Genomic DNA, 72,089 nt, shown 5'->3' with positions numbered 1-72,089 from the left:
TTTGTTAATGTTATTACAATGAAATTTAATTCAATATGCCTCAGTCAATATTGTAACACTTGTGGGATTTATATTTACGAATCAGATTTGTCTGATATCTACAGATCGAAGAAATTTCATATAAAGTATATTTTCCATCGGACTGACTAAAACAAATGTATGTCAGTCCACCAGACTTTTAACCAGTCACAGACTGACAGGCATATGTTAATTTTGAGTCATGACGTTTGATAGAGGTATATGTCTCTGGACTTCTTGAACAACAAAGTTTTGAGATACATTTTGAGATACATGTTGCATAGTTTAATAACAGATACGTAAAATACAATTACAATGTATCTAAAGTGAGTTCCAAAAGTTCATCATCTGTAACTGAGTCTGACTGATAGTCATAAGATACAGTATCAGAATCACTGTCTACCACATCTGTTGAAATTTGTCCTAAATCAGTTACATCAAGTATTTTTTCTAATGGTAGCCTAGTACATTGTTTGCAGTCACACATTGTTTCACACAGATCACAACAATTATGTTTTTTAAAGTGCTTACTTTTAATCTCTTCTAATTCTTTAGCCTTTACAAAACAGCTCATTATAGACAGTCGTCTACATGTGGTTTCTCTCAGTAAAGACCTAATATCATCATCTGTGTGTTGCAGTTGGTGGGAATGGTACAACAACACACAGACTGATTTTTCTCCTTTTCTTCCTACACGTCCACCTTCCTGTAAAAATTCTACTGCATTTGAAGGTGGACCATACATGACAACACTGTAACAGTCAACAATATCTATGCCCATTCCCAGTGCACTTGTGCATATCACTAATTTTAAGTTGCTAGGTTTTGTCAGCTGAGATAAGATCTGTGACTTTTTTTCACTTGTGGTTTCTGAATGAAACATATCTACAAAGGGTTTACATATAGGAACCTCCTCCACCACATAATTGTAGATTTGCGATACATCCTTTATGGAATTGCAATAAATTAGAGTTCGTGGAAATCTGTCCTTGTATTTTTCTATGGATTCAATCAACCAAAACATTGATGACTGAATATCATTTTCTATTTTCCTTACAATATACTTAATATTTTCTTTATTTGGATTCCTTGTGATGAAATGTTTACATCCTGTCATCAATAAAGCATCTGTAACTTTGTTTAACATTTTTTTGGTACATGTTGCACTCAAAGCTAGCATAACTGCTGATGGAAATAAAGATCTCAGTTCTCCTATACATCTGAACCATTTTCTAAAAGCCTTTTCCTCCTCTTGTCCGACTGCACCCCTAATAAATAACAATAAAGAAATGTCCTTAGCACTGCTACAAGTGTATGAAATCTTCAAATAAGGAATTGATAAGTCAAACCATTGCACATTCATGAGATATGGAATTTCAACAAGGGGCCCGAGGGCCACATTGCTCATCTGAGTCACCTTGTGAAGTCGAAAATGTAGAAAGTTTACAGACTGACAGACAATGGACAACAAGTGATCAGAAAAGCTCACCCGAGCTTTCAGCTACCTTTATTTTAACTTTTCAATGATATAATAACATAAGCATGTTACATTTTTAAAAAAAAAATCAAACGGCTCTTCTTCGTAAACTCATAATATACATGTATGATTTACATGTACAAAGACTTATTAAAGTAGTAAGCTCCTGAGCTTTTGAGAACAACTGTGTAGGATGTTACAACTAAGTATTTACTTGTTCAATACTGATCCCATTGGTGCAAATCACTGAACCCTATCCAATAATTTCAAATTTTTGAAAAGGTTTGACAGGGACTATATTTTGTGGCAGAAGAATTGATTAATCAAAAAGTTCTAAATCAGCACGATTTTACAGTTTCTGTTTCATCCATTATATCTTCTATTCTTATACTCCTAGGTACGCGTATTTCAGTTCAAAATTTATGAGACTTGGAACTAGTTCCAATGTTGTAATTTATTATCTTGGTTAATATATTTTCCCAAACAACACAGATTGTTAAAAAAGTTTAAATTAATTTATCGAAAAAAATTTCAAAATGAAAATTCATTATTTTAGCTAATAATTAAATTTTTTTTATCTTTAACCCCCACCTTGAAAATTATGTGAAATATGTCCTTTTAATCTCTCAAATTTGATATCATGATTTTTTCGTATATCAAGGTTTTGGTTCAAGTATTTGTAGCTTCCGTAGCATTTATTTGCTTCAGTTATACTACATGTATGATCTTTTCATATTTTGTTTCATAATCTTGGTCCAGAATGTTTAAATCCGGTGCTACAGGTCAATTCAAACTTGAGGACAGCAAAATACAGTGTAGCCTGTCAAACGTGTTAAAAATGGTATGACAAACATTGATATGCTAAAACTTTTATTACATACCAAGTGGCAACTGTATGGAACTCATCAACCACAATAAGCTTTACGTTGAATTTCTCTAACTCTTCCCGCCAGTGTTTACTTCCAATAATCATTTCTGGAGAGCCAAAAATTATATCTGCCTCACCATTTCTTATCACTTCATCTGCTTCTCCACCTAAAATATGGTAATAACTAGTAAAATACATGACTGTACAAAAAAAATTAATTCTGATCAATAAAATATTTGTGTACACTACAGGGATGGGGTAATTTAAAAATGTAATACATTTTTCATAAACTGATTGGATGTATTTGTAATTGATTTTGCTTTTTAAAAAGTCAAATATTTTCAATTACTTACATTTCAACATGTTCAATATTACTTATTATTCAAACTTAAAAGTTTGCAAATGATGGAATGAAATTTTCTGATAATAATGGTGTTAGATGTTGTTTATGCAATAATTAGATGCCTCATTGGGTCATAATATTTGGCAAATATATACTGTAATTGAACCTGATCAAAGCATGAACATTACACAATATTGAATATGTGTACGTGTAGCTGCGTTCGCTCAAACTGTAGCACCGTCAACGTATAATCACATGATTCCAATATCAATATATACTACAATGTACTTTGAATCTTTTTATTCAAGTTTTTCATAATTTGAATAATATGTTTAAAAAAACTTATTATAGAGGAAATAGTTTCAAACCTATGAACTCGGCATTTACAGATGGTATCTCTCGTAAACGCCGTACTTGGTCTTCCATGAGTGCCACAAGTGGACAGCAAACCAAAACAACTGGCTTCTTCGATGCAGTGTTGTCGCATACTATACATTTTAAAACCGGAATATAAAGTTGATATGGTAGGGATTTTCCATATCCTGTTGGTAGTACAGCAACACAATCCTCTCCTGACAGAATGGCTTGAAGAATCTGTTTTTGTTCTTCCTTTAAACACGTTAAATTGAATTGTTGAAGCGCAGATGCTATTGCCGTATCAATCGTCGCCATTTTACATGAACAGCCGAAAAGGTTTTTGCTATGTTGAATCTCATTGGTTGTCATGTTTAATGAATATGCGAATATGTGAGGTCACCAGAAGATGACCTTTATACGATCCCTGTCAGACCCCAACGATATGATAATGAGTATGGGGTCTGATTTTAATCAGACTGCATGGTGACTTAACCAAGAGGTCACTGGTATCACCGAATTGACACATTTTGATAGTGATTATGAAAGTTGTAAATTATTTAAATTTCCTGGATTTTTCAAGGGAATAGCTAAAACTTAGGATTCCTGACCAAACTTAGACTGAATTCTGAAATGACCATTTCAAAATGTGTAATCTCAAAGGTGACGTAAGATTAACAACAAAGTGGTCGCAGTTCAGGCGGACTATAAGACTTGTCAGCTCTGAATAACTCCTATGATGGAAAGCAAAAATTGGACAAAATTTCCAAACACCAATTTAGCAAACCACCTGCCAGTCCTACAGAAGGAAAATTACGCCCCATAACTGAAACTGGTATACCTCTAAAGGATTCCGATTGATTCTGAAGAGTTTCAGCAGAAAATTCGAGAATAATTTTGAAGTCTGAATTCCGTCAAAAAAGATCTAACTACAAGTCCCAAGTTCTTCCGTAAAAACTAAGGTAATGATAGCAGAATGGCACATTGCTAAATACCATTTTCGACGATTCCTAAGATAAAACAATAAACTGTAATGGATCAAACTTTTTCGACTGGAAATTCCTCAAACTAATCCAAACGTTCCAGAGCCAGTGAGAATTAACCCAATCTCAGCTAAGAATTAAAATTAAGACCGATTACTCGAGCCAAAATACGAAAATGACCCAGCCCATTAACACCCCTAAGCCTCTACCCTCAAAGCCACGCCTCCTCGGAAAAAGTTGGATAACAAAACACAACGCTTCCTGACGTGGTTTCTCGACTGCTGGAACCATACAAACTCCAATAAATGCCTATTGAATGAATTAAGGAAAGAAAAATTCAACGCCGAATACATCTGAGACAAAACCAGTCAATTATTTACATCAAAATGGAATGGAGTGTGCTTGACTTAAAGTTAACCAATCAATAGCTTTTGGTTAGGCTTGACATTGAGAATAAACAACAACGAAACGATCAACAATCTGCAAGTCCGAACTTAAATTGAGATTGTGGACAATTACCGGAAACAAAAACTGCAATTAAATGCAACTAATGATATGGAACTACGGTCTCTGTGTTATGGAAATTGCTAAATATCCAAAGAACGACAAGGTGAGAATATACTGCGACTCGTACGCTGTGATGCTGGTTCTAGCACAAACCTGAAACGTGTGTACGAAATAGCACATAGTGCTCCACGTCACGTACGTTGTCGGAATCATCTGTAAGCTACATAAAATAAAAGAGGCAAATTGCTGTAATAGCAAGAATACCACGTAATTGCATAGGGATGTTAATAATAGATAAGTACTATGAAGTTAATAACTCTGCGTAAATTGACCGGTGAGGTCCTTGGTACCTAAAATTATGATCGTGCGTATTAAAAACCCGTGAACCCCTGTGGCCGTGAATAGCAATGCCTACCCTGAAACTTGGGCCCAATAATGCCTAGCAAGTAAACCTAGCGAGATAATTTAGTGGTTGGCCACATTGCAAATTGAACCTCGTGGTAGGTTGAGGTCCGAGCCCCAGGTCAATGAAGTGCCGACATGGCACAATCAGGTATACCTGAACGTTATCCAGGTTCATCTGTGTATGACATGTAATTGAATAAATACAAGTAACGCGACATAATGAACTGATTACAGAATGGGACGAATTAAGAGTAAGCAAGCCTTGTTATTTGTAGCATGATCTGACTATCTGGTGCCCTTTGCTTGACCGACTCGCTAGCCATGCCTATGAAAGGTCATGAAACCTACGTTAACCAAGTACCTTGAATCATGAATGGCATTTTGGCCAAATAAATACAATCAAAATTGTGCCATAGGTTTGCCATTGGGATACATAATAATAGAGCACCGGCAATGCTAGGTATATTAGGTGGTGTAGGACATGACCAGGATATGAATTTACATATGGCGGCTGCCAGAAGATACATACAGAAACTAAGTCTGAGTATAGTATCGCCCTATGGGCTATGTTGTGCGAATGCTTTACGACAGCCGGTAGAATTTGAACTAAGTGAATATTAAGGAATATCAAATAAATGCAGCGACTCATCATGTTGACCTTGAGAAGGGATGGTAGCCTTCGTCAGAGATTAGACGACTATCGCCGGCTGAATTGGTACCTCCTGCCTTCAGGGGAGGGGGAGGACCAGCGTTGTCGTGCTTCACTACCTGGCTGGTATGCCGTCCTGGTCTCGAGCTCCAGTCCCGTGGAGATCCCGGTTAGAAAGGTCCGTGTGTGGTGGCACGATAAAAATCGCTCCCCACAAAGCGGCCGAGCACAGGCCAAATTTGGAAACCCATCGCCGACACTGGTGACGATTCTATTCAGGTTGACCTTGAGAAAGGCTAGTAGCGTTCGCCCGGGATTAAACCTCCATCACCGGGTGAATGGGTACCTCCTGCATTTAAAAGAGGGGGGGGGGGGTGACCATAACGTTGCCGTGCTTCACTGCCTTGCCCTCCTAGTCTCGGACTCAAGTCCCGTGGGGATCAAGGATAGAAAGGTCCAGCACCCATCGCAGTTGTAACCGGTCGTCAAATTAAACCGCGGGTCCGAGTCACAGGTGGCACGATAAAAATCGCTGAGGCTGAGGCTCCCCGCTAAGTGGCCGAGAAAACGCCTAACTCAGGCCAAAGTTTAGCAACCCATCGCCGACAGTGGTGACGATTCCATTGTTGGAAGAGATGTTTTATTGTATTTCTTATAGGAATTAGATAGGTCACAGTTCGTTATCTTCACCATGGACAAAACGAATCAAAATCCAATCGATCGGTATTGCTTCTATCTGTCCCTTTTTCTTCTTTTTTTGGCTCCATCCTGTTGCTGCACTGATAATGGATTGTTTGGCTGCGTATATGATTGCACGATGTTAATAAATTAGCTCGATGGCAATGGATTGTCATTAAGAAAATCATTTTTCCCAATGTGTTGAATCTAAGGTTTGAGCAGAAAGAAAAGTTAACTCGTTCCCCGTTAGGCGGAATTGTAAGAGGCAAGATAGTTCGAACCAGGTTTATTTCGTAAACGGTACAAACTGTATTAGCCAATCTTAATTAATTGTGGACTATTTGATATGTATCAAATAATCTTGATTAATATCAATTAACCTCGTATCACACCGCCGAAACACTAAATTAGTGTAGAGTCAAGTGATTGGAGGTACGTGGCTGATGGGAGCCACTTTCTTTGAAGTTTCGATAGAAACGCAAAATCTAAATCTAAAAAAAACCAGAGCTTTGAATTTTAAAGCTCGAAAAAATAGAGAACATAAGAACAAAGTGCTGATAGCACGGGAACATGTCTTTAATCTCACGCCTGACAAATTGTCAGATGATGAGTATTGACTTCTGGCAAGAGGTCTAAAATTTGTACCCTCGCCTATCTCGCATCATGTTAAACAACAAGTGATGAGAGATCTTAAAGAATTTACCAGAAAGTTAAAATGTAAATACATGTTTTATGATCCAGACAGTGACAACAATATACACCCTTTCCGCATGAAAAGCGGATTTGAACCTCAAATTATGAACAATTCCGTTCAAACCTATATTGACAAAACTAGGCTTGTATTGTCATCTATGGAAATTCGCAAATCATCTGACAATTTAAGCATATCTGAAAGCCAAGCATTAAAACGGCTAAAGGGTCGTAAAGACATAATTATCAAAAAAGCGGACAAAAACAACATGTGCGTTGTACTCAATAAAACTGATTACATCCATGAAGGTGAACGTCAATTAAACAGTAAATACTACTGTAAAATTACTAATCCCAATCTAAAGCATCTCGAAGATAGAATTACACAAAAATTACTTAAGATGAATGCAAAGGGTGTAATAGACAATATTACTTATGACTTTCTACGGAAAGCTAAGAACACGAGGGTAGGGAGACTATATCTGCTCCCCAAAATACACAAGCTCAAAATTGAGACATTTGAAGAGATTAAAAACAATGGTAGCTGCAATTCACCAATTATTCCACCAGGTCGACCTATTATCTCACAAATAGGCTCGCCTACGGAACACATAAGTCAGTATTTAGATTATTTTTTAACTCCCATCGTGCAAACACTTAGTACTTACATCAGGGCCAGTTCAGACTTCATCCTGAAAATTGAACAGCTAAGGCCACACACTGAGAGCCTGCTGGTCAGTTATGATGTAACTTCGCTCTACACCAATATGCATTTCGACGAGTTAATTACAGCTGTTCAAATGGCCTATTATAAATTTAACAAAGCAGAATATTCAATAACATCTCCACCTACAACAGATCTTTGTTTTCTTTTACGACTTGTTTTAGAAAACAATATATTTGAATTCAATTCGGCTTTGTATAAACAAACAATAGGATGTGCGATGGGTTCTAGATGTTCCCCATCTGTGTGTGACATTCGCCTACATCAAATCACTGATGAAATTATCGATAAATTTGCAGGGAAAGACAAAATAATTTATCATGGTCGCTATCGTGATGACGGATTTATCATTTTTCATGGATTGGAAAATGACATTCATGAGCTATTTGAAATAGCTAATTCACACCATCCTCTACTCAAATTCACATATGAAATCTCTAAACAAGAAATAAACTTCTTAGACACTACGGTGTTTAAGGGAAACAGATTTAAAACAAGTTTAATCCTTGATTTTAAAACCTACAAATACATTCCAATATTTGGAACGTAGCAGTGAGCCCCAGGTCAATGAAGTGCCGACATGGCACAATCAGGTATACCTGAACGTTATCCAGGTTCATCTGTGTATGACATGTAATTGAATAAATACAAGTAACGCGACATAATGAACTGATTACAGAATGGGACGAATTAAGAGTAAGCAAGCCTTGTTATTTGTAGCATGATCTGACTATCTGGTGCCCTTTGCTTGACCGACTCGCTAGCCATGCCTATGAAAGGTCATGAAACCTACGTTAACCAAGTACCTTGAATCATGAATGGCATTTTGGCCAAATAAATACAATCAAAATTGTGCCATAGGTTTGCCATTGGGATACATAATAATAGAGCACCGGCAATGCTAGGTATATTAGGTGGTGTAGGACATGACCAGGATATGAATTTACATATGGCGGCTGCCAGAAGATACATACAGAAACTAAGTCTGAGTATAGTATCGCCCTATGGGCTATGTTGTGCGAATGCTTTACGACAGCCGGTAGAATTTGAACTAAGTGAATATTAAGGAATATCAAATAAATGCAGCGACTCATCATGTTGACCTTGAGAAGGGATGGTAGCCTTCGTCAGAGATTAGACGACTATCGCCGGCTGAATTGGTACCTCCTGCCTTCAGGGGAGGGGGAGGACCAGCGTTGTCGTGCTTCACTGCCTGGCTGGTATGCCGTCCTGGTCTCGAGCTCCAGTCCCGTGGAGATCCCGGTTAGAAAGGTCCGTGTGTGGTGGCACGATAAAAATCGCTCCCCACAAAGCGGCCGAGCACAGGCCAAATTTGGAAACCCATCGCCGACACTGGTGACGATTCTATTCAGGTTGACCTTGAGAAAGGCTAGTAGCGTTCGCCCGGGATTAAACCTCCATCACCGGGTGAATGGGTACCTCCTGCATTTAAAAGAGGGGGGGGGGGGGTGACCATAACGTTGCCGTGCTTCACTGCCTTGCCCTCCTAGTCTCGGACTCAAGTCCCGTGGGGATCAAGGATAGAAAGGTCCAGCACCCATCGCAGTTGTAACCGGTCGTCAAATTAAACCGCGGGTCCGAGTCACAGGTGGCACGATAAAAATCGCTGAGGCTGAGGCTCCCCGCTAAGTGGCCGAGAAAACGCCTAACTCAGGCCAAAGTTTAGCAACCCATCGCCGACAGTGGTGACGATTCCATTGTTGGAAGAGATGTTTTATTGTATTTCTTATAGGAATTAGATAGGTCACAGTTCGTTATCTTCACCATGGACAAAACGAATCAAAATCCAATCGATCGGTATTGCTTCTATCTGTCCCTTTTTCTTCTTTTTTTGGCTCCATCCTGTTGCTGCACTGATAAAGGATTGTTTGGCTGCGTATATGATTGCACGATGTTAATAAATTAGCTCGATGGCAATGGATTGTCATTAAGAAAATCATTTTTCCCAATGTGTTGAATCTAAGGTTTGAGCAGAAAGAAAAGTTAACTCGTTCCCCGTTAGGCGGAATTGTAAGAGGCAAGATAGTTCGAACCAGGTTTATTTCGTAAACGGTACAAACTGTATTAGCCAATCTTAATTAATTGTGGACTATTTGATATGTATCAAATAATCTTGATTAATATCAATTAACCTCGTATCACACCGCCGAAACACTAAATTAGTGTAGAGTCAAGTGATTGGAGGTACGTGGCTGATGGGAGCCACTTTCTTTGAAGTTTCGATAGAAACGCAAAATCTAAATCTAAAAAAAACCAGAGCTTTGAATTTTAAAGCTCGAAAAAATAGAGAACATAAGAACAAAGTGCTGATAGCACGGGAACATGTCTTTAATCTCACGCCTGACAAATTGTCAGATGATGAGTATTGACTTCTGGCAAGAGGTCTAAAATTTGTACCCTCGCCTATCTCGCATCATGTTAAACAACAAGTGATGAGAGATCTTAAAGAATTTACCAGAAAGTTAAAATGTAAATACATGTTTTATGATCCAGACAGTGACAACAATATACACCCTTTCCGCATGAAAAGCGGATTTGAACCTCAAATTATGAACAATTCCGTTCAAACCTATATTGACAAAACTAGGCTTGTATTGTCATCTATGGAAATTCGCAAATCATCTGACAATTTAAGCATATCTGAAAGCCAAGCATTAAAACGGCTAAAGGGTCGTAAAGACATAATTATCAAAAAAGCGGACAAAAACAACATGTGCGTTGTACTCAATAAAACTGATTACATCCATGAAGGTGAACGTCAATTAAACAGTAAATACTACTGTAAAATTACTAATCCCAATCTAAAGCATCTCGAAGATAGAATTACACAAAAATTACTTAAGATGAATGCAAAGGGTGTAATAGACAATATTACTTATGACTTTCTACGGAAAGCTAAGAACACGAGGGTAGGGAGACTATATCTGCTCCCCAAAATACACAAGCTCAAAATTGAGACATTTGAAGAGATTAAAAACAATGGTAGCTGCAATTCACCAATTATTCCACCAGGTCGACCTATTATCTCACAAATAGGCTCGCCTACGGAACACATAAGTCAGTATTTAGATTATTTTTTAACTCCCATCGTGCAAACACTTAGTACTTACATCAGGGCCAGTTCAGACTTCATCCTGAAAATTGAACAGCTAAGGCCACACACTGAGAGCCTGCTGGTCAGTTATGATGTAACTTCGCTCTACACCAATATGCATTTCGAAGAGTTAATTACAGCTGTTCAAATGGCCTATTATAAATTTAACAAAGCAGAATATTCAATAACATCTCCACCTACAACAGATCTTTGTTTTCTTTTACGACTTGTTTTAGAAAACAATATATTTGAATTCAATTCGGCTTTGTATAAACAAACAATAGGATGTGCGATGGGTTCTAGATGTTCCCCATCTGTGTGTGACATTCGCCTACATCAAATCACTGATGAAATTATCGATAAATTTGCAGGGAAAGACAAAATAATTTATCATGGTCGCTATCGTGATGACGGATTTATCATTTTTCATGGATTGGAAAATGACATTCATGAGCTATTTGAAATAGCTAATTCACACCATCCTCTACTCAAATTCACATATGAAATCTCTAAACAAGAAATAAACTTCTTAGACACTACGGTGTTTAAGGGAAACAGATTTAAAACAAGTTTAATCCTTGATTTTAAAACCTACAAATACATTCCAATATTTGGAACGTAGCAGTGCACATAATTCCTCTGTTTTCAAAGGATTTATCAAAGGGGAAACAATACGACATATGAGAAATACAAGCAATGAGAACACTTTGCTTAAATTTCTGCGTGAGTTTGAGATTAATCTGTTAAAAAGAGGATATAATGAAAATCAAATCAAATCAAACATCCAAAATGTACTTGCTAACAATAATAGAAAAAATACCCTGCAAAATAAAAAAGGCAGCAAGAAACAAGGAATTCCTCTTGTTTTCGTCACAAAATACAACCCCTGCATACGACGTTTAAAAAGAAAACTGACAAAATACTGGCACATCCTTACAAAGGATGAAGAATGCAACAAAATTTTCCCGGATTTACCTATTGTGTCCTACAAACGCAATAAAAACTTGGGTGATATGCTCACTTCCTCAATTATTAAATAATTATATATGTTAATGCATATATAAATAATGCAAATAAACTCCTGATGAGGCGGATTTGCAGCAAAATGAAGAAAAACTATTTCTTCAATATAAAACCAATTAATATCAATTAACCTCGTATCACACCGCCGAAACACTAAATTAGTGTAGAGTCAAGTGATTGGAGGTACGTGGCTGATGGGAGCCACTTTCTTTGAAAGTCACTGAACACGAGATTCCCTCAAACTCATGCACCTTAAACTGGGAGCGTTCGGAATGAAATGTCAGTTCTAGGTGAATAATGCCAGATAACAGCTGCTGTATTTGCAGGAACGCTCTGTGGCTAGTTGTATATTGATTAACGTCTCGCTGGAGAATTTTTCACTCATATGGAGACGTCACCACCGGTAAAGGGCTTCAAATTTAGGCCTATGCTCGGCGCTTACGGCCATTGAACAGTGATTGTTCTTTAGCGTGCCATACCTACCGTTTTTAAGGTCATCTCCGAGGACCCGTGACATTCACACCTGATGCCGAGCCTTTGGCGATGGAACTGTCACTACCTGTTTTAACGACTTACGTGTGTCGCGGCCGGGATTCGAACCCCGGCCTCCCGCATGCGGGGCGAACGCTCGGCTAGCTATACGAAGACGTCGTCACCATTGCCGGTGAAGGGCTGCAAAATTCAGGCCTATACTCGGTGCTTATAGCCTTTGAGCAAGTAGGGGTCTTTATCGTGTCACACTTGCTGTGACACGGGGCCTCGGGTTTTGCAGTCTCATCCGAGAACTCGTAATAGATTTAATCATAATTACGATATAGTACATGTATTTTAAAATTCTATAGCGTATCAGTTATTAAGCTCGTCGGTAAGGGAATTTAGTTTTATTACAGATTAATTCCTTCCGCCACAAATTATCCACAGAGGACAAATAGAGAAATGCCACCCCAATTACAAGTTCCCAGCCCATTAAATTAGAAGATAAAGCAATATAAATCCGACTGGTCCAGTTCAGAAACACAAATGCAATACATTGACACCATAATTCTGCCATTCATATAAAAGTTAAGAAAACAATTGTTTAGGCCAAGATAAATAAATTGTATGTTTCCTGTTCCCCGACCGACCCTAAAATATTTGAGCCGACCCTTAAAAATTTATCCGCTGATATATATTCCGGAAGTAAACAATTCCGGTTTCACTATTAGAAATCCTAATCTTGTTTGAGAAAATACATATATATCCTATACGTAAATGGCAGCGTGCTTGCCAAGCACATTGCTGGCAACAGGGCTCGCGCTGCCCATCGCATTTTGCGAATTTTCAGGGGGAAAATGCGATAGAAATTCCGGAAATGCGACACGGACATTTCGTATTTTAGATATCTCAGCGCCATCTTGAATGTCAGCTGTTGGCATCCAAACAGCCTCAGGACTGTTTTACCTGTGCAGAATGAATGTGGATACCCTGTCGCATGGAAACAATAAGACTTAGGGGCGTCTTGTTTATTTAGCAGTTTACACAAGACAAAGGGTTGATCCTCTATGTACAGGTAGGTGTGAATGAAATTAACTGTGCACGTGCGAGTCATTACTGGGGAGGTATCTATTTTGGACTTGGTCAGTTACTATTAAATGGAGGAATGTTGGGAAATTGCATCATTCTTTAGGTCTTTGGAAAATGACCATAAGGAAACGCAAAATTGTAGGTTCTTCTGAAATTGCTATGCTATCATCTTTTGACTTCACATCATCTTAAGCCATTTAAAATTTATTTCAGACTTCCTGAAGCCCCATCTCCTCCACTTCATTAAAGGACCACCTTGTCATTGTGGATTTCAAGATGAAAACGGGATTCTTCAGAGAATTCTTTGAAAAATGTGATGTGAAACTATGATGATGTGTTATGTTTACAAAAATTAATCTTCAGTAACTTTGTCATCAGTGACTTTTTCTGAGTATTATATGTCATTTACAATAATAACATAATTAATAAACATATAAAAACTCATTTCTTGTCTTTACTTAATGTAACCAGTTATAGGCTATGAAATACTCCTAAATTTTTCTGGTGTGAAATAGAATTAAGTCAACTTAGCCAAAAACAATATTTGAAAATAAAACCATGATTGTGCTGAAATGTCATCTAGACTGACTGAAAAGCAATATGCTGAAATACAATTTTCGCTATATCATAATAGTGATTTATGATAAAAGTTAATCAAAGCTATGTTGTATACATCGTGTAAGAATAATAAGAGACGTATGTATGATATGTTGTATATGCCTCTTGAATAATACACATGAAATATATAGGTTGCGACTCAAAATTGTGGTCCAGTGTGAGCCCTGTGCCAGGTAATTACAATAGGAAAATGCAAACATCAAGAGAGAGAAAACTATGACTACGGTAAAAAAACAATGAATCATTGTTTAGAATTTTTGAGATGCATCATGAAGGACCGTCCATCTGAATGGCCAAAACACTGCAAAACTACAATATTATGCTGGCCAAATAAACCACATTCCAAAAAAAAAAAAACCAAACAAAAAAACACGGAGCCGTATGAAGTTCAGGGCAGTATTTCTGTTGGTGATATAACCGGATTTGAAATGTAATACTATTTAGAGTTTATATGTGAACCAGATGTTGACCCTACATAATACACAGGGTTGTTAGTGGCAGTGAAACGTCTCAGGATCTTCAAAAACAGTACAAAACTGTACTTCCTCTTTGTAAAGACTGTTATTCGCATGGAAAACTGCCATTAGTAAGCCGCCCTTTTGCGAAAAAGAAAGGGACCTTGTTTTTCTCATTTTGTTTCTTATCAAAGTTGAATTTTAAACGATAAATTGTTGAGATAAAATAAAATGTTTTTCCTACCTACGTACCCTATTTTTTTCCAGGTTGGAATAAGAAACACACTATTTATTTATCTTGGCCTTATGTGTATTTGGTGTTTTTCATGTTCTGACTTTCTTGACTATCTGAGTGGGAAGTAATGTGAATTAGAAAGTAGTATATCGTGTTCCAGTTTGCTGTATGGAACACCCGTCTATAGCAAATGGATGTAAGCGTACAGACAGCCGTGAAAAATAAGTCGTGTTTAGTCCATGGCAGTTCGATGTGAGGGGCTACATAACATGGCTACGTCAACAAATGGAATCATTTGAAGCCAGACGCGTAGTCAGGAAGAACATGAAGTGTATACAAAGTACGACAGAGGGTCTGGGGGCCGCCCTGAAGCCCCCAAATGAGTCCAGGGGAAGTCCTGGTGGGGGCCCAGCCCTTAGCAGCTTCTGGGTTTTACCAATGAAATCGCACATTTTTCGTGCTTAAAAATAGGGTTTCCAAAATACAAAGAATTCACAAAACTATTTTCTTACATGCTTAATTAGTGTTAACTCACTGTGTGTACTTGGACCGACTTTACATTTCTTTAATACAAATTGTGTTGTCTACTTCTTTGTTATTTTCGACTTGTATATATGATAAATGTTGCTGATAACAAAGAGTATCTTAAACCCGTCTATTTCATGCACATATACAATGCATACGATATGCATTAAAGTGATATTCGACATTTGCTGTTAGGGCGATTTATGATTTGAAATTCAAATCAAAGTACTGAAAAGCGCTTCGCTGATTTCATGAATTCTGTCTGTAATGTTAATGAGCAGGAACAGTAAAAAAAAGTTCATGTGTTATTTTTTATTTTCGCACAACTAAATAATACATTTCTTTTTCAATATCCCTCTTCGCCACTTCCTCCGATGGCTGACATAAGTTGAAAATGACAAGGACTACCTGACGGCCTATCAACACGCCCGCCAGACATACCAGGTTTGGTTGGATGTAAGATGAGGACAAGAGTTGGTTCTCAAAGACCTCCTGGATGCCGGGAGGATCAGGAACTTGTGGCTCCAGACCTCCCTTAAGGGATTTGCGCCAGGTACGGCCAAATCGTACATAGGATCGGTCGTTACCTTCCTAGAGTTCCTGGTGGCCACGCACTGGACTGACAACCCAACTGAGGTAAACAACCTGATCCAGAGGCTTCTCAGGTCGCAGAAGAGGCTCAGGAAGCGCGTTCTCGAGCGCAGGAGACAGGTGGAGGTCGCAGCCGTTGGCGAGTTCCTTTCCTTCATTGATATCTGATGTTCACGTATACATATTTGCAACATTTATTCAGACCTGCTTTCCTTACAGAACAACTCATCACCCCAGACGAGGTCATAGCCGTGTTAGACAGCCGTTATGTGAAAACGCTGCGGCTGAGACTAGCTAGAGATTTACCATTCACTTCAGTGGACGTAATGAGAAAGTGCCGCAACTATATCATGTTTAGGCTAACCCTTGTGATAAAATAAGAATGACTTGGGTAAGCATAAAACAAACCGGAAAATTTTTCAGTTTACTACATTTACAAAAGTAATTTTCAAACATTAGTGTTCAAACCGCTCTGTTATACGCAACTAAGCTTGACTGGTCCCTTAACAAGGAGATTGCGACGTGGAGAGGGTATCGGTCTCCATGATCTTTAATAAAAATCTTCACTACTAATATTGTTCCTGTTAGAAATAATGAAGAGGCATCTCGCCGGAAAACTATATGTATTTTTTTTTTTTTATGAAAAGATCTTTCAACGAAAACAAAATGTGGGAACGGGGAACAGAGACAGTAAAACCATGCCCCCTTCCCCATCCTTTGTACATGTACGTTCGGAAATACATGTAGCATATGCCTGTCATTGTCAATTGTTTGTTTGAAGTACAAACAAGATTGCTACACGTAGCCATGTCCTCCACCGCCGCACAAACAGTTGAAACACAAAAGTCCCATAACTCCAGTAAAATTTGTCGAATCAAAATGACGGCGCAATATAATCAACTACATATCGTGACTAACAATCCTACAAAATTTGAACAAAATCTGTTGAGCGGTTTCGGAGGAGTTGCATCCACAAAGTGTTTCTATAGTGTAGCATGTACAAATTCAACAAAGTCCCAAAACTCCTGTAAAAATTGTCGAATCAAAATGGCAGCAAAATATGATCAACTACACATGGTGACTAACAATCCTACTTAATATGAACAAAATCCGTTGAGTGGTTTCTGACAAGTTGCGTCCACAAAGTGAAGTGGGACGGACGGACGCACGGACACCGGTATTTCTACGTCCCCTTCCGTGTTGCGGTGGGGGACCAAAAAAATGAAAACACGATTACTTTTCATTGTGTGTAGCGTGCTGTAGACACAATGGCAACGTTTATCTAACACTTGTTCTAACCATACATGTATGTATTTCAGTAAACAGCCCTCGCAAAATTCCAGGCGGTGTTTTGAAGACTTGAAACCGCCGGGGCATTGTCTTCTGTAAACGCAGACCTATATATATTCTAAGAGTATTGCATGGCAATACATAAATGTAGTCCCCTACCGGTTGCAAAAATTACTGTACCACAACATTATTCAAAGTTCATTATGTAGGTTATGGTAAAAGAGAAAATTGGGGAACCAGGATAGGAATGGTTGGAAATCAACTACTATTCGAGTAGAGACTAGACCAGAAAAAAAGACAAATTTATAATTAGGTTTAATTAGGTCTTTAACCAAGTAAAAAAAACTGTGACATGCAGGTGATCATGTATAATTTAGCTATATTGTTGTATTACTATGCTAGAAGTTTTAATGAGTGTAGTACTCTTATCTACAGAGATAAGAAACTTGGATGTAAAAATAATAATTTATGCTATTTTTCTAAGTCCAAGGTCCATAACTTAATAAAAAATCAACGGACCAAGACGAAATTCGAACTTGATCAGTAACTTATGTCAAAGCAATGTACCAAATATCAAATGAATATCTGCAAGCACAGCCAAAACAAAGTTTGGAAAACTGATATTTCACACTAATTTTCTAAGTCCAAGGGCCAAAACTAAGTAAACAATAAATGGACCGGGACCAAATTCGAACTTGATCAGTAACTTGTTATGGCAAAGCAATGTATCAAATACAAACTAAATATCTGCAAGAACAGAGAGAAAAAAGTGCGGAAAACTGGATTGATGGACAGACAGACGGACGGACGGAGCGCAAACTTCAAGTCCCCTTCGACTTCGTCGGTAGGGGACTAAAAAACGAAATCAAATTTGATTGTGTTGACGATGATTCTGAAGAATATCTTTGTTGTTTAGAAATGGTAAGGTACATGCAAGTCTAACACCGTTGCATGCTCTAAATTCCTGCATGACCTACTTACATATATGATCAGGGGAGGTGTAATCAGTTACGCAATATCGCCCCTCTGAGACACCGATCTCTGTCCTTCGCTGTCAAAACATAATCGTACACAAGTTCTTTCTTTTTCACGATCGACGCGGATAGTACTGTGTAGTGAATTTTTTTTAATGTGTTGCACACATTTTGGTTGTGGCGGACAAAATTTTTCCCGAGTCGGAACGGCCGTCAAAAACACAAATGGAAAACCCTCATGACTTGTGTATAGCTTAATGATGTGGCTTCTAATTATAGATTGCACCATGCAAAAGTATTGATTTTCTTGACCTCTGACCGCTACGCGAAGGTTACAATGCAAAGGCACTCTAGCCAAAACGGTTTCATGTATAGATTCTTATTGAGTTTTAAATTTTGAATTTCAGATTGAGACGGGAATTTCAACAGAGGAATGAAATGCTTCCGAGTTCCCCAGAGTCACCTTTTTCTACATATTTTATCCATTGTCCAACTAACTGCATTTCCGAAAAATTGCCCTTGCCAGATCAGTTGCAAAATTACGACTACTTTAAACACGACCTTTTTACTTCAGTGATGCATAAATTTGCCTATAGGTGGCGATAAACCGGAAACGCGATGACGAAAGCAAAATCTAACTGGTGGCAATAAAGCAGCTACGCGCTTTCAAAAAGACTTTAAAATTGACTAAATGGACATTATGCCTTTCTTTCTCTCGCAAATGATGTGTATGCAGCTGCGTACTTGCGTATAGACAGCCACGCGCATGGAAGCTGTGTTTTCCGGTCGTATGGGGCTTTAATGAATATTTGAAGGTATGTCTGGACACAAGTATAGCAGGGAGATACAATTGGAATTTTTGAGACGGCGATGCAAGATTACAACGATATAAGGTCTCAACCGTGCGTATTTTTTCTGCGCCATAAATAGAAAGTTTATTATGGGTGGATCTGTAGCTCTCTAATATGTCCCAATATTTTCCCAGAAAGCTACAGATCTGCAGCTAATTTATCTGTTACTTTTCGTTGTGCTTTTATGCAGCATGTACCTATTTATTTTCTCTTTTGTGTTTTAAATTTGGTTATTTATATTAACAACAAAATGCAATTTCCTTCACCGAATCTCGGAGCAGTCCTTCATAATTCATGTCTGGATATTTAATTTCAGCTTCGACCGGTTCTAGCAATTAATGTGCACTTAAGTGACACTGCTGTTCGCTTCAAATAAGCTTAAGTGATTTGACTATCAATATAACTCTCTACCACTATCAATTTTGTACTGCTTACCGTCTAGGTATAAAAATCCCAAAATGAAAATATGCACTAAATTTTCCGTTCAAATGATGACTTCCATGGCACAATATTTTATCTCCTAGAATTGAAGAGTTCCTATAGTCTGTTTTATCTAGTTACTGATACATTGTATCTCTACATACCTACTTGCATTTCGCTAATTTAGAAAACAAACTATAGGAACTCTTCAAGTTTGGGAGATATAATATTGCGCCAAAGAAGTCTTCATTTGAACGGAGAAATTAGTGATGGTTTATTTTATGGAATATACATACTTAGACGGTAAGTAATACAAGTTTGATAGTGATACATATTTGGTTTCATAGTCATCTAACTGATTTGAAGCGAACAGCAGTGTCACTGAAGGACTGCTCCGAGATTCGGTGAAGGCGTCAGTCCAAATATTCAGCCGAGCCGAATCTCAACCGAAATTAGACCTGATTTAGAACCTGCGAATACTGAATACAAATGGGTAGAAATAAGTTTCCCTACCTGTAATATTCTTTGTTGTGTATGTCGACCCCTGAACACCGATAGAAAAGACTTGATAAATCTCATAGAATTGTTATCTTCTAAATTTCTCGAACACACATATGGCTGATGAAATCCTTTTGAAATATTCTCTCATAAAAAAATCCATGCAGCTACAAGGATCACGGAACACACGAACACTCTCCTTGACCCAATTTTAGTTAGCGGATATTTTGATGTCAAGTAATGGTTATCTTATAGCATCTGAGTAATATTCACATCATCAAATAGATGGGCGATCCTTCTGTCACGAGTGCGCGGAGCGCACGAGTGAGAGAAGGACCGCCCATCTCTTTGATAATGTGAATTTTACGAGGATGCTAGAAGATAACCGACTTGTCACATATTTCAAAAGCTTCTCATTTTACATTATTGAACCATACATTCAATACAATGGTAGATTGCCATAGATGCATGTGTATATAAAGTCTAATACGCTTTACCCGTAAAACAGCAAAACTAACTTAACGAAAATTGATTATCCCTGTCAGTATATCAATCACATATTGGTGGCTTCATAAATAATTTTTCAGGAATTTAATTCTATACATGTATTTTGTACAAATGTTTTAAGAAAACATGTATAACACAAATATTAAAGTAGGAAAAGGATTAAAGACTTGCATTAGCAAACTCTTTATAAAATGAGAGAGAGAGAGAGAGAGAGATTTAACATTACTGACTGGAAAAAAAACCCACGGTCACAGGTATGTGTATATCTGTTACATAACAATCCCTGTCTGCTTCAACGCCCATCATCAATCGGCGCACGCTTTACCCGTATAACAGCAAAACTAACTTAACGAAAACTGATTATCCCTGGCAGTATCACATATTGGTGGCTGTATAACACAAATATTAAAGTGTCCGCGCACTCGTGACAGAAGACCGCACATCTATTTGATAATGTGAATATTACTCGGACCATTACATATTGGACTCGGGGACAATAGCAGTCGAACACACACCTAGTGACCACAAAGGCACTTGTACCATAGTTTGGCTTGCTTTCTTTTGTTAAAAGTGTGGGTTATCTGTACATAACCCACACTTTTCTTCAAACCCCGCCCACATTCTCGAAAAAAAATTCATCACTGTCCACTGTATGAAGTTCCTCCAGATCAAAATTGCACATATCAAACACGGATAACTGACTCGAACTAAGTTCTCCAAATACATTATAGATATTCGCACTGAATCTTAGTTAAACCTTGATACAAGATAAAATCGTTAATGGTCTCGTCCCAAAGACTTTCTATTTCCATATTCTCCTCGAGTCGAGAAACACGTGTACGGGTATCATTTATAAAGAGTTTTATAAAAGACCCAGTCACGTGATAAGAACGCATTTGAGAGATAAATTTGTTTAGCGGACAGAGTGAATCAGACTTGTGTTTCTTTTATGGTTTCGCGTCTTACAATTCTTAAATATTTTTTCTCTTATGTTTCACCATTTTTAAAAAAAATCTATTGTATATACATGTACATGTAAATGTTTTTCCAGCCAATTTAGTCAAAATATGTATTAGAATGAAGGCTATCAAATAGGATTGTCAAAAGAGTAACCACCATCACTTGAATATATTGCTAAATTTTTAAACAGAAAAATGCACGAATATGGGTTCTTGGAATTTTATTTGAATTTTTAAATTTCAATTCTTTAAAGCCAATACCGGTACTAAAAGTCGGAGAATGCGTAAATGTTAAATAAAAATATCAAAACCAACAGTCCAAATATTTATATGCACTTTAAAAACGGCTTTTTAAAAACAATTAATGAACATACATTTTTCGGTGATAGAAAGTCATTACGATAGAAATATATGGTGTACAAAGTGTAATGTAAAGACATACCAATTGGCATCATATTGTAAACAGGCAACCGCGCTTCCGAAAGCTATAATAAAATATGATGAATAATAGAAAACTATGGTACAAGTCGCTTACCCCATATAATATTGTTGCAGACCTGTTTACCCCTTATGAAAGCTGTCAGTAAGATTGTCAGTATTTTTGGTAGTCTGTCAGTACAAAGTCACCGGTGAGTGCCGCGAAGCGGCACGAACCTGCTAGGGGGGTCTGGGGGCATGCAAGTGTTATATGTTCACATGAAGATCTGAAAACCATCACTGATTAAGTTTCTTGTAATATGCCCCCTTCAAACGATCAAGAGATTCTCCATCAAGCAAGTTCACTTCAACTTTTGAGCTTTTCACCACCAGTAAAGACTCTAAGGTGTTGTCTCCTAGACAAGATCGTTGTTCAGTCCTTCTGCTTTGGTTACTGCTCGTACACGGTCAGTCTCTGTCTGTGACTTTTTAGTGCAGAACGACTGCATGCTTCTGTTGCTTGCTTTTAACTTTTGAAAGTCTTGGTGGGATTTCGACTGCACATGCCGTCGGCAGTCATTCTTTCCACCGTGGGCACATGTAAAATCCATCTCACAAATTGAGCATCTAACATACTGGTCTCCTTTCTGAGACTTATTGAAAAATGGCCAATTCTCTTTATATGAGTCTTTGTAATTTTGCAAGTATTTCTTTGCCGTAACTTCATGATCATCAGCTGCTTTCCGTTTTGACATGGTTTGTCACCATGCTGTATTAATCTCGATCTTTTACATGCTTTAATATGTTTCTATTTCATAAAGCGCTTAGATGACTTTGATCTTTAAAAGTTAATAATTTTCTAGATCGAATTTTGACGAAACGATTTTTTTTTTTTTTTTTTACCGATTATTGTTTTTGACCGTATTTTCGCGACCAATCACCGTAAAACGTATTTTTTTTAAAAAACTTTTACCGTAAAAAATACGGCGAAAACGTACAAGTAAACAGGTCTGTAATGTTGATTATGTTCAGATACCCGATGGGCTACGCTCCCTCGTGTCATTATGACCACACTCATCGGGTATCTGCACATAACCAACAATATTATATGGGGTGACTACTACGTGTACATGGGCAATACAAAGATATGAGCGTAAAGTGTGAGTATATAAAAATGCAGATCTCGACAAATTAAATACACTTATCAGAGACACCGATTGGAATACACTAATTAATGATGCGAATGATAGAGATCAAGCTGAATTTTTTTTTACTACAAATTCTTCTTAAAAACATGTTAAACAATGCATCCACGAAAAGACAATGACCATAAGACCAAACGATAAGCCTTGATTCGATTCGACTTTACGTTAAACAATCAGGAAAACGAAATCGAGCGAGGATAAAAGCACATAAAACGATTGATTGATTGTTTAGATGTTTTCCGCCACACTCAACAATTAAAATGTAAAATTACTCCGATTTGGATAAAAAAAAACCTGCGAAACAAATTCACAATATGAAAAAGGTAGCGATGGCAAAGAAACTAGTCTTATCGACGCAAGCAAACTCAAACAGGGACCAAAATGCCTCTGCTAAGCAAGTTAATAAACGGAGCGGTGCACGAATGTTTTACAGCGACACTGATAAAGTTCAAGCCCTTAACAATTATTTTGTGTCTATTTCATCGCTACTTGACGATGAACCAACACTTCCTGATTTTTGTTTATTCTGCAACGATGTACTCAATAGAATTGAAATTGTGGAACAAGACATTATTGATATAATTTTAATTCTTCCGGTACACAAAGCAATAGGACCAGATAATATTAGCCACAAAATGTTAAAATTTATCGTCACAAATTCTATGAGATTATTGCTCTAATAGTCTTTAAAACATTGTTCATTTGCAAAACGGTGGAAGATAGGAAATGTATTTCCATTATGTAAAAAAGGTGACCAAATTATAGACCTGTGTCATTAAGCTGTATTGGTAAAATTATGGAACGTGTTATTTTTGAATATGTGTGAGTGTACTATTACTTTCATTCCAGGGGTCCGTGTTTGCCCAACTATCTATTTTGTATTGCTTATAGGGGTTTTGAGATTGATCACTGTTCGTTATCTTCACCTTGCATTTAACCATCGAGTTTGTATCTCTGCTGGTGGAGTCTGTCCCCGAGGATACTTGTCGCTCGATATATGTTCCTTCATAAATATACACAATAACGAAACAATACTGGCTGACACGTCGCCCAGTATAAAAAGGTGTCACTCTGTGGAGTCTATATGGGACACAGGCTCCTACAGATCGGTTGGTGTCCCTCGGAATATCCTTCGAGATACCAAAGATTTGTCGTATGTACAATCGTCAGCTTTGGTACAGAAACCAAAATTCTTACACCCAAATTAAAGACTGTTATGTTCCTTTAAGAGATATATTTGATACTTCCTTTCCAGACCCCATGTGTTCAACCTCAAAATGTTCTGCAAAAAATTGCAAGACTTGTGATATACTGATCACTAAGAATTCATTTAATAGTAATCTAACTGGACGTAGTTTCTGTACCAAAACGTTTGATAATCTGACTTGTAAATCTTCTAACGTTGTCTACGCCATTGAGTGTAACCTGTGTGGCTTAATTTATGTGGGAGAAACCAAGGGTTCACTTAATAAAAGAATATCGGGGCACAGATTTCAAATTAATAATGGTGGTAACCAACTTCTTTAGAAGCATTTTAATGCACCAGACCACTCCATCTTGTTCATGAAGGTAAGGAGTTTAGAATTTTTTTTTACCATCACACAAACAATCCTACATTAAGCACCCCTTTTCGTAGACAACGAGAAAATCACTGGATCAGGACCGTAGGCACCGCATTTCCATATGGATGCAATGATAATGTATATGATGTGGGAAATTTGACTAGTCCACAAGGAAATAACGTGAATGTGATGGGACTCTTTCCCAATACCCAAAGACGGAAACGCAGTCATGGACATCGTTTATATAAAAGACCAAGTATAAATAATGTCACGTTTGATTCACTTTTGCCTTACGTCAACAGACAATTAGGTCCACATCATATTCGTACAAAACTTTACTCTATTCCATTGAGAGTTTTACACACGTTATTTGAAGAAGCTATGGCTAGTCTATACTTGGATTTATCAACACCTGAATATAGACTGAACTCTATGATTATGGATGTTGCCTACCACAGGCTCTATAAACCAGCACGGACCATGGATGATATTCCTTCCAAATCATGCCGCCAGTTCCTTAAGCTCAAATTTACAAACAAAGGAATAGATGCCGTCAACATCAGCAACATTTTTCGTCATAAAAGGGTTCAGTCGTGTATTCCAACTTATTTCAAGTTCACGTCTACACCCTGTATTTTCTACAGCTATACTTCTACTATTGCTTCCAAACTTTTTAATTATAAACAAACTTTGCAGTGCCTAGATTTAGACCATCTTATACGTAATCCACCAACATGTTCTTCATCTTCTTTCAACTACAGTCCAGCTGGACATGTCATTACTGGTGATGTTGATATAGTTGAAAATGAGGACCTCAAATCACTTATTTTTAAAGGTCCTAAACACAGAGAACCTCGGTCTTTTAATTGGCGACAGAACTTCATCTCTATTATGAGTTCTGTCGAAGATTATGCCAGACGATGGGCTAAATATGAAAAAGAAGAACTTGATACATTGTCAGAATGGGCTAAAAGCATAAGAGGGATATTAAAATCCCGCATTAGACACATGAAAACAAAACTACGTACCATCTATCCTTCTGTGTTTAGTAAACCAGAAGTGATAAAAGAATTAGATAGGTTACATGAGGTATATGTTTTGGTTCCAGCTGACAAAGCTAGTAACAACATTGTCTTTGTTTGTAAGGCTCATTATCACAACTGTATTTTAAACGAACTTGGCATTAATTCCAATTTTGGTAATCATACTTATACTCCAACTGCCCTTTGAAAAGATGAAATTCTTCAAAACCATGCTTCTGTTTTAGGCACATTTAATATTCCAGTCAATGGGTCGAATGAATATGAGTTACCGTACCTATACTGGATTCCTCAACTACTTAAAAACCTTTACACACAAAGATACATTGCTGGATCCAGTAAGTGCTCTACCAAGCCCCTATCTTTGCTCCTCACGAAAATGTTAACAGCTGTGAAGGAGAAACTTCAAACTTACTGTGCGACTACATATGCCAGAAGTGGTGTTAATCAAATGTGGATTCTAAGAAATTCTAAAGAACTTTTAGTAAACTTGAAATCGCAGAATTTTCCCCAAATCAATAACATTAAAACCTATGACTTTTCAACACTATACACGACCATTCCTCACGATAAATTAAAGACTAGACTTTTTGACATCATAGACAGTTGCTTCTTCAACAAAAACGGAAATATTCATATCTAGTGATGAGTCATTCAAAAACATACTTTGTTAAACACCACTCTGATTCCACGCACAAGTACTCTGAAGCTGAAATAAAAAATATGCTAGAGTTCCTCATTGACAATATCTTCGTGGTCTTTGGTGATCAGGCCTTCCAACAGTCTGTTGGAATATCCATGGGCACGAATTGTGCTCCTTTGTTAGCTGACCTGATTTTATATTCATATGAAGCAGAATTTATTCAACAACTTCTACATGAGAAGAAAAAATCTCTCGCTGTGGCGTTCAATTCGACTTTTAGATATATCGATGACGTTTTGTTTATTAACAATGATAGCTTTCATTCACATGTCGATTTGATATATCCCTGTGAGCTCGAAATAAAGGACACCACAGAGTCGTCCACTTCTGCTTCATATTTAGATATTTTATTGAAAGTAGACATTAACGGCAAACTGACAACTCATCTGTATGACAAACGGGATGATTTCAGCTTCTCCATCGTCAACTTCCCATATTTATGTAGCAATATTCCATTATCACCTGCATATGGTGTTTATATATCTCAACTGATTCGATATGCAAGAGCTTGTTCTGCGTATAGTCAGTTTTTAAATCGAGGTAAGCTACTGACAAACAAGTTGATGGTACAGGGATTTCAACAGTCTCGATTGAAGTCAGCATTTCGCAAATTCTATGGTCGTTATAACAATCTACTTCGTCAGTACAACCTCGCATTGGGTCAAATGTTGTCTGACGTGTTTCATACCGATTGTTAAGCCGTTCTTGGCACACTGATTTTGACTGCGGATAACTCCGTTTACCTGATCAGGATATAGGGCTCACGGCGGGTGTGACCGGTCAACAGGGGATGCTTACTCCTCCTAGGCACCTGATCCCACCTCTGGTGTGTCCAGTGGTCCGTGTTTGCCCAACTATCTATTTTGTATTGCTTGTAGGAGTTATGAGATTGATCTCTGTTCGTTATCTTCACCTTGCATTTAAATGGTCTCTCTTTCTCTCTCTCTCTCTCTTTTAATACAATTATCAAGCCGGTTCTTACTGTGTGTCAGCTTATTGAGACTTTTGATAGCTTAGCCAAAACCATAGACGAGGGAAAATTGTAAGATTTTCTGTAATTTGTCACAAACTTTTGATCGGGTATGGCATAAGGGACTTACAATCATATGGTATTAGCAGTCATTTATTCCAGTGGTTCAAACGTTGTTTGAGTTTCAGAACCCAAAGAGTTTCACACAGACATACAATGTCTAACACCGCCGCGGTGGTCTAGAGGTTGGAGCGTTCGCCCCGCACGCGGAAGGCCGGGGTTCGAATCCCGGCCGCAACAGACCTCAGTCGTTAAAACAGGTCGTGATAGTTCCATCGCCAAACGTTCGGCATCGCATGTAAATGTCACGGGTCCTCGGAGATTACCATAAAACTGAATATTCCGTCTCGCAGTAGGTGTTGCACGCTAAAGAACCCTCACTGCTCAAACCCGAGCAAAGGCCTAAATTTGGAGCCCTTCATCGAGAGATGCTAAACAAGATACAATCAATCAATACAATGTGTAACTGTAAATGCTGGAGTTTCGTACTAGTTCCATTATTATTTTTGATAAATGGCAATGATGTAGCTGAAAATATGTCGAGCTTGTGTAGGCTGTATGCCGATATGGTATCCATCAGCAATTGAATAATGACCTGTGACGACTCCATATGAGTGAAGTATTCTCGGAAGGGGTGTTAAACAATATTTAATCAATCACGATACCTCATTTGAAATATGCATTTGAAGTATGTGTTGGGTGTTCAAAGCAAGATTCTGAAAAACTACAACTAGCAGCTGCACGAATAGTAACCGGTCTTACTCTATAGCATAACAAGACTCTCTTTATTTAGAAACTGGGTGGGAGCCGCTTATTGATGGACGAAGGGCTCCACTTTATGGTTCCTGACTATCTCAAAAGCACATTACCAAATATACGTTCACATGAGTCAAATTACCAGACAGTCACAAAATTATTGCATTCCCTGGTGTCGATAAAATACGTACAAATCATCTTTTGTCCCAGTAGCGATAGCTGAGTGGAACTCTACACCTTTGGAAATAAGACAATCTGTCAACCTTTGTTCGTTTAAAAACTCAATGGGACGTAAAACAATTAATCAACCCTCTATGTAATCCATTGAATTGTCTTCTGTACTCTCGCTTATTGAAATAAGTGCATGTGATTCCTCAGTACATTGGTAGTATTTATCTATACAATTTTAACACCAACAATCACACTAGTATGCACTGCAACTAAATATTTATAAAACCTATCTGTGGTAGCGTTAGATGCATGACCTTCCAACTAGCTAGACTGATCTATCTAAAAGGTTAATCCACTAGCTATGAAACTTTTCCACTATGAAAAGTTTCAGTTGCTGTCCATTTCGCATCGTATACAACGTCATAATCGAGGGCTCGTCTCCGAAGTAAACCAAACACAAGATCTGCGAGTTTTATATCGATTTTCTCATGGATACACACTATTTCTGCAAAAAAACCAAAAAACACATTTGTAAGAGTGTTGTAGACATATTTTGATCAATCAGGTTTGTCACCGCATTTCAAAGACCCGTACTTACCTCAAACACTTCGATCGTGTTTATCAGTAGGCCTACAGCGTTGAAAGCGATGCTTTAAACCCATTTTTTCGACCATTTTATCTACTTTATTGTTATACAGAAAGAATGTATATGCCTATGGTATGATTTTCCATTTTTACATGTAATCTTCACTCGCACCAATGCGAAATGACAGGCACGCGCGACTTAAGACTCTTTCCTCATTCTGCTTAAATAGGCCATGTTTAACAGTCAATAAATAGATATTTTCCATGTTGTGTTACGTTTAAAAAGTTTGAACTTTATTGTACCTGTATATATAAGAAGATATAACCAAGGGCCGTTCGCTAATATCCCCCTTTTTTCTTCAAAATGTCTTGGTTAAGATTGTCTTAAATCTTATGCAGTCATTTTTCCTTACGATTATTGCATTGAATTTTATCAATACTTACGGCGCCGCCATCTCAAAGAAGTGATAAAGTCTTCCAACCACAGGGGCTCGGTTGTCAGATATTGAAGTTTTGTATTATTTGTTCCCGAATAAAAAAGGTGTATCATGTGTACATTAAAAAAAGTAAAGGGACGACACTCACCATCTTGGATTTCTGGGGGGCCCTCGATTCACGGCTTGTTTTTAACAATTTCTACTCTCTGCCTACCGGTTTCTGGCGAGATCTACGTTGGAAAAAGATCCAACGACTTCTCCCTATCGTCTGCTTATGTCTACATGCCGTATTAAAGATCCAGTGACCCGAAACATCCTCGATACCTGCCCCTACTTATCGAAAGCAACGGAAGTTTGCATCCAAGATGGCGGGTGTCGTCCCTTTACTTTTTTTTAATGTACACATGATACACCTTTTTTAAAACCTCGAAAAAGGCGGATTTTGGTGGTGGATTTTATTTATATAATTTATTATTCGGACACAAATCATGCAAAACTTCAATTTATTATTCGGGAACAAATAATACAAATCTTCAATATCTGACAACCGAGCCCCTGTGCTTCCAACCCGTCACTCCATAAACAAATCCAGTCAGGGCTACAACTCTGTTTTTCTTATGTATTGCTTATAGGAGTTATGAGATTGATCACTGTTCGTTATCTTCACCTTTCATAGGCCTTTTAATGATTACCAATCAAGGGTCCTTAGGGGGCATATACAGTTTAAACAATAGCATTCATTAATTAAATATACCATATCATATAAACACGCACGCGCACACATGTAAAATCCAACAAGAAGCCCACAGGCCTTATCGGTCACCTGAGTGACCTGAAAAGTATCACTACTCCCAAGGACTATGAAATCTAGAAAAAAATTCCTGTTCTGAATATCTAAGCTAATTCTAATGTTCAGCAACAGTATACAACAAGATGTGTTCTTAAAACTTCAGTGCCCTCAAAAGTGCATACACTGATGAAAAGTTTTACATAATATGTCTATTAACATTAAAGGGGCGTGGAAGCGATTTGAGCTGAAGTTTCACATTTTATTTTTTTACAATGCTTAACTAAAGTATTTCTTATGGTCAACCAAACTTTGAATATCATTTGTTGAGTGCGATACAGCACTCGCAATTAATTCTGTCATGTAAACAAGGCTCGTGATGTATTCTTAAATCTTCAATGCCCTCTGTTGCGCCCATGAGATAATAGGATGATTACGATAGAGTTCAAGTCAGATATCACTTAAAAGTGTTAGAAATTCTCCGTTATTTATTACCTGGCGAGAGGTTACAGCGTTCGGCCCGCATGCGGAAGGCCGGGGTTCGAATCCCGGCCGCGACAGACCTAAGTCGTTAAAACAGGTAGTGACAGTTCCATCGCCAAACGCTCAGCATCAGGTGTGAATGTCACGGGTCCTCGGAGATGATCTTAAAAACGGATGACCCGTGTCAAGGTAGGCGTGCCACGCTAAAGAACTCTCACTGCTCAATGGCCGTAAGCGCCGAGCATAGGCCTAAATTTGAAGCCCTTCACCGGTCTTGGTGACGTTTCCATATGAGTGAAAAATTCTCGAGCGAGACGTTAAGGAAGATACGATATTACCTGGATGTCATTGGATGTACAGACAGGAAATGCTTTCCGCACGACAATTACAAAATCCGTATTTAGGATTTAGGAATGGCACGTCGACACGTCAATAGTTCTTTTTTAGAAATAAAACTTTATAATCAAAATGCTTAGATTACATTAAAAATCATAGATAAATTAACAAGTTATATATGAATTATATTAGTAAGTCAGAAGATCTCACTTTATTGAGAAAAGCATCCCACCGCTGCCACCAATTGTAACGAGTGTTGGATGAAAGTAACTATAAACAGTAAAATATCTGTATCTCGAATACCCCGCTTGACTTACTTTCAAATTGAATGAAGTATCACAGGCGGGAAATAGTGAGCAGTCGACACCGCCACCGCGTGATATAGTTGATTTAGAAATTCCAGAACATGAACGTTCGTCGGCACCAGAAGTCGGTGCTGCTACGATAGTAGATTTGTTAGAGCGTAGATTGTCATGTTTCGAAAAGCACATGTTCGACCGCATGGAAGACATAGAAAGAAAATTACCGAAAACGCAACTAAATAGATCTAGGTGTTCTAGTCCTATAGGAGTTCAAGGACCTGACTTTTTACTAAATAGAGGAGATATTCTCCCTGAAAACAGAAACGAGAATAGACAATTCTTGTTTCATACACCTGAACCCGCACGTAGCGATTTCCAATTTAGAGAACCCAGTCATTCTGTCAAAATAAAACCCCAGCTATTTGACGGAACTGGCGATTTAGATAAATATTTGGCACAATTCGATATAGTGTCGGAAATAAATATATGGGATATGACCCAGAGGGCGCTATATTTAGCCAGTAGTCTTACCGGAGGAGCTTTGTTTTTGTTAAATGAATTGTCGCCCGTTCAAAGACGAGATTTTACGAAAGTGAAAGAGGTTTTACAGAACAGATACGGTTCTGAGAGTCGAGCAGAAATATTTAGATCTAGATTACAAACCAGAATTAGGGGAAGAAACGAAAGTATCTCGGAATTAGCAACTTCTATTAGAAAACTTACGAGACAGGCTTATCCTGGTGCTCAGCAAAGTTTGATAGATATTTTGTCTTTAGACCATTTCATTGACGCTTTATCGGACAGCGAGATAAAGTTACGCTTAAGAGAGGCCAGGCCTAGTGACTTAAACGCAGCAGAAATGCTAACTGTTAGGCTTGAATCCTACCGTTTAGCGGACAGTCAGCGAGTAAAATCGGTCCGAGTAACCGAAGTCAACAAGGGAAATCATTCCGGCGAGTCTATGAAAGCCGAGACTGGTTAAAGCGTAGTGTTTCGTCATTGATCGGTTCGGTAGAAAAGTTAGCTCCATATAGAGGTGAATAATGCTCCTGTATGGTTTCAGAAAAGATCAAATTAGGCTAAAGCAAATGAAGCTTATATTGAGATAGGAGGGATCGATGTGGTTCCTAGTTAACATTATGAAAGATAAATATTGTTGACCATAATACATGTACTTGTACGTTAAAATGTAGTATTTATGGAGACATACTACATTATGAAAAGATTATACAGAATTACATTAGCCCAAGGTGCATCCCTCATAATCCTATGAATTCTCTGAGTAGTTGAACGTTTTCTAGGGAAGAGTAGATTTATAGATTTCAGTTGAGGTACAATGTATGGGTGCATCCCCCTCATGAGCCTTTGGCCTCTGATAATATACTGGAAAATGATGCTAGGTTAGATTGGCCAAGTTCACGCTTTGGGAGGGCCCCCCAGGATCATGAGCAGAATAGTTTAGTAGCGTAGTTTGCACGCGTTGAGGACATTTTAATGCCTAGATGATGGATACTAGAATAGATGCTTGAAACAAAGTGTAGTATCTGGGGAGTCTTCCCCAGTACGACCTGTTTGGCGGACCGCGTCCGGAGCCCGGATGATAGTTCCCGCCAAGAGACATCTTTGTACGATTGCTAGAAGAAGCCAGACGCTTGTTTCCAACCGATTGTGATTATACAGTGATTCTATAAAGACCAAGTAGAGCGGAATGTTCAGGTAAGTCTGTGGGACAACTCACGGGTTACTGGGTCTCCTAACACCCCGTAGTTACTTTAATATTAACAGTTCTCTTGGACTCATGCCGGAACTGGGTGAGAAAACTGAGTTTAACTAGTAGTACATGTATTATAAATGGAATTCCTCCTTGACAAACACTAGTTCTAAAGTTACTTTAATTAAGACAGCATGTGTTGATGGGATTTCACTCTATTAGAATTTATAGTGCCCTGTCCCTCTTAGTTGGATATTTTTATGCCATGTAGATTTGCCGCACCAAGGTTGTTCATAGAACAGAACAAATACATCATATATATTTATATTTACACTTAGTATATAATCAAATTTTAGAATGTCGAGAACAGATGATGGAGGGTTATTCAAGTGTGGTGTATGCAAAAGTTCACAGGAATTCGACAGGAAGTTTCTTGTGAAAAGGCATATCCTAGAACATTCCGGATTTGCCTACGTCTGCCAGATGATTTTCTTCCGCCGGGACAACCACTCTAGTTGCTTGGGACGTTATAGTACGTCCCGCCGGCATGGATGTCATGCGGCGCAGTGATGGCCTCTCTGGTCGCGAAGCAGAGGATGAACTGGAACAGTATATTAGGGGTATGGACCGATTTATTATTAGTGTCGCTGCAGATAGGAACAACCGTGGACGTTCCAGGGAGATCAGCCTGCATAGTCGGGGGAGGTTGTCACCCTCTCCCACCCAGAGTTGGAGAATGGAGAAGCGACGTCTCTCTTCAGGCCATTTTTATAGATTAAAAGATTATTAACCCTAAATTAAATAGTACTTGAACGCAAATACTAGTTTTGTTTTTAACATCACATTTTACTTTAGCTTTGGTTTGGGGACCATCTTAGGTGGGGGCAGTGTTGCTCCTGTGAGATACACTTTTATTAGGATGATTCCGATAGAATTTAAGTCTGATGCAAGGTGAAGATAACGAACAGTGATCAATCTCATAACTCCTACAAGCAATACAAAATAGATAGTTGGGCAAACACAGACCCCTGGACACACCAGAGGTGGGATCAGGTGCCTAGGAGGAGTAAGCATATAACTTAAAAGTGTTAAAAATTCTCTTTTGTTCATTACCTGGATGTCATTAGATGTACAGACGGGAAATGCTTTTCGCACGACAATTACAGAATCCGTATGATAGAGACCGATATTTTCCGGATTTAGGAATGACACGTCGATAGTTTTAGAAATAAAACTTTATAGATAAAATGCTTAGATTACATTAAAAATCATAGATAAATTAACAAGTTATATATGAATTATACTAGCAAGTCAAAAGATCTCACTTTATTGAGAAAAGCATGTTTTAGGAGTTTTATGTGCAGTACATGACGTAATCAGCTGCACCATTGCGTCAAGATATAAATACCGCGAATCATAGTCCGCGGCGACAGAATTCTGCATTATATATTCCATTAGAAGTTTGGCACTGACTGCTGCACCGAAGTTGAGGTATTTCTTTTATTTTAGCAATACTTTAAGTATTAAAATACGTAGCAGATTTAAATTATCTAGATAGTACAAGAAAGGGAATTTTAGAGAATTAAAGTATAGTAAATTTATTGAGTACTTAGAACTCCAATATTAATTGTTCACGTGAATTTTGATAGTCGGTGCACTCGGGGGTTCTGTCCCTGGGAGACACGCAAAGGTCTCTTCCAGTTAGTTAATATTTAACATTTTAGTTTATATTTAGTATTGAAGTTATCGTTATTTCAACGATACATTAGAAAACTTATAATTTTATAGACCGGTGCAAAGTTGCACCGTCACCGCACATTTCAGGTGCGTTGAATTTAGAATTGATTAATTATATCATGTATGAATGTATACTTGATAGCGGTAGATTTGCATGGCATGTGTATGATATATCCCTATTTCATTGAATATATAGTCTATGACGGTGTTATAGCTTTAGGGTGGTGGACTTTAGTATATTACGCACGGAGTAGTTTTAGAGTCGGTGCACAAGCACCTCGCACCGAGTTACTTAGATATCGTACTTAATTTAACAATGTTCTTTATGTATGATATGCTATATATGTTGGGGGTGGATTTTATACATAATTCAATTAGTTCAGGTTGTAATCCTGATCATAGAGTCGGAGATCCAGACTTTGCCATTATAATCTGGTAGTATACTAGACTAGTCGTAGTGTTCGACAAAGACTACACCTGTAGCACGTAAACCGGACACCTAGTTACACCGGACACCTAGTAGCACCGGATTCCCACCAGTGTTTTATTACTAAGACATTTTAGCCGAGCAATTGAACTGTGACTATACTTGTGTTTTTGATACTATCATTATTGTATTAACTATTATACATTTTCTTCACTGACATAGATAGGTACCTTCGAACCCAATTATTGTAACGAGCCTCATAGGTACCGGGTAAATACCTTCTTGGTGTCATACCATAGATTATATAATATACATCCAACAGTCGTTACACTTCAAAAGTGCATACATTGATGAAAGACTTTATATAATATAGTAGGTGTATTAACATTAAAAGATATTCATGACTAATTTGGACCCATCCTAAAGTCAAAACCCTTGGTTAAGAAATTCACTATTTTTTGTACATCCTCTTCTGCTATTCCTAAGTATGCATTTAGATTTTACACAATAAACTTACACATAAATACTATATAATAAGTTTGGCCCTAGGCAAAGGTAGTTTCTTCACAAAACCTCTTACAAATAGAGATACATGACAGGATCCAGCAAATGTTTTATTCCTCACGAAAATATTATTAACAAGCATTCTGAGAGTATTGCCCGGTGCCACCATTAATTGACAGATGTAATATTCGAGATAGTGTACATTTACCTACCCGGGGATCATCAAATTTATAATTTTGGTAAAGGACTCTAAAGATGTTATTTAAGTGTTTTACACATAAATAACATATAGTAAGTTTGGCTCTGTCCTGGGGTCTGAACCCCTACCTAGGGGATCATGAAGTTTACAATTTTGGTAGAGGCCTTCCTGCTCTACATCACTGCATTTAGTTTTTCTTAAACATGTGCGGTTGTAGAGAAAACTATTTTTGAAAATTGGTAAATTTTTGCCCCGTCCCTAAGCCCCTGGGGTGCAGGAATCCAGAAATTTACAATGTTTGCCCCCCCCCCCCCTCCCCCTGTTTCAGTTCCAAAGATGTTTCATACCAAATTTGAAAAGAATTGAAATAGTAGTTATCAAGAAGTTAAAAATGTTAAATTGTTAACGCCGGACGACAACCAATTGCAATAGCAAGTAAACTCAGGTGACCTAAATCTATTTCACTTTATTTATAAATAGGAATTTTATTGTTGTAATTTTAGCTGCTGGAGATGACAAATTTCCAAATAAAATGCTATTTCCATACTGATGCAAATGACATTGTTCAATAAAGAATTATTTGTGTTGCAAATTTTAAGGCATCAACATTGATAACGATACACTATAAGATTTAAAACCGACCATTGTTAATAATGTTGGTTTGCATTTATTTAGTCATCTTCATCCATTACAGAAAAGTTTGTGTCCGAGTCTGATTGTCCTCCTACTGAAGAAGTGACTTAGAAAGAATTTATTACAAGTTCTAACATACTGGTTGATTGTATATACTGTTTAATATTCTGCTCGATAATATTTCACTCATATGAAGAGTTCACCATTGTTGGTGAAAGGCTGCAAAATTTAGGCCCGGGACCACATCATTTAGTTGCCACTTTCGACAAGAAACGGATAATAAGGACCTGCTCTAACCTAGATCCCCAACAGTTTAGAAATTTAGTTAAAAATAGTTTACATGTAGTATTACCCGATTTGTTTACGTTTTGACATTTTCCTTTCTGTCCTTAAACCTGGTTAAAAAGCGTGGAAAATGGCACTTTCATTGATTTTTTTTAGCTTAACGTAGCGTATATATATTTTTTTATTTTTAATGAATTATGGTGCTGTGTTTCTTTAACTTGTTCCATACCTAATTTTCAATTTCGACTTTTCATTTATTAATTTGATTAGCAATGGTGTATTTATTTGAAAAGTAACCAAACCAAACTCAGAAGAAGGAATACCCCGGAGCCAGGGACATCAATGACAGTAACTGGTACGATTCATACTCAGACTGATATATATGGTCACACACGACTCTTTTCTGGTGATGTTTACACTGAAAATAAGAAAGTTGATTGTGCCCATTTAGATAAAGCCACCTATACATTATTTCTTTTGGAGAACGAATGGAAAGACGATGTCACTTGCACTGAAAAACAGTGATTTATAGTTTTGATGCTTGCAACTAAACTTATAACAGAAGTTGCCAGTGATTTATTTGACAAGGGGAAAACATCAAGTTTGTTACTAAATTTTAACTCTAACTATAGGAAGGTAAAAAGGATTGCTAAGAGAAATGTAAAATTGAAAAGGTGTAGAAATGTTGGAGTGTTCCGTCTGCCCTTTTCTTGTTCTCCTGATTCTCAAAGAAATCAGACAGATATGGAAATATCTAATCTTGAAGATGAAAAAAGTACATATCTATCAGGGAAAATTAAAGTAAAAATTCAGCTGAACTCAAAAGAACAAGAATGAGAAAAGCCTACTTCTGAAACAAAATGTCAAAGTTGGAACAGTCACTAAAAATAAAGAGGATGAAAGGTGCCAACTTTTGAAAGATAAAAATAACATTTTAGATCTTGAAAACCAAGAATTAAGAAGACGACTTGCAGAAATGGAATACCAAAGAGAAGTAGATAGGAAATGTTTGATGAACAGCAAAGTAATCTGGAGAAATTATTTGATGAACATTCTTTGAAATACATGCCTGAACTCCAAACTTGTGTGCACACACTATTGAGTAACCAAGTTAGTACAACAAGGATTGGTCCTGTAATAGAGGCTTGCTTAAAAATGGTTGGTAAAATACCAGACAGATTACCCCCGGTCACAACTATCAACAATATGAATATACAGAGGCTGGTAGTGTCACAGAAATGCGAAGATAACAACCAGTGATCAATCTCTTGATTAGGTATACGGAGTTATCCGTAGTCAAAATCAGTGTGCCAAGAACGGCCTAACAATCGGTATGAAACACGTCAGAGAGCATTTGACCCAATGATAGGTTGTATCGGCAAACTAGGTCATTATAACGACCATAGAATTTGCGAAATGCTGATTTTAAACGAGACTGTTGGAACCCCTGCACCATCAACTTCTTTGTCATTAGCCTGATTCGGTTTAAAAACTGACCATACGCAGAACAAGCTCTTGCATATCGAATCAGTTGAGAGATGTAAACACTATAGCCAGGTGATAATGGAATATTGCTACATAAATATGGGAAGTTAACGATGGAGAAGTTGAAATCATCTCGATTGTCATAAAATAAAGTTGTTAGTTTGCCGTTAATATCTACTTTCAATGAAATATCTAAGTATGAATCAGAAGTGGTGTCTTTCGTTTCGAGTACACTGATTGAATCGACATATGGAATTTATTATTTTTAATAGATAAAACGTCGTTGATATATCTTACTGTCGAATTGAATGCCACAACAAGATATTTGTTTTCTTTTCACGTAGAAATTTCTTAGTAAATTCTGCTTCAAATGAATATAAAAAAAAGGTTAGCTAACAAAGGAGCACAATGACTTCCGACAGACTGTTAGAAGACCTGGCCTAAAGGTTATTAAACTTTTTTTGAGCACATTCTCATACTCAAACTCATCCCGTGTGGATCCGGGTTAGAATAGGTCCTCAGTACCCCTTGCTTGTCGTAAGAGGCGACTAAATGGGGCGGTCCTTCGGATGAGACCGCAAACACGGAGGTCCCGTGTCGCAGCAGGTGTGGCACGATAAAGATCCCTCCCTGCTCAATGGCCGTAAGCGCCGAGCATAGGCCTAAATTTTGCAGCAGTGGTGACGTCTCCATATGAGTGAAATATCCTCGAGAGGGACGTAAAACAATATTCAATCAATTATACTCAAACTCAATCTTGTACTCAAAAGTCAAAGTTATAAAACTTATACAACATCATTCTCATATTCAAATGGAGTACATACTCAAGATTTCTCGAGTCTGCTTTGGGGCATGCTCAGAGTTGTACTCAAAACAAACATGGCGGCGCATAGACGGATTCATCGCCGCCTGCTTCTACAAAACCAACAACAAAGACGCCACAGGCTATTCAGAGACCGTTGAAATCCACTGGAAGTGTTTGAGGAGGACGTAATATTTGATCGTTGTAGGTTTCGCCCTCAGACAATCTACTATATACTCAGTCTACTTCCAAATCTGAGACACCCTACGAAACGCAACAACCCCCCCTCCCAACCCTTCAGCTACTCGCGACTGGTGCAATTCATTTGTTAATCGGGGATTCCATAAACATTCCCGCAGCACCGCTGGTATATGTATACGAGACATTTCTGCCCATATTTCAAATCTGAGACGAAGGTTCATTACATTTCCTACAGTAAACGATGCTGCAAGAACAAAACGTGCCTTCTCTACCATTGCAGGTAGGTACACAATGTTTACTTCCGGTTGTCACTAAGGAAATATGTTTGCGCAAGCCCAGTGTGTAATTTCTTTTTGTAGTAAACAATGAACCTCGAAATAAGAAGTCATAGGCGGGTTTCTACGTTTTATTTTTTGTAAGATTCTGTTTGATGATGTAACAGCTGTAAAAATTAACACATATCGTGCTGTATTTATGAAATTGGAGAAATAATAACAAGGGATATTATGCAAGCTTCGGACGATGTTAGATCCGCTTAGATGCGAGCGGATCTACCATATAATTTTCACGAAAGTGCACACTGAAATGAGATCATCTATATTACAGAAACATAATTGGAAATGGATTTTACCAGAGAAATGAACATTATTTGGATGATGAAATAAACTTTTGCTGTTTCTATTCTTTTTGTTTTGTTTAGAAATATAATTTTACTATACATATTAATCATAATGCATGGTTACTATACCTGTTTTGTTTGTTCAACCACATCCACAAGGTATAGGAATCTTTTATGTATATATTCATATTTATATGTATAACTGTTATTATTTTTTTCTTTTTAAATCTAGCTATTTATTGACTAAATTAAAATTCTGATACCTGTGATTCAATGTTTATATGCCAGGCTTTCCTAATATACTAGGATGCATAGATGGAACACAAATAGGAATAAAAAAAAAAAACCCGAAGCAGAATGAAGTTGATTATGTGAATCGCAAAGGATATCACTCCTTAAATGTTCAGGTAAAATGCATGTGCCATTCAATTCCTGAGAAAATGGTAGGGGTTTCATATTTCAAATAATTGATTTTTGCATACTGAGATTTTTTATGTAAATTGAAACAAAATGCAGAAATTTGAAGTACACTATATGTTTTTATTCTTTAATTGTTGCATTTATTACTTATATGTACAATTAGGGGGATTGTTTTTAGCTATAGGTTGTTGGTTTTTTTCCCCCAGCTATAAGTTGGATCGGAGTATTGCGGACGCAAAAGAAGACATGTTAACAATATGGCAGCTATGTATAGCAACCGCAATCGCGATATCGTTGATTGTTTTCAAGTAGTGAAATCGCAGACGTATTAACACATGTTATACACGGTTAACACATTAACTTAAAATGATAGGTAGCTATATTGAATTAATTATAAAATTAAAAGCATGTTAATATATGGACCATATATAGTATATATATAACTTGTACTATCATTGTATCCAAGTCTATGAAAAAAGTATAATTACGAGTTTAGCATTTGACATACCTCGTCCCATCTCTCCCGCTTTAACGCCGCCTTTTTCTTTGATCCCGCCCCTTCATGTCTCCAAAAAGCTCTTCCTTCCTCTCCAAAACATATTGGACGAGGGCAGTTTCCTCATTCTCCATCCATTTCCGTTTAATCTTTTGTTTCTCCTCCATTTTCCCTAAGTCTAATTGTAAATTGATTACAACAGACGATGATATATTTTGACGTTTTAGCGTTATGTTATATTGACATGTAAATATGTAAACATGTATCACATGTATAGGAGCCCCCGATATAGTACTTTATGTTAACATGTAAAACAATCTGACCTTAAATGTCTGAAGATTTCCAATACCGGTTCTTGAGTACAGCATCAATTTCCGACTCAGTGGAGAACGTACTCAAAGAGTTTTATAATCTCGGTTTTGAGAATGGTACTCATCGGAGCACATAGTACGACTTTGAGTATGAGTACGGTAAAAGTTTTATAACCTCCAGGCCAGATCACCAAAGACAACAACTCTCGTTTAGTGAGCATTTCGCAAATTCTATGGTCGTTATAAAGATCTAGTTTGCCAAAGCAACCTATCATTGGGTCAAATGCTGTCTGAGCTGTGTCAGATTACAGTTCTTGTCACACTGATTTTGACTACGGTTAATTCCGTTTACCAGATCAAGATATAGGGCTCACGGCGGGTGTCGATGCTTACTCCTGCTAGGTACCTGATCCCACTTCTGGTATATCCAGGAGTCCGTGTTTGCACAACTCTCTATGTTGTATTGCTTATTGGAGTTATGAGATTGATCGCTGTTCGTTATCTTCGTCTTTCACACCTGCTGTGACTTGGGACCTCGGTTTTTTTGCGGTCTCATCCGAAGGACCGCCCCATTTAATCGCATCTTACGACAAGCAAGGGGTACTGAGGACCTATTATAACCCGGATCCCCACGGGACTCGCAGGAAAGAAAAGACGAAAGACAACTCGAAGAACCAGACAACGACTAGGCACAACCTCACAAGATTGATCTTCTTACAACAGGTATAGCAACATTATTGACTAGTTAATGGCAAACTATTGATGACCTTGAAGTCATTGAACATTTTAAAAACAAATCTAAATTGAGATCAGGCACTTAAAATCATATCCGTATTCATTATATAAAATTATCTTAAGCTTTATGATTATTTTTACGACAATAATAGAAACAAGTTTTAAAACTTATATTAATAAAAGTTGAAGATAACGAACAGTGATCAATCTCATAACTCCTGTAAGCTATACAAAAGAGATAGTTGGGCTAACACGGACCGCTGGACACACCAAAGGTGGGATCAGGTACCTAGGAGGAGTAAGCATCCCCTGTCGACCGGTCACACCCGCCGTGAGCCCTGCATCCAGATCAGGTAAACGCAGTTATCCGTAGTCAAAATCAGTGTGCCAAGAACGGCCTAACAATCGGTATGAAACATATCAGACAGCATTTGACCCAATGACAGGTTGTATTGACGAACTAGATCGTTATAACGACCATAGAATTTGCGAAATGCTGACTTCAATCGAGACTGTTGAAATTCCTGTACCATCAACTTGTTTGTCAGTAGTTTGCCTCGATTTAAAAACTGACTTCGCAGAACAAGCTCTTTCGTATCGAATCAGTTGGGAGATATAAACACCATATGCAGGTGATATTGGAATATTGCTACATAAATATGGGAAGTTGACGATGGAGAAGCTGAAATCATCGCGTTTGTCATACAGTTGAGTTGTCAGTTTGCTGTTAATGTCTACTTTCAATAAATTATTTAAGCATGAAGCAGAAGTTAACGACTCTGTGATGTCTTTTATTTCGAGTTCAGAGGGAAATATCGAATCGACATATTAATACTTCTCATCAGTGGTCTAAAAGTAGAGCGTTCGCCCCACATGCGGAAGGTCGGGGTTCAAATCCCGGCCGCAACATCAATAAAACAGATAGTGACAGTTCCATCACCAAACGCTCGGCATCAGGTATAAATGTCACGGATCCTCGGAGATGACCTTTTAAGAAGCCCCGGATGTCCCGTGTCACAGTAGGTGTGGCACGCTAAAGAACCCTCACTGCTCAATGAACTTTGTTGTGTTTAGGGGCCTATATCCGACGATTTTCATCGAGTTGACGGAAAAGGCGGAGCGATGTTCCAATTGGATGTATGATGCATGAAGAGTACATCAGAGTTTTTCATCCTCGAGCAGTCAAAGAAAGTGCAATGTACGTAGAGATTTGTTTGTGTTGTAGTGTCCGGGTAGCGTTGTGGTCAATGCACTACGACTCGATACTCGGACGTGGTTGATTAGATCGGACACTTGGGTCTCCTCAGAGTACCTCGGTGTCCTCCCACATCAAGAACACTTTCGTGTAAAACTCCGATTGATTGATTGATTGTATCTTGCTTAACGTATCTCTCGAGAATTTTTCACTCACGACTGGTGAAAGCCGGACTTAAAATTAAGCCTATGCTCGGCGCTTACGGCCATTGAGCAGCGAGGGTTCTTTAGCGTGCCACACCTACTGTGACACAGGACATCCGTTTTTAAGGGGGTGTTGCTAAACGCAGAACGGAATGGAATTTAAGAATTAGAATGATTAATTTAGATGAGATAACACCAAAAATCGGGAAAAAATTGATTCATTTTAATTAAAATCAACAATTTAGAAATTGTTTACAAGCGATAAAACAACTTTATCTTAAAAGGTTCGATCATAATTTGATTTAAGAATTTACAAAGCGTTTTACAAAAATTTTGAAATTTCGGCATTGACAGGTGTTATCGATTGATTGATAGATTGTATCTAGTTTAAAGTCTCACTCGATAATTTTTACTCATATGGAGACGTCACCAATACCGGTGAAGGGCTTCAAATTTAAGGCCTATGCTCGGTGCTTACGGCCATTGAGCAGTGAGGGTTCTTTAGCGTGCCACACCTACTGTGACACGAGTCATCCATTTTTAAGATCATCTCCGAGGACCCGTGACATTCACACCTGATGTCGAGCGTTTGGCGATGGAACTGTCACTACCTGTTTTAACGATTTTGGTCTGTCGCGGCCGGGATTCGAACCCCGGCCTTCCGCATGCGGGCCGAACGCTCTAACCTCTCGTCCACCGCGGCGGTTAGGTGTTATCGAGCAGTGACACCTATGGGTAGAGAATGAAAAAGAACACGCGTGTTTTATACGGTGATCCCTCAAAAGCAGATGACCCACGATTTACTTGCCCCTGATCATAGATAGAAAGATAAGTCGTACGTCGAATAATATTTTGTAAAGAAATATGTTTACGATGAAGACGGCAAAGAAAATTGTTGGGACTTTTTACTAACTAAGATTACTAATTATACCCTAATTAGCTCAAATATTGAAAATATAAGAAATAAAGCAATGAAGGAAATATGGAGAAAAGTACGATTTGATAGAAATTGTACAGAGTATTAGCTAATTAACATAATCAGATCCTAATTCTCCCAGATGTTAAAAACAGTAAGAAATTAGATATCAGAAACTGTAAGGTGCGAGATCAAACGATTGATTTCGGATAAAAATCTAAATTTAAAAAGCTAGGAGGAGTCTTCTGTAAGTTTCTCTCATCCGACATCGATTACACATTAGTCGAAAAAGGAAAAAGACTAGTGACTGTTAAAAACCACACAACGCTATTACATTTTAATAAGCATTTAATAGTTTTACTCTACACTTTCTTTTGTGAATAAACAGTAGATAGGGTATACAGTGCTATTTATACTCATTTGTTCTTACTTGTTAATCGATTAATTTAAACACTCATCATATCTAGTTTAAGGGGGCGTTGGGGGGAGGGGTTCGTAAACACTATGTGAATTTAGCCTTTCAGAGATATCGAGGTAATAATCAAGGCTCAACAAGCCCGAGTTCCTGGGCGATATATACACCTACTTTTGAGGGATACCAGATAAGCTTTGCCACCCAGCGATCCCTTTATCTGACCTGCCTTTCAGGGATACCGAGTTAATTATCGACGCTCAACTAACTCAAGTTCCCGGGCGATATATACACCTACTTTTGAGGGATACCAGATAAGCTTTGCCACCCAGCGAGCCCCATATCTGACCTGCCTTTCAGGGATACCGAGTTAATTATCAAGGCTCAACTAGCCCGAGTTCCCGGACGATATATACACCTCCTTTGAGGGATACCAGATAAGCTTTGTCACCCAGCAAACCCTATATCTGACCTGCCTTTCAGGGATACGGAGTTAATTATTAAGGCTCAGCTACATTCATTACAGGTGTCCTGTCAGGGGCAAAAAGAACCTGAGTTGTGTGTGTCTTCGAGGGCAAAGACACATTAAGGAGGAAGAATGTAGTAATTAGGGCTAGACAGACCGTGGGTATTGGCCTGGGTAGCTCAGTGGTTAGAGCACCTGACTAGTAATGCAGGGGTCCCCGATTCGATTTTCGGTCCATCAAAGATTTTCTCCTCTGTCCTATATACTACATTTGTTGTCATTGACCACCCCTGCATTTGCAGGTGAAACTCCTGCCAGGGGCAAACAGAACAAGGATTGTGTGTCTTCGAGGGCAAAGACAAATTATGGAGAGGGAATTTAGTAATTAGGGCTATACGGACCGTGGATATCGGCCTGGATAGCTCAGTGGTTACAGCACGTGACTAGTAATGCAGGGATCTCGGGTTCAATTCCCGGTCCAGCCACAGATTTTCTACTCTCTTTTATATGCAAGGTGAAGATAACGAACAGTGATCGATCTCATAACTCCTATAAGCAATACAAAACAGATAGTTGGGCAAACACGGACCCCTGGACACACCAGAGGTGGGATCAGGTGCCTAGGAGGAGTAAGCATCCCCTGTTGATCGGTCACATATATATACTACGATAACTATCTACCCTTGGAAAGAGGCATGGTCCTTCATGGATTTATCCAGTAAATAAGAATCACTTTCTTTTGAGGAATCAAAATTACCAAAGATCCACTGAGTTTTGCTCAAGATGTATTGGAAATCATCCCTACAGACAGACAGTCAGACAACTAGAGGGACAGACAGACACACATGTTGATTAAAATATACATCCAAAACTATGTTTGCGGGGATATAAAAAATAAAACATTTATCAACTGGGTCATAGGGGAAAATGTATCTTGCCTGACCCGCAGGCTACAGTTTTGTTATTACGGGTCTAACAAAATGCAGGTCATCCTTGGACCCAGTCAAAAAAATATATCTTTATGTCTTATAATGATTGAACATGAACAATTCTTGTAAATGAACATTTTAAAGTAAAACTTTACATCTTAAATTTTTCTCTTGTTTCATCAAATTAATAAATCTTTCAATATTAAAATTACCTCTCCCACGATGTGATTTTTGTGATCCAAAACAGGATCATCCAGGCAGAGAAACACAAATCTGAAAAACTTTTTCCACGCTGTCTGTATCGTCTGAAAGTGTAGTCTACAGCCGTTTAGCCATCAATTTTCTTCTCCATATGGAATCAGTACTATCAATCTGAACATATGAAAAATTTACTTTATCTGAATTTCTTCATCATACATGATGGATCTAAATTAAGACAAACATAAGTGTTGACAATGATAATCATACCTTAAACCCAGGGAATTTCACTACAGTCCGTAGCGATACTACGGCTGGACAGCCTAGCTTCCTCGATTGCTGTAGCAGCCGCCGTTTCTTGTTCGTATATGTGTGGTCGGTCTTACTAGTACTGTCCTACACAAACATTACATTACAAAATTAATAGAAGTGTATATTCACCATTTCAAAAATACCGATAAAAAAAATTACAATTTTTTTCAATATTATTTCATTTCCTATTCCGTCGTTACATATATTTATTTCTGTTATTATTGAAAATTTCATCTATTTCCATCATACGTACATTCACAAATTTGGTTCGTGCCTGAAAAATCAATGATGTATAGTGTAATGGTATTTTGTATGCAAATTATCTATGGGCATATAAGGAAAATTAATGTAAATTTTTGAAAGTTGGAAACTTCTACTGAATTAATTATGGATGGCAAGATTTAACCTGTTAACTGACTGATAGGTGGGAAAATGATCACTGCATGGTAAAAAAAAAAAAAAAAATGCAACCAGTTAACCAAACAGTACATGTATTTACATCTTCAATACCTTAGTGTAATAAATGGTGAAATGCACATAACAAGATCAGTACCTCATGAGTTTGTGAGGAATGCCACCTAAAGAGGTCTACACACAATCACACACTTTTTATCAAAAGCAAGCTGCCTTTTTAACCTATATTTATAATAATGATGGCTTTCATATTAAAGTGTGCAATTTGTTTTTCTAAATTCATTTCTTGGATATAAACAAAAGAATTCATAAGTCAATCCTAAAAAATAATGTTTAGAAATTCAGTGTTACATGTACATCCGGGTCTTTCTCAATTGAGGCCCAATTTCAACACTATTTAAGTTCAAAACCGTCTATACATATATGTATACCATATAAAACTTCACTATCACATACAGGATGCTGGTAGTCTACAAGATACTAACTTGATTGGCGTGGTACTTTGCTTTCTCTTTAGCATGGCGTTCTGGTCCATGCATGCAATGGCGTGTTGGAAAGCCAATTACCATGAAAGGGATGTCATCAAATGGTACATTCTTTAACTCCCACAAGGTTTTAAATTTTACGGGAAATGCTGCATTTCACCTACAAATTTTAAGAAATCGTATCTTTCTTATTTTTACTAATATATATCGGTTGAGCATCACTGAAGAGACATTATTTGTCGAAATGCGCATCTGGTGCATCAAAATTGGTACCGTATAAGTTTTACATTATGACCCCTGGGTCGAGGCCTCTGCTGGTGGACTGTTAGTTCCCGAGGGTCTCTACAGCCCAGTAGCTAAGTACTTCGTTACTAGTTTGAAAATACGGATGTATATTTAATTGCTGTTATAAAATTTAGAAATTCATTTCAAAATTAAGGATGATCTCCCTCATGCATAGCTCTTATCCTTGGACGAATTTGGCTCCACTTTTTTTGGCACGCTGTTTTTGGCTATATTTAGCTCTAAACTTTATAGTTATTTTGGATTTCAAACATTTCGGTTGAGCATCACTGAAGAGACATTATTTGTCGAAATGCGCATCTGGTGCATCAAAATTGGTACCGTATAAGTTTTACATATCACAAGTGTGGTATCAAGAGAATTGCTGTCTGAAATGTACACTCTAAATATACTAACATGGCTAAAAATAAACACAAACAGGGTGGGCTATTTTGTGTCACAATTAGATATCAAGTTTTACACTTATTTTCTTTAAGGTGGATATATTTTGAAACCTATTCATGATTCTTTTTGTTCTTATGAGGAAACAATTTATTTCATATAAAATCATCAAATAAATTGTGTTGTATAGTCTGAATTTTATACATTCAGTGAGTATGTCTCATTACATAATTCTATAAAAATTGAGACAAGAACAAAGTTTCTGAAGGACTCTACCCTGTACAAAATATTGTAATTGTGCTCCTGATATTTCACCGTTTATCAGTTATCAAAACTCTTTGTAATATATTAATTTTCCAAGTCCTCAGAAGAATATAAAAGAAAATATATTCTATTTCATCAATTAATGTTTTTTAAACCATCTTCTTAAAAATAGGGCTACAGACTAGAGCTACAAAAAGTGAGCATTTTTGCACACCAACTATCTGACCCAAAGGAGTAAATTTTCATTAGAATTAACTTGTTCATAGATGCCATACCTGAAATATATTTGTAAATTGGTTGTCATATATACAACCATATACAATATGTTAAGCAAAGTATACCTGTAAACCCTGAAAAGTTGAAAATATCACACTTAGATGCTGATACTATTTCTTCTGTTATTTTGTTAATTTTTCTGAAACTGTAAATTTTGAAAGTAAGTGTATCAAATGCTTTTAATACTAAGATAAAAATTCAAATACTTTTCCTTGGATTTGACCAAGCTAATAATCTGTACAAATACATGCACTCAAATTTACCACAAATCACACCCTAAATTCATGTATAATTTTCAAATTCACCAACTTCTCTTGATTACAAAATAACGCACATTACTTATGCTATACTATTACAGTGGTGTTATTCTTGAAACTGTATCTATTAAAACAAAAGAGATATCTGCCTCTATATTAGGTTGGTATTAATTTCTACCCTGATAGTGTTTTAGCCGAACAAAAAATGAATTTAGGGCAAACATATGATTTATACTGTACCAAGTTTAGTAATTTCTAGAACAATTAAGTGCTTGTGCATGTGCTTAGCGCTTCTAAAGGGTCATTAAATATTGTAAGGACAAAACCTGGTATACAGACTCACTGGCATACCGACCAACCTATAGATAGGTGCAACACCATCTCCCTCCCTTATTCAAAAGGGACCATTAAAAGGTGTATGCTGCACACAAATGTCTTTTGGAAAACATACTATAACACTAAACTTTGTCATACTTTTTTTCAACTTGCTTAACTTTGATAAGATAAAACTTAAAATAAAAAGCTTGATGTAGTATGGTGTTTTACTTACCAAAACTAGCTGTGATGAAACAAGGCCGCAAGTTCGGCGGGTCTAAATCAATCCAAATCGCTGATCAACAACGGCAATCCTTGTCGTCTGCAAAACGCTCTCGAACTCTACCGGAAACTCTTTTCTGTGGTGCGTAGGAATCTCTCCTCGTGGTGATTTTCGGCAATCTCCGTCAGTCAGTCGTTAAGTCCCGGAAGTTCATAATATAGTGCACTTACAACAACCCTCCCCCCTTTTAAAAAACTGTGGGGTGCTCCTGCACCGCTCGGAATGCGCACTAATATCAACACAAACTGAATTTTCCAAGTTCTTCCGAGGTAAAATATCTCCAGTTCAGGCAACAATTATTTTTTCGCATGTCTTTACACAAGTAAAAAAAAAATTTCACAATCACAAGAAACGCACCATTCAAGTTGCATCGGTCCCGCATTAACGGGGTAAATCCCTTTTTACAATGATTTCTCCATAAACTGTAATAACTACAATATCCTCCTGTACTGAATATCCTCAAAAATTAAATCCAACAGTCAGAATTGAACAAATTAAATGGCAAGAACACAATTAATAATCACTGAAATATGTATCTATTTACATTTCCTATTCCTTCTAGTACACTTGCACATAAATCAAATCAACTAAGTCAAAATCTATGGTCCAAACAAATTGAGGGCATTCCTTAACGTGTCGGAGGCAACTTTTCCTGTTGTAGTGTACCTCATGGTGGCCATCTTCTCTATGACTTCTCCAACATAAATGGGACTATTGAGTCTGATGTCGCGCGGCGGCATGTATGGTGCATCTGTCTCAGCCAACAGCCTGTCTTCCGGAATGTCCCGGAGTGCCCTCAACTGCTTTTGGTCAAATTTGGTGATTATGTGGGTGAAGCCAAAATATGTATTTGTGAAATTTGCCCTCCAATGGGCAACGGTTATGGAGTCACCAGTAAAACAGTGTAAAACAATTATCTGGTCTCTCTGGCAACAGGATTTTAGGAGACCCAATGCTCTGTTATATAATTCGCTGGAGTAAATATCTGACGGAAATGACCGAATATGAAGAATTAAAGGTATGTGAGGACGAGCTCGCTCTAGAATTTCAATCAAAAAGTTTTCCTGTTGTTTTACATCTGCAGATGTCCGACTTGTATCCAATCCTACTTCCCCTACCGCTGATACTCTGGTATTTGTGATTACGTTAAAAATTTCTCTCTTTGCTCTGGTGTACTCTCTGCCACCTACTTCGGATGGAGTCCGACTGCCACCTTCCACTTCGCATGAAAGGGTATAGTTTCCGGGTAACTATCTGGATCACAATATATTACCAAGCCACCCTTCAAATTAACGGGTGTTCCTGGTGGTCTTTCCATCTGTTGAGACAGCCAACAGTCCATAGTTAGAGCCACAGGGTCACGGTATAATCTCTTGCTGGTCCTATCCAAATGGAAATGTGAATCAAACACATTATAAATAGAAAAGGTGGATTCTACGGGTACCGTGGGTAACGGTTTTTGAATCTCACTGTACACAAGTATACGTGTATCCTTTGTTGAGTGCACACTTTGCACAGCATTTGTCTCCTCATCAGAGTCAACTGGCCCCTCCTCTTGACTAACCTGACCAATTTCCAACACCCGAGCCAATACAGAATGGACGATGGCGTATTCCATGTTTTTATCGCTTCCACATATTCGTCACCGATTGCCCTTCTATTTTTATTCACTTTCCGACCTAAAAAAAACTAACTTCACGCTTACAAAGGTCACACTTGCGAGCTTTTAATTTAATTCCGTACTGACGGAAGCGCTCAAACACATTTTTCAAAATTTCCAAGTGATTTTCAAAACTTCTACCCATCATTAATATATCGTCGAGAAAACACAGAACAATCTGCCATGTTAATCCCCGTAATACCAAGTCCATGACTCTGGCATAAGTGGACGGTGCGTTGCAGAGACCGAAACTCATTCTTGTAATTTAAAACAGTCCATATTTTGTGATGAACGCTGTTTTTGGTCTGTCTTCTTTTCGCACATTCATTTGCCAGTACACACTGTTGGCGTCTAGTTTGGAAAACCACTCATTACCCTGAAGGGTATCCAGACACTCCTCTATCAGTGGTAACGGATAGATCTCTTTCTTTGTAATTAAGTTGATTTTCTATAATCGATCACATATCTCACTTTTCCATCTGATTTCCTTATCAGCACCGGAGCAGCAGCCCATTCTGCGACACTAGGTTCAATGACCCCAGCTTGAAGCATTTTTGCTAGCTGTTCCTTTTCTTCTTCAACAAATTGTAATGGTGTTCGTCTAATGCGTTCTTTTATCGGTGCGGAATCACCTGTATCGATTCGATGTTCCACTTCTTTAAATGTTCCAATATCGAAGTCGTCTTTAGAAAAAATGTCTTGATAGTTGAGCAACAATGTCCTTAATTGTTGTTTTTCTGTCGGCGACAAGTGAGAACTTGATTTTTTGAGCATTTTTTCCAGTTTTTCAGGCAGTTCTTCTGAATTATCACCCTGTATGATCTGACTTGCCCTAATATTTGATTCTATCTCATTTACTATTTCCGCTTGGGCTATCACAGAGTTCTTTTTAATCGTGTAATACCTATCGCTAGCATTTACCAGACAAACATCTGGTTGGTTTTGATCTTTGTAAAAACATCGGGGTAATAAGATTGGTATTTCTGATTCACTAGGTTCGATGACATAATTTTCAATGGGTACTTCAAGCTTTGCTTTGACATGCATCACTTATTTAGGGGGAATAACTATCTTTTCTCGACTATTACTTTCGATACAACTGGAATTGTTCTCTTCACCCCAGAGGACATGTCAAGATTTTCCCCTCCTATATTGAATGTACATTTCTTTAAATCCACACTTGCCCCATATGCTACCATGAAATTCAACCCCAGCAACATATCATCTGATATTGGTGCCACGTATACCTCCGTCTCATAAAATTTAGATCCTAATTTTAACTTCACTGGCCCTACCACCACAGTTCGCATTTTCATGCCTCTACCTGCAGCATCAATAATACTTTCTCTTTTCGTGGGTGGTTTATGCTTAAGCGACTCATAAATTTTATCGGAGATAATAGTGACTTCCGCTCCTGTATCTACAGCGGCAACCAATTGACTGTTTTCCACACACACATCCAGTCGTAATAGCGACGTCGTCCCTAACTTCAATGTGGTCAACGATGGAGGTATCTCTTCTATGTTCATCTCACTCTTTTTTTTCCGTCCTGATCAAGCAGTTTTCCATCGGATGGTTTATGATCCGTTGCGTTGGCTTTTGATTTTAGCTCGTCACCACTACCCTTATTTTCTACGGTGAACTCGGTAGGTGTGGTGACGTCATGTTTTGTTTTCGCAACTTCCACTTTTTGGTCAACTTCTGGCTGAATCACATGTTTATCGGTCATAACATCCTCCTTTTTGGTCAAAACTGTACCTAGTGAACCCATATCAATCTCACTAACCTGATCCACCTGTTCGGCTCCTCGCACTGTACTGTCTATACTACTAACAAGTCCTTCAATTACATTAGAATTATATTGGCGGTTTTCTACAGTGCGGATCGGAGCGACGCCACCTACCCCGACCCTTTCTCGTTTAAATCATCTTTCTTGGGTTGCTCTTTTGAGTCACTAAAGCGAACTCTTCTTGCCTTAGTGCAATTTCTTGAGATATGCCCCAGCTCGTGGCAGTTGTAACACTCATATTTGGAAGGATCCCTTTTCATTTTCCCCGTAATATCGGGGTTTCTGTCAAAAGTTTTAGGTGTTGCTGCAAAACTCATCGCAGTCACTGAATTCTGGACACTTTCCATTTCTTTGCGCCATCTGCGTTCCATATTTTTCATCTCTTCTTGCACTGCCTTAAGATCCTGGCCAACATTATCCTGAACTTGGCCCATGTGAGTTTGGAACGATTTTAAACCCTTGTTCACACTCTCTGAGATTTTTTCTACACATTTCACTAATTGATCCGTGTCTTCAGATTTTACCAAATTAACTGCAGTTTTTTCCTCATCTGACTCGTCCGAGGCATCAACTACTTCCCGATAGTCCACCTTTTCCGAACACTGCTTTGTCATTATATTGTTGTCATTTTATCCGTTCGAGGGCCTCATCCACAGTTGTAGGTCTGAACGAAGCAGCTATACTCCCAGCATGCTTATCCACGCACCCTTGACATAACTTAGTTATAACTTCGCTGGTCACATATTCTTCCGGTAAGTCTGAAAAAGCTTTGTCAGCAAGACTTAGCAAGCGCTCAGCCCAATCATCAAGGTCTTCACCGACATACTGTTTGGCGCCTTGAAACTGGATTCTTACGGTCTCTGTCAATTTTTTCAAATTGAATCGCTTTTCCATACACTTAACTAGTTCACTATAACTAATGTTCTTGTTCCGCCTTACCCGACCAAGGCAAAATCTAGCTGCGACACCTGTAACTGCCCAACATAAGTGAGCACGTTTTTCCTCTTCGGTTAAGCCGGTCATTTCAGCATACATTTCCAGTTTTCCAAGAAAAGAAACCCAATCACCCCCTTTATCGGATCCATCAAATTTCAGTGACTTCAACATAGTAGTTTGTGGCGCCATCTTCGGATTTGCCTTTTTCATATCAGTTTGCGGCATCAAACCATGAGACTGGGACACTTGGTGTAGTGAACGGTGTTGAGTAAGCGGACTGGGTCACCGGCATTTGCCCAAATGTCTGCGATACTGATGGAATCGACTTATTTGTGGTCCATGATGATTGAACCGGTGCCGTGTGAGCAAATAATCCAACACTTGTGGGTGAGTTATTCGGCCCCATGCCCGTGATTACGGGAGATGGCCCTACCGGCCTTCGTGAATTTAACTGCGACACCGGTTGAGATCGCACCAGAACAAGCCTCCGCTTTCTACTTGTTGCGCCAGTGCTGGTAATACTTGGTGAGAATGCCAATTATTTGGGCGGCTTACTACTAACTTGGTTCTGGTTTATCGAAATATTCCTTATACCAAGACACCGGTTTCTTTTCACTTTTGATTTTATCTCCAGTCTCCACTGGTGTATTAATCATACTTCCTTTATCGCCATACCTTAACGAAGCACTAGCGGCGTGTGACAACTGTCCACTTAAAGTTTGTTCAAACACATCTGGTGGTATTAATGTTTCCGGCCTTTCCCTGATTTCCCTTACAGTTTCCTGTTGTATCGATACCTGGGAAAACCTATCCTCAAAATCACCCAGCTCGTCAACATTCTCATCAGTAAATTGAAAATCACTCATCGGTGTAAAATCAATATAATTCAGAATTTTGTGCATGCGAATATATGGCACGGTCATAAGAATGTCCGGAGTAATATCCCCTTGCTTACGCAACTCCCAAATTCTATCTGCTGTTGTTTCTCCGATTGACGGAATTGTCAACAAATCCTCATGCGCACAGATATTAATGTTCACAATCTGTTTTTCGCACTCATTTTCATCGTATTCCAACATTTTAAGTATATTTTTCAATCAAAACACCCGAGAAAAATTATGTGTGCTCGTTTTAACGCGGTATTTGACTTCACTTATCACTTTGAAACAAATAATACACACAAATTTTATTATTTTCACTTGATGTCACTAAGTTCTTAATTGAGAAGGGATTTTTCTCTTTTCCTAAACACTAAAACAATTCTCCGGGCCAAAATGATCAATTACAAACAATTTCTTCCTAATTTAATCTTAAATTGTCGCAATAATCACAAATCTCCTTCAATATTCTGGTCAAATTTTCTCACGAAATTTCGTGTTTTTGTTAACACTTCAAACGTACGTGTTTTACACAAAAACTTTTTCTTAATCAAACACAGTACTTACTGTTTATCAAGAAAATTATTTCCAACACTATTTCTCCGGAATGAAATCACATTTGGTCAAATTCAGTCCTTTGAATTTTCCGCCTCCATTACTTAATGGCACGTCGTTCTATTTTTTTTCGCAACACAATTTCACAGGAATTCGGTATTTAAACCCAGCGAGCAGTCGCCATTTGATGTAGTATGGTGTTTACTTACCAAAACTAGCTGTGATGAAACAAGGCCGCAAGTTCGGCGGGTCTAAATCAATCCAAATCGCTGATCAACAACGGCTATCCTTGTCGTCTGCAAAACGCTCTCGAACTCTACCGGAAACTCTTTTCTGTGGTGCGTAGGAATCTCTCCTCGTGGTGATCTTCGGCAATCTCCGTCAGTCAGTCGTTAAGTCCCGGAAGTTCATAATATAGTGCACTTACAACAAGCTATTTGTAGAATTATCTTTTAGTGTGTGTATAAAATTAATTAACTGGAAGACAGGGAAAAGTGTATTTGTTTGTTTGCATTCCCCCCACTTATTTAATTCTTAAAGTCTTTTGACTCTTTGATGATGCAAAACTTGGTGGTGGTCTCTTTCTCATGTCTCAACACAAGCTGACAGGCTGCATCAGCAGCTGGAGATACATAATCCCCCATGTTAAACGAATGCAGCTTTCATTAAGGGTAGCTAGGAAATCATAAAAGAAGATAAACGTCTACAAAACAGGCAATAGCATGTCAGGAGAGTGGATTGAAATATACAAGAACAGTCAACATGGGCATGAACGTACAGTACACAAGAGAAAATGACCATACAATTACAGTATTAACAAGTGATGCAGAGAGATAATGTTCATGTGGTCTAAGTTGTGTTGTACATTGCATTCAGTTTTCGAAGCTTTTTATTCTGATGATCCATTAATAAATTATTTTGTTAAGAAAAATGTCCATTGAGGGTAAAAAAAAAAAAAAATGATATGCATTTTTAAAAATTATTTTCAAACATTTCGGTTTGTTGACATGATGATGTCATTGTAGGTCTGATATTAATTCATAAGTTACCCTCAGGTTATCTTCTTCTCTATGGTGATAAACATACACTATATTTCTACATAAGTTACCCTCAGGTTATCTTCTTCTCTATGGTGATAAACATACACTATATTTCTACATAAGTTACCGTCAGGTTATCTTCTTCTCTATGGTGATAAACATACACTATATTTCTACATAAGTTACCGTCAGGTTATCTTCTTCTCTATGGTGATAAACATACACTATATTTCTACATAAGTTACCCTCAGGTTATCTTCTTCTCTATGGTGATAAACATACACTGTATTTCTACATAAGTTACCGTCAGGTTATCTTCTTCTCTATGGTGATAAACATACACTATATTTCTACATAAGTTACCCTCAGGTTATCTTCTTCTCTATGGTGATAAACATACACTATATTTCTACATAAGTTACCCTCAGGTTATCTTCTTCTCTATGGTGATAAACATACACTATATTTCTACTTTTAATATCAACACAATGATACCTTATTTTCCTCTACCCAATATTTGTTTTCATACGTTGAGACGTGTATTTGGATACCTAGCATTATAATTCTTTTTAAAGCCCCACTTGCCAAAGTACCGAAAAGTTGTATTTTGTTAGGGACCTGATAGACTTTCAGTGGCGGATTTAAGGGGGCACAGCCAGTGCCCCCCCCCCCCCTCCCCCATAATTTTTCAAATTTAAACTCCCGGGGAAATAAATGTAAATTTTTTTTTATTAATTTCTTGAATTATTTTTATATTGGGAGACCTTAATTTTTTTGCCAAAACCCTTAAAATTTGCATCATTTTATTCATTTTACCTTATAAAAAATGATAGAAATTAGTACAAATGAATGAATAGGAGACATATTTCAAGCTCTATAAAATCTGTAAAAGCCTCAAGGCGGCACCCGGCCTCATAAAGTGGTGTCCTCCCCCTCCCCGTAACCGCAATTCCTGGATCCGCCCCTGGCTTTCAAAATAACAGTTTAGAACATTCCCCAATGGGGAGGGGGGATCACAATCACATATGAAAGGTGAAGATAAGGAACAGTAATCAATCTCATGACTCGTATAAGCAATCCAGTTCATGGCCTTTAGGCACTTGTGAACAGGATACTTCAACCACCTTGGGTTCCTTGATTTTTTCCCTATATATCATTTTACGTCTTTAAACATGTCGTCCATAATGTTACAGATAAGTGAAATTTTACATATATATGTATAGCTCTTATCCTTGGACGAATTTGGCTCCACTTGTTTGGCACGCTGTTTTTGGCTATATTTAGATCTAAAACTTCATAGTTATTTCGGATTCCAAACATTTCGGTTGAGCATCACTGAAGAGACATTATTTGTCGAAATGCGCATCTGGTGCATCAAAATTGGTACCGTATAAGTTTTACATATATATAATTACAATGAAAAAAAGAACAACACTTTTAAACAATATTTATATTTGCATGTAAATGTCTTGAATGAGTGGGTTTTCTTTTCTTTTTTGTGGGAGGGGTTTCTTGAATATCTTACCTGCTAGTTTTCCCCGCTTAGTGAACACACATTATAGGTTCTTCGGAAGAGTTTTAAATACGGTGCACCTTTAAATACGTCCCTTTCGCCTGGAGACGGGAAAGTCCTTCAAAGCAATCACCCAGACCCAGACCATAAATAACGCGTGATTTCTAATACCTACAGACCGCAAAAGAGCATTCACCCAGACCCAGAGCATATGGTAATGCGGGAGTAGTATAACGCGGCTCGATGGCCGGTTCAACTGAGTGCACTTTTGAGGTCAAAAGGTCAAGTTTGAGAACGGAGTGGGGAGCAGGCGAGGTAGGGCGTTGGTAAGGTAGCGCGTGTCGAGGTAGCGCTAAGGCGGCGCGTGCCTAGTGCAGTGGTGTGCAGGGGTAGGCCGATATGAAGTAGAGCGCGTGCTATGACGCAACAATGGGTCGATAGCACTATGACGCAACAATGGGAAAGAATCGATAACACTAACTAAAGTCGCTATGACGACGAGACCTGTGTGAATCCTTTAAAAATTCAGAATGAAAAACGCATGATGTGAAGTTTACACATTTATTAAATAAACAATTTAATTAATTTAGAGAGTTATTGACGTTGTGGAACATTCTATATGACGCTGTGGGTGAGCTAGGACTGGAACATTATAGCTGGCGTTGTGGAAAAACCTGCTTTTCTATGACATCACAATAAGTATATAAACGCAATACACAATTTGCGTTGTCACTTTCATCAGCATGTCTGAGCGAATACCCAACGACTTACGGAATAGCAGAAATGGGGTCCTAACCAATTATATTGAACAGCGATTGAGATTTTTAGAGGAACAACTACACATACAGCGAGAGCGTGAATTAGAACTCCGCAGAGAAAACTGGCGACGAGTGAGATTTTTACAGCGGGGCGGGGGGATAGCCAGAGAAAAACGCCAGTTAGTGTCGGAATATTATCGAATCAAGCTCGACAGAGGCCGCCATTCCAGGAAATTTAAAGTGAAACAAAATGTGTACAACGTTACTTTCAAAGAGCTTCCAGATTCTTCAATTATTCGGCGATTATTCAAAGATATGCTCAAAAATGTGAAACGGGAAATGCAGTGCAATCCCAATGATTATGTACGGCTCAACATTCGACACCCGTCTTTGGATTCCGAGATTTGGGTCGAATTTTACCCAGTCTAAAAACCTCAACGAGGATAAAATTTTAAACAAAATAGAAGCCGTACAGCAATCTAAAAAAGAGTTCCTGATGACAGACGGAGCCACACAGTTAGATTTTTTTCATGTCAAATATCCTCAAGGGAGTGGCGGTGGTATGAAGAAAAAGCATCTACAAGTCGATAAAAAGAAATTTAAGATCTCCAAGAGAGCCATCGTTCGTATTAACAACCCCGACGATTCCTTATGTCTTCCTCGAGCTATTGTCGTGGCACAGTTACACAGTCAAAAACCCGAGGTTCCGGACCCCGAATGGGAGAAGAAATGGAAACGTATGAGACTTGGAGATGTACGAGCTCTCGACCAGAAACGACGGGCCTTAGCGCTCATGGAACTCGCTGGGTGTGCAAACGACCAACCGTGTGGGCCTCAGGAATGGGAGAAATTACATCAGGTCTTGGCTCCCGAGTATCGCTTGAAAATATTTCAATTTAAGACAAACACGCAGCGATTACGATTAGACCCCATCTACAGAGGTCAGGGGAGGGGAAAATGTTTGAACATCCTGATGGATAACGAGCATTACGATACCATAACATCGATGGCGGGAGTGACGGAAAATACATATTATTGTGATTACTGTGATGTTGGATATAGCCACATCGAAGACCACCGTACCGTCTGTCCTCACCGCTGTTCGTTTTGTTTAGCCGATTCTCCCTGTACCACGGACGGCACCCGCACGGAATGTGCTCATTGTAAGGGTTTTTTCAGAAATGCTGCGTGTTACCAGACCCACTTGAAACCTTACAGTAGCAATACCGCGACAACCGTGTGTAATTTAATGGGACGTTGCGACCAGTGTCAGAAATGGATGTCTAAGCAATTATTAAAGGGACACGCGTGCGGCGGAAAAACGCAATGTCACATCTGCAAGAAACTCGTCACCACCCCACATTTCTGCTTCGTTCAAAAGAAACCCAAGCCCAAACGCAACAAGGAATTGAAAATGTATATTTATTACGACTTCGAATGTACACAGGAAAACGGAATTCACACCCCTAACCTCTGTGTGGCCGAACGCGTGTGTCAACATTGCGACAGTTTAGGCATCGACATGCGGTGTGATCACTGTCATGCGTTTGGCTCGCAACGCCGCTTCGTATTTCAGGGCCCCGACACCTTAAAGCAGTTTATGGAATGGTTGTTACAATCCGAGACGGACGAGAAGGGTAATGTGACTTTCAAGCACGATGAAACGACCGTCATTGCGCACAATTTCAAGGGATACGATGGGCAGTTCATCTTGAACTATCTAGTGCACACGGCCTGTATCAAACCCGCAGTCATCCTCAACGGCAGTAAAATCTTGTGTATGGGTGTGTTCGGCTTGAGATTCATCGATTCTTACAATTTCCTCCCCTTTGCCCTGGCCAAGATGCCCTCTGCGTTTGGATTAACAGAACTGAAAAAAGGTTATTTCCCCCACTTTTTTAACACGGAACAGAACCAGAATTACGTGGGGCCTTATCCCGATGCGCACTACTACAATCCTGACGACATGTCGATAACCAATCGCGAGGCCTTCTATACCTGGTACACTCAACAGGCCGGGAAAGTGTTCGATTTCCAGAAGGAATTCCTGGCTTACTGTATCTCGGATGTGGATATTTTACGCCGGTGTTGTGCGCAATTTAAGTCTACCCTCTACGGACTCGTCCGCGTCGACCCGTTTCAGGAATCCATCACTTTTGCTAGCACGGCTAATTTAGCGTATCGCCGAGGATTCATGGCACAGGACACCATAGCCATCATCCCCAATATGGGATATCAACCGTCGCGCCGCTACTCGGGCAAGGCCTGTCGCTGGCTCACCTCCCTGAACCGCAACATACGTCATGCTAAGAACGGGGGCGAAATTACTATAGGCCCTTATACGGTGGACGGCTACGAGGAGGAATCCCTCACCGTGTACGAATTTTACGGCTGCTACTGGCACGGGTGCCCCACCTGTTATCCGAATCTGTTGACGGAAACCCACCCCCATCGAGTCCAGCAGACGTATCAAACCCTGTACGAGCAAACCTTGAAACGCGCCGCCGCCTTAGAGCAACAAGGATATACCGTCGTGAGCATCTGGGAACACGAGTTTGATCGACAAGTGAAAAACAATCCAGAGTTACAAACATTACTACGAGACCTCGATATTCAGGACCCCTTAAATCCCCGCGATGCCTTATACGGAGGTCGTACCAATGCTACTCGCCTGTATTGCGAGGAGGGAGACATGCGATACGTCGATGTGTGTTCTCTGTATCCTTACGTGTTGAAATACAGAACGTTTCCCATCGATCATCCTCAAGTCATCACCAGCGATTTCAAGAATGTGAGAGAGTACTTTGGTCTCATTCGTTGTCGTGTCCTCCCACCCCGAGGTCTGTATCATCCCGTCTTACCCTATAAGACGGGAGGAAAATTACTTTTCCCCTTATGCCGAACCTGCGCCGAACATCGCAACTTAGGACCCGACGATCGATGCAGTCACAGCGATTCAGAACGCAGTCTGACTGGCACCTGGGTGACCGTAGAAGTACACAAAGCTCTAGATCTCGGCTATCGGCTCGACCGCATCTATGAAGTCTGGCATTTTGAAAAGACCAGTCAGGACTTGTTTCGATCTTACATCGATACTTTTTTAAAAATTAAACAAGAAGCTTCCGGATTCCCCGATCATTGTCAAACGCCCGAACAAAAACAAGACTACATCGATGAGATCCGGCGCCGGGAAGGCATCTTCATGAATCTAATAGACATCGAGAAAAACCCCGTCCGTAGAACCATTGCCAAACTCTTTTTAAATTGTCTCTGGGGAAAATTTGCACAACGATTACAACTACCACAAACACAGTATTTAACCGAAGAAGAAGAATTACAGAAAAAATTACAAGATGCCACTCTAGAAATCAAAGGAGTCGAGCTGCTGGAAAATCGAGATCATCCGGAAACTGACATGATGCTAATCAATTATCAAGAGAAAGAAGAATTCCTAGAAGACTGTCCTTTTGGAAACGTAGTGCTGGCTTGTTTTACCACCGCACACGCTCGTTTACATCTCTACGAGACGTTAGAACCTTTGGGGGATCGCGTCCTCTATTTTGATACCGACAGCATCATTTACCAACATGACGAGACCCAATTTAACCCTACCATTGTCAACAGTTTAGGCGGCTGGACCGATGAATTGAGTGGAGATCGTATCATCAAGTACATGTCGGGAGGCCCTAAAAATTATGCATACGAGACCCAGGGGGGAAAATCAATGTGCAAAGTCAAAGGACTGACGCTCAATTATCGCGCTTCTAAGATCGTCTCACTCGCTACCTTAGAAAAAATGTTAAAAGGAGAAGAAGAAGAAGTCCACGTGCGTTATCCTCACTACATTCAGAGAACGCGCCAGCATGATGTTCGCACCATCCCCTTAGTAAAGAAATACCGCGTAGTGTACGACAAGCGACATCGGGTTCACCATTACAACACGCTTCCTTATGGATATTAGGTATAAAAAAGGAAACGCGTCTTGAGAAAAACATCAGTCTGCAAAATGAGTAAATACGGATCACTACAGAATCCTTCAGTGCCTTCCTATGGTGAATTATCGGCTCGTCTAGCGTCATTTCATACAGTCCCCGATATTCTGTTGAACTTATTACCTAACATTGCAGAAGCCGGATTCTTTTACAAAGGAATGGATGATCATGTGCGTTGTTTTCATTGCACATTGTCTCTCAAACATTGGGAACCCGGGGACGATCCTTGGATAGAACATGCCTATTGGAGCCCTCATTGTGCTTACGTGTTGTGCAATAAAAGTGTCAAATGGGTACGACAAGCCTTCAATGCCTATGCCCGCGCTAAAGACAGTGATCGCGATTGGGGAGACTTACCCTTAGACGCGGCAGGGAATCCAATGTGTACCCAGAAATGTCACATTTGTTTAGAACGAGACTTGAGAATTGGTTTTTTACCTTGTGGTCATTTATGTACTTGTGCTATGTGTGCTTCAGGACTTAGAACATGTCCTATTTGTAGAGATTCTTTTGTAGAAACGGTTCGTATTTTTACTTGTTAATAAATATGTATGATCCCATGAACTTGTGTCATTTATCAAGATGTATGCCTACGAGACTGGCCCCGTTTCAATTGAAACATGAATTTACTATGGTGGTGGCGGGTCCCTCTAAATCGGGTAAAACGGAATTTGTGAAGCAACTGGTACAAAATACGCAGTGGATATCACCACCCCCCGAAAAAATAGTATGGTGTTATCGAGAATGGCAACCGGCTTACGAATCATTACAAGAGTCGGTGACATTCGTTCACAACATTCCTCAAGACGATGAGAAATTAGTCGCCGATCTCACTACTCGCCATTTACTCATTTTTGATGATATGATGGGCGGTAAAGCTATAGAATCTATTGTAGATTGGTTTACGCGCAAAGCGCATCATCGTAATACCAGTGTTATATATATCACGCAAAATCTATTTGATCGGGCCGTGCAACATCATACTATCAGTCTGAATGCCCACTATCTCGTGTTGTTTAAAAATCCTAGAGATAAATCTCAGATTGGGGTATTAAGTCGCCAATTACAAATGCCTCATTTATTACCCGCGTATGATGAAGCCACCAGTATTCCTCACGGGTATTTACTAGGCGATTTAAGTCCTCAGACCCCCGAGGATTTAAGATTAAGAAGTCAACTCTTTTCTACCTTAGCGGTGCACATGCCACCGAGAGTATAAATATCATTATGAATGACTATTCATTTCATTTCACAAACAACTTTCATCATGGGTAGACCTACAGCCAAGAGTAAATTAGTGAAAACGTTACGACGTTTACAGCGGGAACGGGATCCCGTTCAACGAGCCCATCTCATTGAATTAGGGCGTAAAGCCTTACTCAACTGGTTTGCCATGGGCGCTAAAAATTTATTACGAGGAGTCTTACCCGTGAATAAACTCACGGGGCGTTTCATTCAAGCACATCGTCACGACTTGAATGTCATTGCCAATAAGAATGCGAATGAAGAAGATCGTAAAAAAGCCATTTTGAAACGGGGTGGAGCCGGATTCTTAGGAGGGACCATCATTCGTCATTTGTTCAAATGGGAAACGGGGCAAAAACGTAAAAGACGTCCCCGTAGTGTGGCGAGAGTCGTGAAGCAAAAGAAAACACATGTGTTAACCCCCTCCCTCTTAGCCTTAGCTAAGAAAAGAAAAAAGAAAGTTCCTAAGAAAGTTCCGAAACTCATCATTCACCGGAAGACCCACGATCCTAAAACCAGTGTCCTGGCTCCTTATCTCTTGCGCATGGCTAAATTTCCTAAGAAGAAGAAGACCCCTAAACTCATCGTGAAAATCCCTTTTTCGAAATATATGACACCTCAAAATACCCCACCCAGGAAAACGAAGACTTTAGCAGAACTGAAACAAGGATTAGCTGAAAAGAAAATGGAACGAGCCATGCGAGGACCCATAGGAACTTCCAGAACCACCGATACAGCCTTACCCAGTTTTGGTCAAACCTTTGGGGGTATGACACATTTTACTCCCTTAAGCACATCCACCCCTAAGCAGAAATACAAATGTCGATATTGTCCTCTGCAATGCAATTTGAAAAGTAGCCGCGATCGTCACGAGGAGACCGTTCATCACGGGCGTTTCAATCCCCAACACCCGAGCGCGTAACACTATAAAAAGCAGGGGGAATGTGCACAGACCTTCATTATTACACTATGGCTGATACGAAGAAGTGTGAATCCCGATTAAGACCTCATTTACCCCTCTTGCAAACCTTAGCAGCTCCTCATTATTCCTCTAAATTAAAGAGAGAGGTCATCAAATATTGTTCCAATGACTGCATTCTAAAGATTTGTGAGATCGTGTACAATATATTAAAAGGGGTGATTCCTCTCACTCCCGCTCAGAAGCGACAACTTGGTCCTAAGAAGCACATCTTAAGACGCATGGTGCAGCCGCAACCCGTGAAAAAACGACGAGCGTTACTCAATCAGAAAGGAGGTTTGGCTTCATTCGTTTGTGGAATTAACAAAATTTGCAAATATCCCAATAGAAGATGAGTCGTAAAATGGTATTAGTACCCGAAGCCATGCTGAATGAGTTGAAGGGAAAATTACCCAAGCCTCCCGAATTTCAATCGACCGTGGGGTTACGCAGTGAATTAGATGACATCGAACATCGAGATGATTTAACCGAGGGGGAAAAAGTAGCTTTGTATGGCCATCAACTTCATCGATATCGACAATATTTACAACAAGCACGACAACAGACTCCGTCTAAACCTTTACCACCGACACCACCTGTGGGAATACCAACGCCTGGAGGTGCCACAGCCGCAGATACCAATGCATTAGAAGATCAGATTATCAAAAGTGTCAGTAAACCGAGTCAAAAGAAAGCGGGTTTATTACTCGATCATCTCAAGAAATCCAAAGTCTTAACTTGGAGTAAAGAAGGAGAAATCAGTTATAGAGGACATAAGGTCCCCGATTCCAATATCGTGGATTTAATCACCGAGTCCCAGAGACAAAAACCTTTAAAACATCGTGAACCCCCTGCAGGGTTACAGCAATTTGCCCAAGCTTTAAAAGAAACGAATGCCCCTAAAGGATATGTGACCAATCGTGATGTTATAAAAGCGATGGACAAGCCCGGAAAAATCAGTACTCCTAAACCTATAGATGAAGATGAGAGCGGATTTCAAGAAATCTCGGGTTTTGACCAATCTTTCTATGAAACTCCCAGACGAATGATGACCCCTAAAAATATCAGGGAGGCTGGTAAAAAGACATCACGTGAAATTGGAAAATGGTTAACGCTACCATGAAAAAATCTAGGAATCAGATCTTACAGCGACTTTATTACGACCCTAAGACAGGGTATGGAGGAGTACAGGCTTTATACCGGCAAGTGCGTAAATTAGGTCATAAGATTACTCTTGCTCAAATTCGAGAATGGTTCAAAGAACAGGATACGTATACCCTACATAAGCCCATACGTCGGAAATTTAAAAGACAACAGACGCGAGTGACGGATATAGACGAACAATGGCAGTTAGATTTAGCCGACGTCTCGAACTTGAAGAAATACAATGATGGGTATACGTTTTTATTGTGTGCGATTGACGTGTTGTCGAAATATGCGTGGGTGGTGCCTTTAAAACAGAAAATGGGGAAAGAAATGATACGAGGCCTCAAATGGATATTTCGAGACGGACGTCGCCCCGTTCGCATTCAATCGGATCAAGGGAGAGAATTCACAAATAAAGAATTTCTGCAAGCCTTCAAATCCATTCATTTCTTTACGACGCGTAATGCCGAAACCAAAGCCAGTATCGTGGAGCGTTTTCAACGCACCCTGAAAGCACGTATGTGGCGATATTTTACACGTCATAAAACACGACGGTATGTGGATGTTTTACCCGATCTGGTACACGGTTACAATCACACGTGTCATCGTAGTATTCAGAGAGCTCCTGCTCAAGTCAATGCCAAGAACGTCTTGAAAGTATGGAAAACCTTGTACGGAAAACAGAGACTATCATCGACCTCTTCATTACAAGCGGGAGATCGTGTACGGATCAGTAAAGCGAAACGTACATTTGAAAAAGGCTATTTACCGAATTGGACGACAGAATTGTTTACCATTTCCAGAAAAGTTCCAGGACGCAACGTATATCGAATTAAAGACGACCATGGAGAAGAATTAGAAGGAACGTTTTACGATAAAGAATTGCAAGCAGTAATTAAAAAAGACGATGTCTACGAAGTGGAGGAGATCTTAGGGTATAAAAAGCGCCGCGTGGGGAAAAAAGTCATTTCAGAAGTCAAAGTGCGTTGGAAAGGATATCCCCCTAGTTTTGACTCATGGATTCCGCAAGCGGATCTCATTCTGCCATGACCGTGCAATGGAAATTCTTGGGTGAAAAAGTCCCTCGAGCAGAAATTGTGTATTTTGCACAATTATTCCTGTGTTTAACAATCATTATTACGTCGGTCGTGATGTTAGCCTTAGGCGATTCCAATCGTGATTTTTGGATGGTCACATTAAGTTCTCTCGTAGGCTACGTCATGCCTAGTCCACAAATGACGTTAGCGAGCCCGAGTATAAAACAGGAACGATCTTCTTCAGATTCACCAGTTCACCATGGCTAACACACAGTACGCATGGAAACAAGAGGGAACGAAAACGGCATGGTTTGCGGATAAGAAGATGTGTTTGAGACATTGTAAACAACACAAAGTGTTAGATCAACCGGTGTACTTGTACAAACGTATACTGATACCTCACGGATGGTCAGCCTTTATCATGAAGACCAAGTATCAAGATTTTCGTTGGAAAGTGAAAGCCCATTGGGGATGTTTCGGACGACAACACGAATCGGAATGGACATTGATTGAGAGTCCTTGGTTTGACAATTCCAAGGACTGTCTTCGACATTTCAAAGACAGATTACAGGAGGGGTATGATGTGGCCGATTGTTGGGGAACCCGACACTATCTGATGATGCGCCGCCGTTTAGTCGAGAGAGGAACACTAGAGTTGGAAGACTCTTTTCTACAATCGTTGACTTGTGGTGGTGGTCGCGATCAAGAAGAATGACATGTAAAATTGTGTATTAACATTATGTTGTATGTTCAATAAAATATGAAAATGTTCAATGTGTTATGAGTATAAATAGAGAAGGAACGGAGACATGGTCATCATTTGAATCATCATGGCTCAACGAGAAGGGTTTTACATGACTCTCCTCAGTGACGGATCTGTGGAAGCTTTTCCAAATAATACGGGTGCTCAATTTAAAACCTTATTACCACAAACCCTGGATTTAACGGACGGAGAATGGGAAGTAGGGCTAACCGAAATGATGTATACCAATGCCTTGAAAAACATTACAGAGGAAGAGGCTTATTTTGACATCCTTATCCCTACACCTTACATTCCACAGATTAAAAATCCAGATACGTTTAAATGGGGACGATTTACACTCACCAAAAAAAAACTCGATCCCTTTAAACCGTTGTGCTGTACTGGTTGATTGGATCGATACGCTTTGGGGGAATATCATTCCACTCAACGGTATGATGACTATTTATCGAATTCACTTTAGAGCCGGGGCTTACATTCATTCCACGGCTTTAATCGATGAAATCAATGAAGCCTTGCACAGAACATTCAAAAAGATATGGAAAACACTCGGCGATCCGCTAGAAGGGAATTCTATGAAATTAGTGTACTTCGAGAAATATGATCGAGTCATGTATCAGATTAATGGTAGTTCACTTAAAAAAACAGCCGCATCCATCCGTTTTCCCCTATCCTTAGCTTACAAACTCGGAATGGGGAGTGAGAAACTCATCATTCCCAATGAACCCATGACTAAGTGGTTGAACGTGACTTACTTAGCTAACGACACCATGGATTTGTACGAAAATCTGAAATCCATGTACGTGTATTGCGATGTGGTGGATCCACAGGTGGTGGGGTCCAACGAATTGAAATTATTAAGAGTGGTTCCTTGTACCTTTCATCAAGATGATAGACAACAAGCCAAATGGGAACCTATCCGAGCAGAATATTTGAAACTGAGTAAAAAACATTTCGATACCATCGATATTCACATCATGACCTCTCTGGGTAGTGTCATGCCCTTTTTAAATGGAAGAACGATCGTGAAACTTCATTTCCGAAAAGTGTATTGAAGAGAAAAGTCGTGTGACGATGAAGTATCATCGCGGAGTCAGACGACAGAAAGGACACGGATTATTCACCATTCTCCTCCCTTTGATTGCTACTGCCATAGCCGGGGCCGTTCAAGGGGGTAAAGGCATGAAAAGAAAAAAGAGGGGTCGCAAAAAGTATAAAAAGCGGGTAAGGCTCTGAAAGGGGTCAGTCTCGACAAAGATGCAGTATCAACGAGGTTTATTACACCAGCGGGGTCATGGATGGGGTAGTCTCTTAAAAACAGTCGGTAAACTAGCGGCTCCCGTGATCGGTCAGGTCGTTGGAGGGTTACTGGGAGGGACCCCCGCATCACAAACAGGCGATGGCTATTTTGGAGATTGGTCCAAGAGTTTGGCTCGTGGGCTTGTTAACACGGCCGCTAAAGTCATCGGAGGATTTTCCTTGCCCAATATAATACCGCCACCACAAGGGGGCAAAGGGAGGGCAGGTTTCGTCGATTTCCTCAAAAAGGTTAACCCCACGCAATGGGGAAAAGGTTTATTCACCGATTTGCTCAAATCGGGAGCTAAAAGTGCTTTATCAGCAGTCGCTAAAACGGGGTTAGATGTCTTAGAAAATAAACGGTCTCTCAAAGATGCCATCAAGACACACGGAATACAAGCCATCAAAAATACGGGTCGTATGGCCATGCCGAGAATTCAACAAAAATTAAGATCCCGTCAAGGGGATAGTGTTTTAGCGGGGATGGTGAAACGAGGAGCACGACAATCCATGAAAGCCGGGTACCGGACGGGGTTAGATGTCTTAGAAAATAAACGATCTCTCAAACAAGCGCTCAGAACTCACGGAAGACAGGCGTTAGCAACCACTATGAGGAGAAAGAAAAGAAGAAAACAGAGAGGAAAAGGCTTTTTTACCGATAGGGAGGCGTTAGCAACCGCTATGAGGAGAAAGAAAAGAAAACAGAGAGGAAAAGGGTTTTTTACCGATTTACTCAAAACGGGAGCTAAACAAGCTTTGACGGCCGCCGCAAAGACGGGGTTAGATGTTTTAGAAAATAAGAGATCTCTCAAAGACGCTCTTAAGACACATGGTATACGAGCCGCTAAGAATACAGCCGGTATGGCCAAACATCGCCTCTTAGCAAGAGGGGGACCCCGTACAAGACAGGCCGGTGCACGAGGACATCGAAAGAGACAGTCCAAGACCCCCTCTCAACAACCTCTCTTAGGAGGACCGCGTAAAAGAAAGCCCCAGGCACCGGTCCGGGGTAAGAAGAAACGATCTCTCGACATTTTCGACTGAACCTATAAAAAGGAGATGTGAGGGAGGGGTGAACCCATTTGATTCCTAACAACGATCAGTAACACATCGTTCAAAAATGATGCACAGAGAATCCTGCGCGTGCGGGACCGACAGTTTGGAACTGTTTAAAGTTCCCCCGACAAACGTCACTTTAGAAGACTCTAAATGGATGGAATATTATCCAATTTCCAGTACGTTAAATTCGGATACGGCTCCCATTGAATTTGAAATCAAAGGTCAAGGAGATGAATATCTGGATTTATCTCAATCGTATCTCCAGATGGTCTGTAAATTCACCAAAGCAGACGGGACGCCTCTCACGGGATCGGGTTCTACTTCCACCCCGGTCAATAACATCTTACATTCCTTATTCAGTGAAATCGATGTGAGTCTCAATGGCAAAGTCATTACCCCCGGAACGGATACTTATCCGTACAAAGCCTACTTGGAAAAATTACTGTCTTATGCCCCCAAAACTCTGAAAACTCAGATGAGAGCCTGTACCTTGTGGGAAAAAGATACCGCCGGTCAAATGGAAGATCGAGAGTATTCTGCTCTGGTTCAACCTCCAAAGGAATTTCCCGTAGCTAATGATAAAGTCAACATCAATGCTGTCATCCCTACCCCAATATATCCCAACGATTCTCAGAATGTGGGGTTGAGAAAACGTCACCACAAAATAAATAACAGTAAGGAAATTGTCTTGATGGACCGTTTACATCTGGATTTGTTTCAGCAAGAGAAATGTCTGCCGAACGGAGTAGACGTCCGTCTCCGATTCAATCGTGCCAGACCTCAATTCTACATGATGACCGATGCCGGAAGTAGTGGGAAAGTAGCCATTCAAAGTATGGTGTTGTGGGTGAGAAAAGTCAAACCGACTCCAACGATCATCAATCTGATCAATCAACAGCTGAGTACTCAAACAGCTAAATACCCATTGAGAAGAGTGGAAGTGAAAACGTTCACGATCCCCACCGGGACCCAATCGAAAATCACCGATCACCTATTCCAAGGCCAGATGCCCAAACTCATCCTCTTGGGGTTTGTGGAAAACGCCGCCTTTAACGGGGATGATGCTAAAAATCCGTTTAATTTCCAAAATCAGAAAATCAAAAAATTAGAAGTCAGTATCAATGGAGACATGATGGAAACTCGTCCCCTGGAACCGAATTTCACGGCCGATCAGTATCTGAGATCGTATTTAAGTCTGTACAAAGGATTGGGAAAATTAGGGCAAGATTGGGCTCCCGACATTACTCTGGAAGAGTATAAAAACGGTTACACCCTATGGTGTATGGATTTCACCAAAGATCAAGAAGCTCAGACGGATAAATTTCATCTCATACAGACGGGGGACCTGAGAGTAGAAGTACAATTTACCGACAGCATAGCGACGACCTTAAACTGCGTGGTGTATGCCGTCTTTGACAATTTGCTAGAAATCAACAAACAACGAGAAGTCAGCATCGATTACTGATGGACACGTATCAATTGAGAGAGGTCTTATCTCGAGATTTAGGCCCTGCGTTTGGAGGTGTGTATCCTAGAGATGTATTACCGGAGATCTTACCCCACCAAAAAGCGATCGTGATCAATACAGACCCTCATCATCGCCCCGGAGCCCACTGGGTGTGTTTGTATTTGAACAGCCCCATCATAGAATATTTTGATTCTTACGGATTACCCCCGGTGCATCAAGAAATCAAAGCGTTTATGCGACGCCACGGCGACACTTGGATTCATAACACGAATTGTTATCAAGCGTTGAACACGGATGTCTGTGGCCAATATTGTGTGTATTATCTACATCAACGCCATCGTAAAAGAAAAACGGTTCAAGATTGGTTACTTCCTTGGAAAGGCACGGCATTACAACGAGATCGTTATGTAGCCCAATGGTTTAAAGAGACATTTCGTAAACCTAGAACCCATAAAGGACAAAGTTGTCAATGTCATGGTATTAACTTGTCACTGATGTAATTGTTCAAATGTTTAATTGTTCAAATGTTTAAAAAAAAAAATTAAAAAAAAAAAAAAATCTGTGTTGTGTGTACCTATATAAGACAGGTTTGCCACAATAAAAAAATCAGTCTACTTAGACATGGATTACGTGGCAGTTTATAGAAGAGTCAAAGGCGTGAGAGAAACTCCTCAAAGTATGGCATGGA

The 72,089-nt window shown here is 39.1% G+C and overlaps 3 protein-coding genes and 1 long non-coding RNA gene across 5 annotated transcripts; 1 reads left to right on the top strand and 3 right to left on the bottom strand.

The window, feature by feature from the left end:
- Window positions 1–280: 280 nt before the first annotated feature.
- On the bottom strand, window positions 281–3,542 carry LOC125677888 (uncharacterized). Its single transcript, XM_048916003.2, has 3 exons — window positions 3,075–3,542; window positions 2,377–2,530; window positions 281–1,286 (listed from the first exon to the last, which is right to left on the bottom strand). Exons 1-3 carry the CDS (start codon window positions 3,430–3,432, stop codon window positions 329–331), a joined length of 1,470 nt encoding a protein of 489 aa, XP_048771960.2. The 5' UTR covers window positions 3,433–3,542; the 3' UTR covers window positions 281–328.
- A 24,865-nt stretch (window positions 3,543–28,407) lies between these two features.
- On the bottom strand, window positions 28,408–46,826 carry LOC125678229 (uncharacterized). Of its 2 annotated transcripts, XR_008800446.1 has the most exons (5): window positions 46,584–46,826; window positions 46,289–46,414; window positions 46,033–46,192; window positions 40,666–40,831; window positions 28,408–28,709 (listed from the first exon to the last, which is right to left on the bottom strand). It is a non-coding gene; the product is annotated as an uncharacterized LOC125678229 (long non-coding RNA). The 2 variants fall into 2 exon arrangements; XR_008800445.1 differs by having other exon boundaries at window positions 46,289–46,824.
- Window positions 46,827–51,403: 4,577 nt separating this feature from the next.
- On the bottom strand, window positions 51,404–52,015 carry LOC130052387 (uncharacterized). Its single transcript, XM_056157229.1, has one exon. The coding sequence runs from the start codon at window positions 52,013–52,015 to the stop codon at window positions 51,404–51,406; it is 612 nt and encodes a 203-aa protein (XP_056013204.1).
- Window positions 52,016–58,792: 6,777 nt separating this feature from the next.
- LOC130052386 (uncharacterized) lies at window positions 58,793–62,398 on the top strand. Its single transcript, XM_056157228.1, has one exon. The coding sequence runs from the start codon at window positions 58,793–58,795 to the stop codon at window positions 62,396–62,398; it is 3,606 nt and encodes a 1,201-aa protein (XP_056013203.1).
- The last annotated feature ends 9,691 nt before the right edge of the window (window positions 62,399–72,089 follow it).

The sequence above is a fragment of the Ostrea edulis genome, chromosome 2 (genome assembly GCF_947568905.1).
Source record: "Ostrea edulis chromosome 2, xbOstEdul1.1, whole genome shotgun sequence".
NCBI classification, from domain to species: domain Eukaryota; kingdom Metazoa; phylum Mollusca; class Bivalvia; order Ostreida; family Ostreidae; genus Ostrea; species Ostrea edulis.
This window is presented reverse-complemented; position numbering and strand designations above follow the sequence as displayed.

Bases quoted from the DNA above. Each gene is read 5' to 3' on its own strand.
- LOC125677888 (XM_048916003.2), bottom strand. From the start codon at position 3,432: ATGACAACCAATGAGATTCAACATAGCAAAAACCTTTTCGGCTGTTCA. The intron at 2,531-3,074 runs GTTTGAAACTAT...ACCATATTTTAG, and splicing joins TGTAAATGCCGAGTTCATAG to GTGGAGAAGCAGATGAAGTG. The intron at 1,287-2,376 runs GTATGTAATAAA...GTTATTTATTAG, and splicing joins TTCCATACAGTTGCCACTTG to GGGTGCAGTCGGACAAGAGG.
- LOC130052387 (XM_056157229.1), bottom strand. From the start codon at position 52,015: ATGCATGTCAAAGCAAAGCTTGAAGTACCCATTGAAAATTATGTCATC.
- LOC130052386 (XM_056157228.1), top strand. From the start codon at position 58,793: ATGATTATGTACGGCTCAACATTCGACACCCGTCTTTGGATTCCGAGA.